The sequence below is a fragment of the Miscanthus floridulus genome, chromosome 5 (assembly GCF_019320115.1).
Source record: "Miscanthus floridulus cultivar M001 chromosome 5, ASM1932011v1, whole genome shotgun sequence".
Taxonomy (NCBI): domain Eukaryota; kingdom Viridiplantae; phylum Streptophyta; class Magnoliopsida; order Poales; family Poaceae; genus Miscanthus; species Miscanthus floridulus.
The window spans coordinates 106,110,174-106,181,643 of record NC_089584.1 but is presented as its reverse complement, the minus strand read 5'-3'; the positions used below and the strand labels follow the sequence as shown (position 1 = coordinate 106,181,643).

At 47.7% G+C, this 71,470-nt stretch overlaps 4 protein-coding genes across 4 annotated transcripts in view; 2 read left to right on the top strand and 2 right to left on the bottom strand.

Annotated features, from left to right (window-relative positions):
* The window catches only part of LOC136452905 (uncharacterized), a 4,855-nt gene extending 469 nt beyond the window's left edge, over positions 1-4,386 (bottom strand). Inside the window, exons 1-7 of the mRNA XM_066453486.1 lie at positions 3,546-4,386; positions 2,787-3,026; positions 1,927-2,016; positions 1,308-1,457; positions 892-1,016; positions 370-499; positions 1-291 (exon numbers count right to left, since the gene is read on the bottom strand). The exon at positions 1-291 is cut by the window's left edge and continues 469 nt beyond it. Of these exons, the coding sequence (XP_066309583.1) occupies positions 166-291; positions 370-499; positions 892-1,016; positions 1,308-1,457; positions 1,927-2,016; positions 2,787-3,026; positions 3,546-4,187 (1,503 nt within the window). The 5' untranslated portion in view covers positions 4,188-4,386 and the 3' untranslated portion in view covers positions 1-165. The remainder of the gene's footprint in view (positions 292-369; positions 500-891; positions 1,017-1,307; positions 1,458-1,926; positions 2,017-2,786; positions 3,027-3,545) is intronic.
* A 35,349-nt stretch (positions 4,387-39,735) lies between these two features.
* Positions 39,736-40,536, top strand: LOC136455085 (nucleoporin NSP1-like). Its single transcript, XM_066455250.1, has one exon. The coding sequence runs from the start codon at positions 39,736-39,738 to the stop codon at positions 40,534-40,536; it is 801 nt and encodes a 266-aa protein (XP_066311347.1).
* Positions 40,537-53,623: 13,087 nt separating this feature from the next.
* LOC136452904 (uncharacterized) lies at positions 53,624-55,691 on the top strand. Its single transcript, XM_066453485.1, has 3 exons — positions 53,624-53,966; positions 54,074-55,257; positions 55,332-55,691. Exons 1-3 carry the CDS (start codon positions 53,624-53,626, stop codon positions 55,689-55,691), a joined length of 1,887 nt encoding a protein of 628 aa, XP_066309582.1.
* Positions 55,692-59,208: 3,517 nt separating this feature from the next.
* Positions 59,209-64,249, bottom strand: LOC136450408 (serine/threonine protein kinase OSK1-like). The gene is made up of 11 exons (XM_066450830.1): positions 64,116-64,249; positions 63,436-63,617; positions 62,771-62,955; positions 62,401-62,583; positions 62,173-62,304; positions 61,889-62,074; positions 60,869-60,958; positions 60,698-60,781; positions 60,317-60,454; positions 60,029-60,241; positions 59,209-59,437 (listed from the first exon to the last, which is right to left on the bottom strand). Exons 2-11 carry the CDS (start codon positions 63,608-63,610, stop codon positions 59,324-59,326), a joined length of 1,500 nt encoding a protein of 499 aa, XP_066306927.1. The 5' UTR covers positions 63,611-63,617; positions 64,116-64,249; the 3' UTR covers positions 59,209-59,323.
* Between the last annotated feature and the right edge of the window lie 7,221 nt (positions 64,250-71,470).

The window sequence follows — 71,470 nt, the reverse complement described above, 5'->3', positions numbered from 1 at the left end:
TTGTTGAGGTGACTTGAGACCTATAGACTACGGTAACAAAAACGACCTGCAAGCCTGCAGCCCACTTCAACAAACTTTTCTAGGTTGATCGGCTGAGTAGCACGAACATTAGTGATGGCAATATATACACTGGTATGTACAGCTTCAGTGCAGGAGTCAGAAGGATCACAACTCAAAACCACCATTCAGTTGAACAGATAAGGACGGCCTTCCAATGTAATTAAGAGGTGTTTCCAAAGTGATTGCCACTCCAGAACTACCCACTTGACCATTCCACTTTGATCGTCCAATCTGCCATGTAGAGATTAAGTTACATCCAAACTATAACCCTATAGAAAGAACCAATCAGAAAAGTTAACTAGAGCTTACCGAGAGAGCAGTATAAGCCGATGGATGCCGTGAGCAAGAGAGGCCACACATCAGATTCAATTCCTCTTTCAATGAATGGACAACTTCTGCACGTACCCCAGGATCACTTCCTCCAAACGTAGGGCACACACTGCCAACAGAGCACCGAGAACAAGGGTGTTACAACAGAGAGACAAGGATTCAAACAAAACAACAACAAAGAACAAGACTATTCATGAACTACATCTGCCAACAGTTACCTAGCATACAGTATTTGACTATTTGTCAAGCATTGCCATTTTAAATTCTAATAATGTAACAAGCACAGCTTTTAGCACAACATGAGGATAGCAAGAAGAAATAATCATTTTCAAGCAAGTTACTAAAAAGAAATCTGTTTATAGGTCCCTATACTATAGATAACTATTTCACAATCCAGTAAGATACTTGTCATCTAATTTGATGTTTCTGTAATCAAAACCTACCTACATATCTGCAAAACATAAATGTTGCGGATTTGTCCATATGTTTTCAGAAAACTACCTGACTTGTATGCTGGGTCTCACCATAAGACCAGATCTTTTCCATGCCAAGGGTTGTGTAACTCCTAATGAAACAGACTTGTCGGGCCATTGAAACATAGGAGCGAACCTTGTGCCACGCTTATTCTTCAAAGAAAAGAGGGAACAAGTGTCAGATTGAACTCATATGCTATTGGAACACAGAAAACATCATAAAAATTGATGACAAGCCATAATATATAGCAATTACTGGTCACACATTTAATACATATCACCATTCTTTCATGACTCACTATGTACTAGCACAATTTGTTAAGAAATACCAGGGCCTGCAACCTGGCAGGCTAATATAATGTTGATATAGACTACTTAAAAGAGTACACAAACTAAATTTTACACAACTGATTAATATAGGGAACATAAACTGAAAATACTAACCTTGCAAGAAAAGCTCACTCTTGTTTCTCCAGGATATTTTCCAAGAGCTTGAAGCAACCCACCAAATAACGGAAGAAAACCACTGGCTGATATCCCCTCACCAGCAACATATGTCAGTTGCCCATTAGGGAATTGCAGATCCATAAACGACTGCAATAAAGGTAGTATATTATTAATACTCAGCTTCATATGCACAAGGAAAATGCAAGGACAAGCAAGCAAATTTAACTAGAATCACTGGGACTATGCTTGTTGATATTTTTGAAAGCATTGCTGTGGCATTATAAATGAACACAATTTTCAGAAAACAGGTCGGCTACTGTACTCATTGCCAAATACAGAAAAGAAGCTGATAAACTAATCAATTTTTAGTATTATTCCGATCGATGGTATGTTAGACTCAAAGCCAAATGAACGTGCTCATCTCTCAGACTACCAGGGAAAAGGTAACCTTGCAATTGAGGAACCATGACAAAATGTATCCTTTAATTACATAACTACAATACAAAGCAATACAACGAAAAGCTCTCCTGAAAGATCATTGAGTCAGTTATTTTAATCTTAATATCTCAATAGAATAGATCTCACATTATTAAAGAGGACGACGAATGAGACTTACACAAGCTATTGGATTGAGACACATCATTGACATCATCAACCATCTCCTATGTTTTGAACATATAGCTGGACAGAGGGAATGGACTCCATTCTGCAATGGAATATCAAGTTTAGCAATGTAAAAGGAGAAAATATCAGATCAGAAAGACATAGATGCATATTTATACATCATAGAAGGTAGTTCAGTGATTGTAGACTGCGGGTCGTAGGTTAAATTTAAGATAATGCCATAGCTATTCGATTAGCTTTGGGGTATGCGAATGATGATTATTTTGGAAAGATGGGAGGGGGTGACTTCCAAGCCTTTAAAAACAGACGCCTTGTTTTAACTATAAAGTAAGAAGACAATATATGAAGTATATTATGTCAGATATACGCAATAGAAAAAATGACCAACAATCCCACATAAGCTCATACATAGCAAACCTACTAGTAACATCTTTGTACATCATATGCATTGCAATAGACTAGACAGATTTGCACATCAAGGTAGACCTGGCCTATAGTTTAATCTTTAATAAACAATAAAGACCATAACATTGCCCATATAAAGGAGCGCTATATTTAATGATAATAAAATATAACAAAATAAAGTACCAAATACAGGTGTAATTCAAACTAGTTGATAAATCATTACAAGATGTTTGATAACCATTACAAAAGTGTTTGGTTGCCTGTTAGCTGAACCCTGCGTGTTCGGTTCAATCTGGCAGGTGATAACGCGGTGGAGTATCACACTATGGATCATTAAACTTTTGTAATTTCATTGCTTTTGGGTAATGAAATTCGGTTCGTCCGAGGTGCAAAAAAAACAAGGTTTGTCAAAATCCATTATTATAACGAAATAGAAAGGTTGAGTACCTTGCGATCATAACCATACCAAAGCAGGTGTTGCTTTGAAAGATGAACAGGCAAGAGAAGCGTAGAGTCTCGAACAAATAGTAGAGGCCCCAACTGAACAAGGTACAGGGGCGAAGTATCATTTCCAGAAGTTGATCCGCCACGCGATGCCTCTAGCCTCCAGAGGTCCCCACGTGCAACAACAGAACTCTCGATGTCCTGAGTCCTGGTATTGTATGTTGCCGACATATTTACAGTACCCTATATAATCAAGAGAGAAGATAAGTACTATATTGCAACATGCCATCATCTGGGTCAATGTACCATGACAAGAAATTAGAAATGTAAGACAAAATCCACAAGTCCAATAAAAAATATTTTGTTGATTCAAAATGTTGAAGGTTAGTTTTTTTTAGCTCAAGTACTTGACGAACAACTTTTGACATAACATCCATGTGTGTACCACCGTATAAGTGCAATGAGCCTATGATCTCTAGGATGTACGTGAGTTCAGTTAAGGGTTTTTCTTGACACAAAAAGGACAATTCAGAAGATCATCGTCATGGCTTAAATATGTGTGAATTAAAATGTCAGATCCTTCCGCTGGATATGTGATTAACTGAGAGGAAGAGGATTGCAATAAATCGGATGGTAGAGACATGTAACCAGTTGCTAGACCGGACACCATCAATTTAAGTGCTGTAACGACAGGAGCCCTAAACTACAATCGTGCGCGACATGCCAAAATCCATAAAACAGCAAGCACGAGTTAAATCATACGTTAGCCTTCTTAAAGTTCCCAAGAGTCCCAATATCGCAGCCGAAACCCTCGTCGTCCTCGTCCAAATCGTATCCGCCAACATGACCGCTGACGCTCGATGCGGCAGCGCTCCCGGTCGCCGCAGCGGCGGCGGCCGCCGCCGCCTCGAGGGGGCACCTATCCACAGCAGCCCTTTCGACGGAGAGCCCTACCGCCCCCTCGCCCACCGAAGCCGCGGGGGGCAGGGGCGCCTGAGGCGGCGGCGGCGATGGCGGCGGCAGTTTGCGCCGGCGGATCTGGCCGTTCCGGAACGGCACGGGCAGATGGCTCACGGCGTGCTGCACGGCCCCGCCTACGGACGCCCCGAGCTCGGCGCCGGCCTGGCCCAGCCTGCCGCCGATGTCGATGACCGAGGAGACGGCGGCGGCGGGGAAGGGGAAGAAGTCCTTCCCCGGGACGCCGCGGGCGTGGGGCCCGCCGCCGGCGCCGCCGAAGGGGACGACGGGGAGGTCGATGTCGAAGGGCATCCGCTTGTGCGGCGCGGGGGGCCACGGGAACTGCGGCGGCGCCTGGAGCAGGCCCGTGAAGCCCTGCGCGAGGCGGTCCGCGAGGTCCTGGCCGTGCCGCTGCACGCCCTCCCACGCCTCGAAGGAGATCTCCATGCGCGTGGCGTCACCACGATGTCGGCGTCGCTAGGGTTCGGCAAATCAGGAATTCGAAGCGAATTAGAGCTAGCGAGAAGAAGCGAGGAATCGGCGATGGAAAGGGGAAAGGAGGCAGCGGGTAGGTGTGATGTGTGATGCCCTAAAATACCGTCGAAAATTTGCTTACTTCTAGAATACCACCGAAACCATGAACCACGAACTAAAAATAGCATTCATTAAAATAAAACGACGAATGTGACGGAACAAAAAGTAACTCCCGTCACATCGTCACACTCTTAAGGATTGTTCTCATGCACGCTCGCTGCGGCACCACCGTGTAACACTCTCCATATTACAGCGTAAATCATTTACTTCAATATGTCATGAGCATCATGTTTATACGTTAATACATGTAATAAAGAGTGTTGATCAATTTCCGTAATTAACGAAAATGCGAAATAAAAATTAATTCAATAATCATGTTATATCACGTAGCGTTGTAAACCATTTTTTGTCGAACAAAAACAATATAAAACATATAAGCATCACTTAAATAAAGTTAAAAGTACAAACTTTGTAAACGACAATAAAATATTTGGTGTTGATAAATAATGTTGCTAGTTTATATTTGTAAGGGTTTGCAAATGCAACTAGAAATAGAAAGTCATTCAAAACTTAGAAAATTTCTTGAATTTTGGAAAAGATAGACATTGCTTTGTTCATCATTTTTTGTAGAAAAAATTAGTTAAGAAGTAGAGTAGTGTCATGGTCTATTTTAGTAGTCTAATGTACCCTCTAAAGTATGATAAAGATGGTTTGGATGTTTGGCCAATCGATTAGTTGATTTGGACGTTTAAAAAGCGTGCATGGCACGTCCTTGGTTGGTTTCCTCATATAGGCGCGGTTATTGTGCCCCTGAGCCGGCGTGCCGGCGTGCCGATCACGTGCGTGCGCCTAGCCGCGTTTGGCTAGCCGCTGTGGCCTAGGCCTGGCGCGCATTGACGGTGCTACTATTGACGGTGTGTGCTGCTGCTGGCACCATTGACGGTGCTACTAGGGCCGCACGCATTTGCTCTATTGCGCTGTCCTGCCACCAGCTCCCTGCATCGCACTGTTGCCTCCCGCGCCATAGCACGCTGCTATGGCAGAACCGTCTAATCTAATGCCTCACAAAAGTACTTGTCTTCCATTAGATACTAAGTACCAAGGGAGAACATCAAATTACACAGTTCCGTCGAGCACACCCTAAGGGGAACCCGAAAATCCAAATTTCTTCATCAGGATCACAAATGAGAGAATAAAGCTTACATCATTATTAACCATTTCTTACATCAATTTTCATGTAACCTCATAGTATAATATTTATTATTTATAATAGCAGAATTTGAACATGTTATCAGAGTTATGAATAATTTAAGTTAACAACGGAATAGAAACATGTGATCAGAATTACAGCGGAAATAAATAGCTAACATAATGAAATATTGATATATAAACTATGACAACAGATTATAAAACTTTTATTTATAAAAACATTTAGTGAGAGTTATAAATAAAGACTATGATCGCAGTGTAAAGGAATCCTCTCTGAGCCTACCAAGAGGAATCCACACAAGGGTCAGCTCTAGCATCCACCTGTCACCTGCAACAGGGGGAAATAAAACCCTGAGTACTCAATTATACTCAGCAAGACTTACCCGACATGAGGAAATAAAAGACTCCAAGGATATGCAAGACTATCTGGCTTATGGGTTTATTGCATCTGCAGGAAGCATTACTAAGCGTGCGTCCTTATATTCACTTTTATTAGTAGTTGGTATTAGTTCATTAACTATCCATTCTATGTAAGCACATGTGCTACTTTCAAGCAGGTGGTAAGCAATTAGATTTTCTTTTATCATCTTTCATCTTCCAGTTCTTACCACGGTGCTAGAGTTTAGACAAGTCGTACCAGAACGTCGACGATTCGTGAATCAATGCCCCCAGCTAGGTACCTCGAAAACACATGTCCCGCTTGTATCCCAAGCACAAGCAGGACCAACCCACTGCCCTCCTATCATGGGGTCCAGGTCCCCGTCCAAACTGAGACTCCAAGCCCCCGCACCTGAGTCCTAGACTCAGTGCCGTGCAAGGACCTCCACCTAAAACTAGCCTGACAGTCGGTTCGGAAAAGAGCTGAAACCCACGATAAGAGAGCAACAAGCCATCCCTGCGCCCATACACAAGTATGTGCTCGGGATAATAAATATGTGACTTGCCTAGCGTCCAATGCAACGGCCGGTCCTTAACCGACACAGACAGGGAAAATAGTATAACCGAGCTATGCCCCGTTGGCCGCAGGACACAACCTCTTACACCCACCAATACCCAAGCCATATCCCTACTCGGTCTCTATTTTTCCTTTCCACCATTTATATTTTCCAAGTGATAATAATACAGTAATATATTTCCTATCTCTCGCGAGTGACAGGTAATCACTCGACTTCTATCAAAGTCCTATAGCATAGCAATCTATCCAATCATGTCATACTAGTAAGACTCATAGGATAAAGATATACATATATATATATATATATATATATATATATATATATATATATATATATATATATATATATATATATATATATATATATGCAAGTGAGTTTTATTCAACTCCTTAAAACTTAATGCACAAATATAATTTAAAGTGCAGAAAAGTAGGGGTTATGCACCGGGGCTTACCTGAGTAAGATTTAACCAAAAGTTAGCTTTCCATCGTGATGACATGACCATCGAGACACCATCTTTTCCGATACCCCAGGTGACACCTCGATCCATCACCGTTCCTATTATGATATGCGTGGATGTAATGCAGAAACATAATTAATCAACTACAACCGTGACTCATAAAATACGATTTATGCCACTCAAGCTAACAAGCTAGTTCTAACGACGACCGTACTTAGGTTACATTTCCATGTTGTCGAATAAGACGTTATTTCCCAACAAATATTTTAGTTATACAAACCCAAGTTGTTTCTTTATTCCATTCTATCAATTTAATCTTTATTCAAAATAGGGCATCATTATCTATCTAGCAAACTAATTATTCTAGAGCTATCAAAATTACAGTGAGTAGCTAATAATATTAGGAATTTACTATAAAATTTTCAGAGTCAACATTATCACCATTTTCTTCCAAAAATTCCCACAAGTTCACATTTTAATAATATTAAACATTTTAAAATAATTAGAGCAACCCTAAAAACATATAGAACTTATGCGAACAAAATACACTATCAGGTAAATCATGATTTTATAAACTTAACAAAGTTGGTTTCATCATTTTTGGACACCAACATAATTTTATTTTAAATTTACAAATTTACCTTGTAAGCTAAATTAGAAAGTGCTCTACAAATCGAAAAGGGCCGGCATCAACGTCCTCGGCCCAACGCGAATCGCGCGACACGGTCCAATGGTGGCCGACGGCCCAGGTGGGGCAGGGCACGTGTGCTGACGTGAGCGGCCTAGGTGCGAGGGGCGCGGCCCAACGTGGGGATGGGCGTGAGCGGCCCAGCCAGAATAGTCGACGGCCCAGCGACCAGGAGCGGTCGGCCCACGCACGAACGAGCCTAGCGTGATGGCAAATTTGCACGAGGACCCCTGAACTTTTCATAAATTAACTAAGCCCTTACTTGTAAATGTATAAGTCTTGCATTTTTTTCAAAGTAAACCTGGTAAAGCGTTCTGTTAGCGCTTGAGCCCACCTGCTACCTTGAAATAAAGCACGCAGAGGGGAGCCATCACTGGCGTTCGAATCGGCCCAGGAAAGGCACGACGGTAGCGGAGAACCAGCCGCGGGGAGGTGTGCCGCCACGATCGGGCTCGGCCTGGCCACGGCGTGGACCGAGGCAGAGCTCGGCACGACGGCCACACACAGCCACGGTAGAGGAGGTGACGATGGGTGGCCACTACACACCGGGGGTGACTACGGCATGGCGGCCAATGCGGGTAGGCTCTACGGCACAGGGTGGACCCGGCGTGAGCAGGCGAAGGAAGTGGTCGTGTAGTGGAGCCACAAGGAGCGTGGAAGGGCGGCGCTGGCAGGGCCTCGGCGGAGGCACTGTGGCTGCTATGGGGATCGATGGCCGGCGAGGGTCGATGGAGAGGCGCTCGAGGTCCACACGAACTCACGGCGACGGCGCACGGCCATGGACTTTGCAACGACAGAGCGAGGTGAGGGAAGCCCTCGACGGGGGTGGGTCGTGGAGGCGAAGAGCGAAGGAGCATGCGTTGGAGGTGGAGCGCCATGGAGCAGCCGGTCCGACACGGGGTCCGGAGGCCCGCGCGCGCTTGCATATGCGGTGGCCGGCGATACGATCGTGGCCACAGCAGGCGCTACGGTGCGAGCACGCCGAGGAGCAGCAGGTCCAACACGGGACTAGGGGCACGCGCGTGCTCACGAGGGGGAAAAGGAATGGGCGACGGGCGAGCAGCGTGGCTCGGTGGCTCGGTGTAGGAGGAAAGCAGAGAGAGCGGGGAGGACGAGCAGGAGCTGGGGATGCGACTCCAGCGCGGGACCAAGGGAGCTTCGCGCGCTCACGAGGGGGAAGAGGGAGAGACGACGGGCGGGCGGTGGTGCTTTAGAGCTCAAGGAGAGCTCAACTAGAAGAGGGAAAAAGGGGCAGAGACAAGCAGAGGCAAACAGAGGAATTTATGGTGCAGCAGAGATGATGCGATGAAGCTGGCAGTGACCACGAGCACGTGGTTCGATTGGCGAACAGAAAAAGAGTTGGCGCGATGCATCGAATCATTGTAGCGGGTCTGAGCGGGGTCACCGATGTCGGCTAGCGACAAAGCAGTGTAGGGAGATGTCCCATCCTCGCTATGGATCAGTCCGCTCGCTAGTCAATAACTAACCCATGACAGACCGCTGAACACATGGACATCGCTTGGCTCTGCTGGCTGCGGTAGGATAGGTAAAATGAGCGGCTATGAACGCGCAACAGTATTTGTTTTCCAAAATCCAAGTTACGCTTTCATCTACTCGACTTGTACTTCAATTTTTATTAAAACCCCAAACAAACGTTCTATATTATTGTCGCTTTATAAAAATCACTTTTCAAATTGACTATTATTTATTGACACAAACTACGAACGGGTTTTCCCATTTTCATTCCTTTTCAAACTAATTCTGAAACTAACAAACATCATAGCAATACTCGAAACAAACATACTAACACACTCATGATGTTCTTACCTTGCTGATGGCATAATTTTTCTACCCACATTATATATCATTTTAGCTCTCAAATATTCATTTTCCAAGCCGACTATATATATTTTTAAACACGGCTAAAGCACTAAAGTTTGTTACTCAACATTTTAAATGCAACAAAAATCATGCTCCAAATTTTTACTTAAGTACTATATACCAGTCGTATCGTATTTTTGTTTATAAAAATTGTTTTTCATGCTTAATCAATTAAACCAGCCATTCGCCATTTATTTGCTATCAGACATTTTAAGCGTTTTCTTCATACTTTTCCAAAACAAGCCCTAAACAACTTTTGTCCACAAGATTATTTAAAAGTTGTTAAGCACCGCTAGCGACACTTATTTTTTCATTTTATTCACGAAAATGAGTCACACAAGATTCGTTTATAATTCCACGTGTGCTTCAAACTTTTAAACCCAAAAATTTGTTTTACTAATTACTCTTAGGCATTAACCTAGGTGCTAAGCAAGGTCGTAACACTAGAGGTGTTACAACCAACCCCCCTAAAAAGAATCTCATCCCGAGATTTGAAGCAAGAACCAGAAGAGGGGAAACACGATTACATTTCATAGATCAGGGATTACACGAAAGATTATATGACCTCGAACACTAAACCACATAGGGATTTAGAGGTACATGGTTAAGAGCAACCTAATACAACCAATGCTTAATCCAGAAGTCGAGATAGACGAGGGCAATGAAGAAACAACAAGATAATGATTATCCAAAACATGGCGTATGACCAACAGATCCAGAAACAGGAGACTGAGAAGTCAAACATCGTGAACCCTAAGACCGAACTAACCAACGGTAGACTCGAACTTCTCTAAAAACCAGATCCTTTCTTCTTCTCAGATTACACCATCACCTTAGACAGACAAACCTAGCTCCATAATGGCGACTAGATCTCATAGCTCTGCTTCAGATTAAAGTGGATGGAGATGAAGAAGAGAAAGGACCAAGAGCATCTTATAGTGGCGAACGGAGGTGGGGCGCAACACACCGGAGGTGGAGGCGGCGTGAATGGAATACACAAATGGTTCATGATGTGGGGATAAGGTTGGACATGGTGCACTTCCTACGCGAGTGGGCAGAGGATAAGGGAGAGGAGAGGAGAGGAGGTTCGCTCAACGAGGGAAGGCGTACAGGCGACCGTGTCCCCAAAAGAAGAAAAGAAGAGAGGGAATGGGGGGTCTGGTATGGGGGACAAGGGTGTGGGGTAGAGAGCCGACCAGATGCTGGGGAAAAGAGAACGCATAGTGCATGAAGAAGGCGAGTGCGGCACGATGCCGTGGCCACGTGAAAATGGGGTGCTAAAGGGCCCGACACAGATGGCGTTCGCAGGGCACGTAGTGAAATAACCAGGCATGCGTAGTGCGGTCAAGCTAGACACAGGACCTAGGGCACGATGTCCACTCAGGCTTTTACAAGCACTCCCTACTACCTGATGCTAACTCTTTCCCTGGTGTTCTTCTTTCCTTCCCTTCCTTGTCCACAATATGCACCAACCTTTTATGAACCGAGATCACAACATACATGCTTCCTCCAAAATCACCTCCTCTTGTTTACTTTGAGAGAACACTATTTCATCAACCCATTGTGGATTTTCTGTTGGAACACCCAAATATTTTCAAGGTGAATATTTTGTAGTAAAAGCGGTATGACGGTGTAACTTAGTAAAGGTACTTGGTCAACAACCTTGATACCAGCGCGTGCCGAGCAGCGTCACCATGTGGCAGCTGTTCCACAGAGAGCCCTTAGTTTTGTCGTGGCACCATAAGCTATTAACCAGGCAACTATTACTAACTTACATGCAATAAAGGTTGTGGGGTCATAGACCACAGAGTAAGGGGAGTATTGCAAGGGAAGATTCAAACATCAAGGATTCCTTTCGCAACAAGGAACAAGGAATTCAAATCCAACAACAGATTGGATTTAAAGAGATTTAAGTGTTCTACTGGGACATCCACAATTAGTCGATATAGTGTCCTATGTTCTCCGATTATGGCTGGTTTGCTAGCATATGAATGGTAACTTCTCTCGTAACCCACTTAACATCACCCTTGAAAACTGTAAGCATGTCAAACAAGACTTAAGGTAGATGGACGCAATAAACACTATGAAATAAACAAAATGCACATTCCAACGGTCTTATATGGGTACATCATACAGGCATTCACTCTCCCCTTCTCAACACATCATTCACCTACGGTTGGACGATCTCAACAACTACGGACGAAAAACAACGACAAGAGTATAGTACTGGTGAACAGCGACGAAAGGCACTACTACTACAGGTACACCTTCCCAAGGCAACTAATCTACTCTAGACCATGCATCTTCATTCCTGGGCTCGGCGAATTCTTCTACCGCCCTAGCTATGGATCTACCTCTTCTCTTGGCAATGGCTGAGTGAGAGTAATCAAGGGTTCTACTTCTGACACTTCTGAGAGTGGAGGTGCTAGCGGCACTGCAACACCGATTCTCCTTCTTTCTGGCGGGTGGATAGGGAACCCCTCCAAGATCGAGGAATCCTACCTTTCAGCAGCCAATGTCCTCCACTTGGCCTTGGTGACAAGATAGGCCCCACCCAGCTGATGGACATGCCAATCTTTAGCCTCCTTCAGAGCTTCTGATATGGCAGTCTCCCGATTCTCAGCGGCTGCCGCACTGGCTTGTGCTTCAACAAGCTACACCTAGAGAATCCTAGAGAAGATCTCGGCTTCCTCGGCTCGACGGAGGCACTTCCTCAGCTCTGAGGCTTGCCGGTCATACTGCTCATCTAGAGCAAGCAGGTACGTGGTCAAGTGCACCATGATAGAACTATCTTCTTGCGCATCCCGTCCTTTTTAAACCTCCATGCGAGCCCTCCATGCCCGTCGATTCTTTTCCAAAGGTGAAAAGAACCTCATAGGGGTATGGGCAATGGGATCTTTATAGATCTGGCAAAGATACCACATGGCTTTACGGGCCACAACTTGGTAGGTGTCGATGAAGCAAAATCTGGTTGCGGTCACACTCCAGGCTTCAGTGAGGTCGGGGAACTCTTCACTCTTTCCAATATAGATGGTAACCTCACACCGCTTGGTGACATGCTTCTCATACTCACGGCCCTCAAACTCAGGACGATCTTTGACTCTGAGTTTTTGCTGGGTGGCATGTAGGATTTTGGGAAAACCCTCAACGTTTAGGCAATAACTACTAACCTAGGCTCCTACCATTCCTAGCGATGGTTGTGAGGAATGATTGAGCGAAAAGCTTGCTCAAAAGAAAAGCTTGACGAGCTAAAGTGCGCCGAGTGGTGGTACCAATGGCTAAGTCAGGCTCTGCTTTTAAAGGCAGAGCGGACAGTGGTCCTAGCACAGTCCATCAGGGTTCCCGCGTGGGATCACTACTAATGAATCGACCAAAATTCCATGCGTTCGAGACGAGCGAGGTCCGAGGCCATTACTGACTAGTATGATTGTAGGGCAAGTGTCCGACAAGAGCGTAGACAAGAGTACAGGGAGACGTGGGTCATGACCACCGTGAACCACGGGCGAACGTGGAGCACGAAGCCACAGTGCAAAAATAACTCCAAAACAAGAATGAGTCAGTCGTGCACAATACGACACGCGTGATACCTATGGATGGCGTATCTATAAGTAATACGGGCACTACAATGCACAAACAGGATATGCATGAATGCACATCCTATATGTCCTTCCTCTATTGCCAACATATAGGGCAACCATTCTCAGATATTTGGCACATCGTTCTCTTCCTGTAACTAGTCGATACTATCGAACTATGCTTGGGTCAGTGTACCAGTAGAAAAATTGATTAAGCCTACCGTCAGCAGAGTGCCATCTACCCTAGATACATAACCATAGTAATAGGGCTACTTATATAACTTCGCATACAAACGTCCTATTCTTTTGAAAAGAATTTGTTGTCAAATTTTATTTTAGGAAAGATTTTCGAAGCTTTATTTCTTCATTCATTCTCTGATACCACCTATGATAGAACTGTCTAATCTAATTCCTCCCAAGAGTACTTATCTTCCATTAGATACTAAGTACCCAAGGGAGGACACCAAATTACACAGTTCCATCGAGCACATCCCAAGGGAGAACCACAATCCATACTAAGTGACCACCTGTGCTACTTTCAAGCAGGTGGTAAGCAATCAGATTTCCTTTTACCATCTTTAATCTTCCAGTTCTTACTACGGTGCTAGAGTTTAGACAAGTCATACCGGAATGCTGGCGATTCGTGAATCAATGCCCCCAGCTGGGTACCCTAAAAACACACGCCCCACTTGTACCTAGGCACAAGCAGGACCAACCCACTGCCCTCCTGTCATGGGGTCCATGTCTTCGTCCAAACTGGGACTCCAATCCCCCATCCCTGAGCCCAAACTCAGTGAGATGCAAGGACCTTCACCCAAAAACCACCCTGACAGTTGGTCCAGAAAGATCTAGAACCCACGACAAGAGAGCAACAAGCCTTCCCTACACCCATACCCAAGTATGTGCTCGGGATAATAAATCTGTGACTTACCTAGCGTCCAATGCAACGGTCGGTCCTTAACCGACACAGATAGGGAAAACAATGTAACCAAGCTATGCCCCGTTTGTCGTAGGACACAACCTCTTACACCCACCAATACCCAAACCATATCCCTGCCCGGTCTCCATTTTCCTTTCCACCATTTATGTTTTCCAAGTGATAATAATACAGTAATATATTTCCTATCTCTCGCGAGTAATAGTCAATCACTCGACTTCTATCAGAGTCCTATAGCATAGCAATCAACCCGATCATGTCATACTAGTAAGACTCATGGGATAAAGATATATAAGCAAGTGGGTTTCATTCAACTCCCTAAAACTTAATGCACAAATATAATTTAAAGTGCATAAAAGTAGAGGTTAAGCACCGTGGCTTGCCTGGGTAAGATTTAACCAAAAGTTAGCTTTCCATCATGATGACATGACCATCGAGACACCATCTTTTCTGATACTCCAGATCACTCCAAGATCCATCGTCGTTCCTATTATGATATGCGTGGGTGTAATGCAGAAACATAATTAATCAACTGCAACCGTGACTCGTAAAATACGATTTACGCGACTTAAGCTAACAAGCTAGTTCTAACGACATACGTACTTAGGCTACATATCCATGTTGTCGAATAAGGCATTATTTCCCAACAAATGTTTTAGTTATACAAACCCAAATTATTTCTTTATTCTATTCTATCGATTTAATCTTTATTCGAAATAAGGCATCATTATCTATCTAGCAAACTAATTATTCTAGAGCTACAAAAATTATAGTGAGCAGCTAATAATATTAGAAATTTACTATAAAATTTTTAGAGTCAACACTATCACCATTTTCTCACAAAAATTCCCATAAGTTCACATTTTAACAATATTAAATATTTTAAAATAATTAGAGCAACCCTAAAAACATATAGAACTTATGCAAACAAAATACACTATCGGGTAAATCATGATTTTAGAAACTTAACAAAATTTGTTTCATCATTTTTGGACACCTACACAATTTTATTTGAAATTTACAAATTTACCTTGTAAGCTAAATTAGAAAGTGCTCTACAAATCGAATCGGCCCGGGAAAGGCACGATGCTGGCGGAGAACTGGCCGTAGGGAGGTGTGTGGCCATGACCGGGCTCGACCTGGCCATGGCGCGGATCAAGGCGGAGCTCGGCACGACAGTCACACACGGTCGTGGCAGAGGAGGCTACGATGGGCGACCACTGCGCACCGAGGGTGACTGCGGCATGGCGGTTGGCGCGGGCAGGCTCTACGGCACCGGACGAACCCAATGCGGGTAGGCGAAGGAAGCGGTCGCATAGTGGAGCTGCAAGTAGCATGGAAGGGCGACGCTGGTAGGGTGTCGGTGGGGGCACTGCGGCTGCTGCGGGGCGCAACGGCCGATGAGGGTCGATGGAGAGGCACGCGAGGTCTGCGCAAACTCACAACAACGACGCACGGCCATGGACTTTGCAACGGCAGAGCACGCTGAGGGGAGCCTTCGGCCAGTGTGGGTCATGGAGGTGGAGAGCAAAGGAGCAGGCGCTGGAGGTGGAGCACCATGGAGCAGCCAGTCCGCGCGCAGGGTCAAGAGGCTCGCGCGCGCTTGCGTGTGCGGTGGCTATCGATGGGAGCATGACCACGGCGGGCGCTGTGGTGCAGGCACGCCGAGGAGCAGCAGGTCCAGCGTAGGACCAAGGGCACGTGCACGCTCTGGAGGGGGAAAAGGAAGGGGCGACGGGCGGGCAGTGCGGCCCGGTGGCCCGGCATAGGAGGAAAGCAGAGAGAGCGGGGTGGACGAGCTGGAGCTAGGGCTGTGACTCCAACATGGGACCAAGGGAGCTTCGTGCGCTCATGAGGGGGAAGGGGGAGAGACGATGGGCAGGCGGCGGAGCTTCAGAGCTCAAGGAGAGCTCGACTAGAAGAGGGAAAAAGGATGTGTCTGGTGGAAGATGAGCGTCTCCAAAGGTGTGTTATTCTAGGTGGTTCAGCCACAGGTGATATCAGAGCCAATAATGAATTACGAGTTTCATAACTCTTTTTTTAAAACCTATGTTAACACTGGATTTTGGTCGACTTTGGAAGATGACAGGTGGGCCCACATGTGGGAAGAAGGACGTTCAGCAAACAAAACGAGCGGTCGGCTAAATGCTTGTGCGGTCGGTTACTTCAGAAGGTGGTGACTCCATTCGGGAAAGCAGAAGATGGCAAGCAAAGCCGATCGAAAAGATGAAAGTTGTAATAATAAAGGACTCTGAGAGTCTAAGGTAAGGAATCGTAGTTTCCAAGTTTGTTTAAGAGTTCCTTTGTAAATCGTAGTCTTTTAGGACTCGTGTTTTGTCTAGGGTATAAATATTGACCCTCGACCATTGTAATAGGCGTTCACAACCAAATCAATACAACCGGCCCCGTGCCAACTTTCGAGTCCTTTTGTCGTGTCGTCGAGTTCTTCAAGAGGAGTCATCGATCTGTCGACCTCCGTAAGTTCCGACAACCTTGTTATCATGTTTAGTATCATACGGTGGATTTAGACGTGATGCAAGTAGTCTTGTTTGTTTTCAATGATCGTGCGGCGGATCTTTGCTTGACAATCAAGAAGTCTTTGCTTATGCTTCGTTTATGAGTAGATACCGTGCGGCAGGCGTTTGCTCAATATGCTTAGTGAAAGCAAGACAGTTATCGGCTCTATTAGATACGGCAAAATCTAAATAGATTCATTAAGTTATCCTGTGTTGCATGTTTTAAATATTTTATATATTTGTAACACACTTCTGCCCAATCTAGATTGATATTGTTCGGCCCTCTCCTATGGTTTTATTCGTGCTTCGATGATCATTACTTTCATATTACCTTTGCAAATAGATAACATGCTCATAATGGCTGAATTATTTTAATCTAGATTGTCACATGTTGTGGGTTCATGCATGTTAATTACGTTTAAGCTTTGACGAAACTAGGTGTCGTGCGGCAGATGCAGGTTTTAGATTAGCTTAATCGTGTTTATTTGCACATTCCTTCTTCATGGACCCCAACTCGGCTGGACTGCTGAGCTTGGATATGCATTAACGTATAATTAATTTCACTTGTTCAAACATGTCTTCCCATGCACATGCATTCGGCAATCGGATCTTTACGTGTGTTCATCTTACGATTAGCCGAATGGTTTATAAACTTGTTGGCAGACAGCTTCCTATAGCTGTATATCGTTGTAAGTGGCTTCAGGGCCGTATATATGGAACTGTCTGGTCTCACCTGACATGTTCCGGTTTGACATTTAACTGTTTTATCCCTTGTTAGTTTTTTTCAGGTCAAACTGACTGGCACGTTTCCGGATCACGAAGCACCCGGGCACCCGATTGAAGCCACGCTTTCCAGCTTGCTATGTGTGAGGCACAGTGCGTCACATTTTGTGTCAACACACTTTTTTGGCACGCTCGGTGGGACCATCTGTTAGTTCAAGATGGCGTCTGAGATCAACAATGATCATGTTCTGGACGTGAGCATGGTAGAATTGCCAGATAATTACAGGGATTTAGTGCTACAAGCATGTGAGCAATACCAACGAAAGTGTTTGATGTCTTTTTCCAAAAATAAGAGCAACAAAGTGTTTCAAAAGCAGTCAATGCCAAGGGTTCTTCTTCCACATCAAACTGATTACACTGAAGAGGAGGATGCTCAGAAGATGGCAGCCCTGGTTTATAAAGCTATGGGAGAAACCATGACAAACCATCACACAGCTTTTCTGAATACCTTTCGGGCAATCATGATCAGTACTTTTGGTCCAATGGTTGATAAATACTTTGAAGAAAATGTTGGCCCAATCAGTGGACCGACGCTTTTCAATGTTCCAAAGCATCAAGAGAAGCCTGTTGGAAAAGAAGGAGCATCGACTTCAAATATAGGTGGATTGACTCACACTGAAAAGCAATCACATCCCACCTATGGCCAGGTAACATTTGGTACCACAGGAGAAGTGCCACCCTCAGCTTATAGAGTTTCTCCAGCATCAAACAGATTACAGAAGAATATGTATGGAGATGGGTATCAAGAATTTACTGATTACAATGCTATCAATGCTGTGCCAAATCCAGGGTATAGGAGTGCTTCAGGATTGCCTTCTGGAGTGCAAGTACAGGGAAATCAGGATTCAGGCATTGATGTTTTGATGCACAGGATGGCTGATATGATGCAGAATCAGTTCGGCTTGAAGCCAAAAAATCAATCTTATTCATACAAGTCTCCTTATCCAGAGTGGTACAACAGAGTGGCGTTACCTCCAAGGGTGAAGCCTCCAACAGATTTGACCAAGTTTTCTAGTCAAGATGATACTAGTACCATAGAGCACGTCAGTCGGTACTTAATGCAGCTTGGAGAAGCTGCTTCAGATGAAGCTTGGAGGATTCGATATTTTCCTTTGTCTCTTATAGGACCAGCTTTCACGTGGTTCACGTCTTTACCAGCTCATTCCATTGGTACGTGGGCAGAGCTAGAGCAGAAGTTTCATTCATATTTCTACACGGGTACTAATGAGAAGAAGTTGGTCGATCTCATGAGTCTGAGGATGAGAACAAATGAGACACCATTGGAATATCTTTGCAGATTTAGGGAGACCAAGAATATGTGTTATTCTCTGAATTTACCAGATGATCAACTACCTGGAATAGCTATAGCAGGAATGTTGCCGAATATCAGGGAGAAGTTGTTCGGCATGGAGTTTGATGATCTTGGCCAACTTGCACAGCGTTTAGCAGCTATGAGTAATCAGGCCCAAGGATTCAGGAGAGATAATCGCTTTTAGAAGAACAATGCCACTAATGAGGTGTATCAAGGTTTTTTGGAGGAAGCGACTGAGTATATTGATGAAGATGAGATAGCTGCAGCTGAGTTGAATTGGGCAAAGGTGCCTACTCAAATTAGTCAACGCTGGTTGAAACAACAAAAGGGAACCTATGATTTTGATGTTACTAAGGCAGACAGGCTTTTTGCATTGTTAATGAAGGAAGGACGCATCAAGCTGCCAGAAGGACATCCCATGCTACGTCCTGAAGGAGTGAAAGACAAAAAGTATTGTGGCTTCCATAACACTAATTCTCACTCTATCAATGATTGCCGAGTGTTCAGAATACGAATCCAGAAAGCTATCCAAGAGGGACATTTGAAGTTTGATGGCAAGATGAAAATTGATGATTAGCCTTTTCCACAAAATATGATTTCTTTCTCTGTGAATATGGTCTCTGCCAATGATCTCAAAGGTAAAGGCAAGATGAAGGTGTTGACTTCTGATAGAGCAAAGAAAAGTGGTGCTATTGACCCGGATCGGCAAGTCACCAGTAGAGAGCTGCAGCAACGAGTTCAGTTTCAGAATAGCCGAACCGAGAAAGGTCAAACTTCCAAACCCAGAGTTACATCATGTATTTTGCTAAACAAGTGGCAGAGAGAGCAAGAGAAGGAATACTATAAGAAGCAATGGTTTATGGAAGAATGCCGGAGGTATGAGGAAGAGGTATACCGAAGGGAGCAAGAAGAATACATGACGGAACAGGAGCAGTCTCATTGGGGTTGTTCATTCTTTAGGCATTGTTGGAATGAAGGCTTGAGGTTGCCTGCTAGAAATAATTGTCCGGGGTGTAGTGCTCAGTACTCCGAGTATAGGTAATCTCGAGTCAACCGCCGTCCCGTCTATGAAAGACTTGGAACGAAGGTTCCTGAAGATGATCGGCGCTTAAAAATAGATGATCTTGGAAATCAGCAAAGGAAAAGATTTGCAGGTCAAGGTTGGATTCATGATAGGGTGCATGATGAAGAAGCTGATTCCTATAGATACGTATGGCAAAAAGGACAATGGTGTCCTCCAGGCCTGAGGAAAAATCAGAAAAGAAGAGTTCAACGGTTGAGGAATAGGGAGTTGAAACAGGAAGTTACCGAAACAAAGCAAATATGGCGTCCTAAGAAGAAGCCTGATGAATGTGGTCCTTCGGCTGATGCTTGCATGGCTTTCTTCCTCCCATCAGAGTTTATAGCTCCCGAAAGCCAAGATGTCCAAGAAGAGGTGTACTCTGATTTTGATGAAAGTGAATGTCAGGATTTGATGGCCTAGCTTGTATTAACACAGCAGGCTGTTTTTGACAAACCAATCAAGAATCGTCACTTGAGACCACTCTATTTAAAGGGATATGTCAATGGCAAGCCTTTAACTAAGATGTTTGTTGATGGAGGGGCTGCTATCAATATCATGCCTTATACTACCTTTAGAAAGCTTCGGATGACTAATGAAGAATTGTTGAAAACTGACATGGTGCTTAGGGACTTTGCTGGCAACCCTTCTGATACCTGAGGAGCTATCCATGTCGAGTTGACTATTGGGTCGAAAACTCTGATTACTACCTTTTTTGTCATTGATGGCAAGGGGGCATATAGTCTACTCTTGGGCAGAGATTGGATCCATGCTAATTGCTGCATTCCTTCAACCATGCATCAAATTCTCATTCAATGGATTGGAGATGACGTTGAAGTTGTATATGCTGATGATTCGGTAAGTGTTGCTGCCACAGAATCTACCTACTGGGAATATGAAGGCGTCGATTGTTTCTCTGGAAAAGTGTGGAAAGAAGGTCCTGTAAATGTTTTCAGCAAGGGCCAACAGCCGATCTAAGCAGTCGGCTCTCATAGTAATTTTTAATGGGAAATCCTATCGATGGCAACAAAGGAAAGTTGGGACGTGGTTTTATGTCGGCTGATAAGTTGGAAGAAATTGATGTTGGTGATGGTTCTAAGCCAAGGCCGATGTATATTAGTGCAAAGTTAGACCCAGAATATAAATCAAAGTTGATAGATCTGTTGAAAGAGTTTAAAGATTGTTTTGCTTGGGATTACACGGAAATGCCTGGATTGGATCGTTCCATTGTCGAGCATCGATTACCCATTAAACCTGGATTTCGTCCTTACAAACAACCTCCACGAAAGATATACAAAGAGGAGGTATTGGCCGATGTGAAGAAGGAGGTTGAAAGATTAATAGAAGCAAACTTCATTTGGCCATACAAGTATGCAGAGTGGATTTCAAATATAGTACCGGTATACAAGAAAAATGGAAAAATGAGGGTTTGCATAGATTTCAGAAATCTTAATAAAGCCACTCCCATGGATGGTTACCCAATGCCAGTTGCCGATTTACTAGTAGATGCAGCAGCAGGTTATGAAGTCATTAGTTTTATGGATGGTAATGCTGGCTATAATCAAATTTTTATGGCAATGGAAGATATTTCAAAAACAGCCTTCAGATGTCCTGGTCATATTGGTTTGTTTGAATGGATAGTCATGACATTTGGGTTAAAGAATGCCGGTGCAACTTATCAAAGAGCTATGAATTATATTTTTCACGAGCTGATCGGCAAGATTGTAGAGATCTACATCGATGATGTAGTGGTCAAGTCTAGAAATCGTGAAGGACATTTAGCCGATTTAAGAAAGACTCTGGAGTGCACAAGAAAGCATGGCTTGAAGATGAATCCAAACAAATGTGCCTTTGGAGTTTCGGCTGGTGAGTTTTTGGGATTTTTAGTTCATAAAGGAGGAATTGAAGTTGGGAAAAAGAGCATGGAAGCAATAGACAAAGTTGTGCCACCAACCAACCTCACAGAATTACAATCATTGTTAGGCAAAATCAACTTTGTAAGAAGATTCATATCCAATCTATCAGAGAGAGTTTTACCCTTTTCTCCTTTATTAAAGCTCAAGAAAGATCAAAAATTTGTATGGAGTGACATACAACAAAAGGCTTTTGATAAGATCAAGCAATATATGAAGGCACCACCTGTGCTGGTACCTCCACAACTTGACAAGCCTTTTAAGTTGTATGTGGCGGCCGATAGCCTAACGATAGGATCGGCACTTATGCAAGAATTTGAAGGAAAAGAAAGAGTCATAGCTTATCTTAGCCGAAAGCTGCTAGACCCGGAAACAAGGTATTCGGCTACAGAAAAACTTTGCTTGTGTGTGTATTACTCATGTACCAAATTTCGGCACTATTTGTTGAATGCCGAATGCGTGGTAGTTTCTAGTTTTGATGTAATCAAACATATGCTATCAATGCCAATTTTGAATGGAAGAATTGGCAAATGGATTTTAGCATTGTCAGAATTTAATTTAAGGCACGAATCGGCAAAGGCAGTAAAGGGTCAAATTATTGCCAATTTTATTACCCAACATCGGGATCTTTCTATTGAGGCGATAAGCGTTATGCCTTGGGCCTTGTTCTTTGATGGATCATCTTGTAACAAAGGTGGTGGTGCTGGTATTCTCTTGATTTCCCCACAAGGAAAAACTTTTGAGTATGCGGTTCCTATTGAGTTTCATGTTACTAATAATCAGGCAGAGTATGAAGCGCTGCTTAGAGGGCTTTGGCTTCTTATAGAAGTAAAGGCCGTTGCTGTTGAAATCTTTGGGGATTCTGAGTTGGTGATTAATCAACTGAGTGGTCAGTATGAATGCAAGAACAATGTGTTAAGAGAATATTATGAGGAGTGTAGAGAACTTTTGAAGAATTTTCTAGTAGTAACCTTGCATCATATCCCTAGAGAGTACAATGAAGAAGCAAATAAGTTAGCTCAAGCTGCTTCTGGATATCGAGAGAGTCGGGAAGTTTTTGCTATAGAAGAAGGTGTTTTAAATACTGATCAAGTAGATGGTGATTGGAGATACGAAATTACCAATTATCTGAAAGGTCCATCTCAAAAAGTTTCCCGAAAACTCAGGTACAAAGCTCTCAAATTTGTGTTCCTTGATGATCAGTTATATTACAAGTCCATCGATGGAGTATTGCTCAAATGTTTAAGTCAAGAAGAGGCCAAGAAGGTGATGTATGAGGTTCACGAAGGATTGTGTGGTGCACACCAGTCAGCTTATCAGATGAAGTGGATAATCAGGAGAACTGGTTATTTTTGGCCGACTATGTTGGAGGATTGTTTTGAATATTACAAAGGGTGTCACAATTGTCAAAAATTCGGCAATATTCAAAAAGTTCCAGCATCTGCTATGAATCCCATAATCAAGCCTTGGCCGTTCAGAGGATGGGGTATAGATTTAATTGGTCAGATCAATCCTCCTTCTAGTAAGGGACACAAATTTGTACTCTTGGCCATGGATTATTTCACCAAGTGGGTTGAAGCTATCCCTTTGAAGAAGGTAACGTCAGAGAATATGATTAGTTTTGTTAAGGAACATATAATTCACAGATTCGGGATTCCTCAAACTATAACAACTGATCAAGGAACTCAGTTTACTTCTTCAGAATTCTGTGATTTTGCCAAAGATATGGGGATTAAGTTGTATAATTCTTCTCCTTATTATGCACAAGCTAATGGCCAGGCAGAAGCATCAAATAAGATTATGATTAAAATCATCCAGAAGAAGATTGATGAAAAACCAAGGAGATGGCACTTGGTTCTTAATGAAGCATTATGGGCTTACCGAATGGCTTGTCATGGGTCCACTCAAACGTCTCCCTATGAACTGGTTTATGGGCATCATGCTGTATTACCATGGGAATTACGGTCAGGTTCAAGGCGAGTTGTGTTACAGAAAGAATTGGTAGAAGAAGATTATAAGAATCTGATGATGGATGAATTGGAAGATTTACATTTGATTCGTCTCAAGGCATTGGAAAATATTGAGAAAAATAAAATACGCGTTGCCAAGTATTATAACAAAAGGGTTAGGCTGAAGCAATTCGCAGAAGGAGACTTGGTTTGGAAAACTATATTGCCAGTTGGAACAAAGGATAGAGCGTTCGGCAAATGGTCTCCAAATTGGGAAGGTCCTTTCCGAATAGTAGAATGTGTACCTGGCAATGCATACATATTGAAGACTTTATTTGGGGAGGAGTTTACCAGAGCTATCAATGGAAGATTTCTTAAGAAATATTACCCCAGTGTTGAGGTTGGTTCATGAACGTAGATTAGAAAAGCCGAATAGTACTGGATTGCTTTGGCAGAGGGAGTAGACTCAAGATCCTGTGCATAACCAGATGTTAAAATAAGAAGTGAATTCAAGAGCAGGAAATGATGAGCCTAATGAAATTACCTCACTATCAGAAGCAAAATCGGGCTATAAGTTTTTGCATAAAGGATGAACTGATATATTGAAGATATGAGCATGCCATTCTTGCCACCAAGAGACAAAGAAGGGATGAGCAACATCTATTAGCCCAAATGGAGATGGTTCGTATGTTGGCAATTCCCATCCTAATTCAAAGATTTTCTTGGCTTCCATTCTTTCTGTTATTACTTCCCTTGACTTTATGATTGTTGAGAAGAGGAATCTTGGGGGCAGCTGGCCACATCCTAATTGTCTGGCCACCATATTTGGATAGTAGAATTCATAGGTGGACTGCACTAACCTCCCATGATGAAATTCGGCTAGCAGAGTGCAAGGTTTGATAAAGGAGTTAAAGATCTCCGTGGATTCTTGACCTGAACAACCAATTTCATAGCTAAACTTGCAGGGCAAAGTCAAATTTTCATTTTCTCTATAAGGGAACCAGAGTACATTGCCGAATCCTTTGAAAAACAGCTTGAAGAAATGACCAATGTCTATGTCAATGCTAATAGATGATGCTGCTTCCCCATAAGTCTGACAAGCCTTAACCTTTGCTGTACTGCCTTCAGCATAGTTAACTGAAGGAAAACTTAGATTGAAGAGGCTCACAGGGGTTATCTGGTGCATGTATAGCTGGAGCCACATTTGAATTAGCCACCAGGGACCATTCACACAAGAGATTTCTCCACCTTGGCGCATCTGAAGAGTAATCTGATGCATCATATGATAAACAGACCCTAAGAGATATTTGCCTAGTGGGATCTGAGTGCCTGTAGCTAAGTCTTCAGCCATCACCATGTGATTCAGAGTTGGTTCATTGGATTTTCCATAGAAGATGAATCTGCATAGCCACATATTCATGAAGGCTTTCAACTCTTTGTCAGAAATGGTGCCAGATGCATTCATGTAGTTCTAGATGTATTTGACCCATCCACATCCAGAGCTGACGGCTCTTTGATTACTTTTGCTCTTGTACTTATCAGGGTATACTGGTAGTGACACGTTCAAGCCAGTCATCATGAACACGTCGGCTAGAGTGATGGTCATCATACCATGGCCGAAGATGAAGGCATTAATGGTGTCAGACCAAAAATGGGAAGCTGCTATCAAAAGGGAATCGTTTCTGGGTGTTTCTGCTAAAGATAATTCCAGACAATGACTGATGTCTTGACTTTCCCAGTGGCTGCTGCTTTTCTCCAGCATTCTCCTGTACCAATTCCGCCATCCAGCGATTGGGGGGAATGGCCAATTCTTGAACGTGTTTGGCCATCGGTTTGGCAAGGTGATCCCAGATTTGAAAGGGATTCTTTGGGTTTCCTTCTCGATAATTTCAAAAGGGTCAGGATTTCCCATTGGGTCGAGGAAATAGGAATCGGGGTTGGCAGCATAAGGGATCAAAATCTGATTCTTGTATTCCTTTAAAGGGTGATTGAAATCAAAGAGGAATAAGCCAAAAGAAGAACGGGAAGATCAAGTGGAAATTGCCGAATATAAGTGAAGTTTACCTCTGGAATTTCATCCTAGGTCGCCATTGAAGATTCGAAGTGGGTCCGAGGTTGCGCTGAAAGCTTGAATTTTTGGACAGCGGCTGCGGTGTTGAACGGTGCTGACCTAGGAGGAAGAAGGAGCTTGTGGTCAATTTCAGAATAAAACAACTTTTATCCCGAAATTGAGGGGGCATGTGTTAACACTGGATTTTGGTCGACTTTGGAAGATGACAGGTGGGCCCGCATGTGGGAAGAAGGACGTTCGGCAAACAAAACGAGCGGTCGGCTAAATGTTTGTGCGGTCGGTTACTTCAGAAGGTGGTGACTCCATTCGGGAAAGCAGAAGATGGCAAGCAAAGCCGATCGAAAAGATGAAAGTTGTAATAATAAAGGACTCTGAGAGTCTAAGGCAAGGAATCGTAGTTTCCAAGTTTGTTTAAGAGTTCCTTTGTAAATCGTAGTCTTTTAGGACTCGTGTTTTGTCTAGGGTATAAATATTGACCCTCGACCATTGTAATAGGCGTTCACAACCAAATCAATACAACCGGCCCCGTGCCAACTTTTGAGTCCTTTTGTCGTGTCGTCGAGTTCTTCGAGAGGAGTCATCGATCCGTCGACCTCCGTAAGTTCCGACAACCTTGTTATCATGTTTAGTATCATGCGGTGGATTTAGACGTGATGCAAGTAGTCTTGTTTGTTTTCAATGATCGTGCGGCAGATCTTTGCTTGACAATCAAGAAGTCTTTGCTTATGCTTCGTTTATGAGTAGATACCGTGCGGCAGGCGTTTGCTCAATATGCTTAGTGAAAGCAAGACAGTTATCGGCTCTATTAGATACGGCAAAATCTAAATAGATTCATTAAGTTATCCTGTGTTGCATGTTTTAAATATTTTATATATTTGTAACACACTTCTGTCCAATCTAGATTGATATTGTTCGGCCCTCTCCTATGGTTTTATTCGTGCTTCGATGATCATTACTTTCATATTACCTTTGCAAATAGATAACATGCTCATAATGGCTGAATTATTTTAATCTAGATTGTCACATGTTGTGGGTTCATGCATGTTAATTACATTTAAGCTTTGACGAAACTAGGTGTCATGCGGCAGATGCAGGTTTTAGATTAGCTTAATTGTGTTTATTTGCACGTTCCTTCTTCATGGACCCCAACTCGGCTGGACTGCTGAGCTTGGATATGCATTAACGTATAATTAATTTCACTTGTTCAAACATGTCTTCCTATGCACATGCATTCGGCAATCGGATCTTTACGTGTGTTCATCTTACGATTAGCCGAATGGTTTATAAACTTGTTGGCAGACAGCTTCCTATAGCTGTATGTCGTTGTAAGTGGCTTCAGGGCCGTATATATGGAACTGTCTGGTCTCACCCGACATGTTCCGGTTTGGCATTTAACTGTTTTATCCCTTGTTAGTTTTTTTCAGGTCAAACTGACTGGCACGTTTCCGGATCACGAAGCACCCGGGCACCCGATTGAAGCCATGCTTTCCGGCTTGCTGTGTGTGAGGCACAGTGCGTCACATTTTGTGTCAACAACCTAAAAATTGACTAACAAAAGTTTTACGAAAAATAGAATACGGTAAAATTATATAAATAAGTATAAGCTCTAACAATATGGTCTATCTAGGATAGCAGCACTGGTTTTATCTAATCAAGTTTCTACAGGTACACTAACGTATGCTGCATAAGAATCGTTAGCGTACGTGGAGTTAGTGTGCGATGTGCCAAAAAAATTTGCGAATACCGCTATATTCCGGCTTGATTAAACGGGTAGGCTGATGCATGCATCATGAAAGGAGAATCTTGCTTAAACTAAACTCCCCTACATGTATAATTTGGATTAGTGAATTGATAGGATAACCTAAAACACTGCTTTAATAAAAGTCTTATTATTTCTCTAATCTCTTGTTCCTAATCTGGAGGGTTGTCCCTAATGGTCAGTTCCTATCTGTTTATAGGTGAACCTGAGGTCTAGTCGCGGGAGTACCAGCACTGGGCAGACCTAGGTGATAACGGTCGTGGTGAGGGCATTGGTAACACTAATGGGGAGAGCCATGAGGCCCTACTTTTGGCTCCTCCGCCACCGCCACCTTTGATGACCTATGCGGAGATAATGGCTGCTCGGCGCGAGTCAACCCATGCCTTGGAGATGCTGGCCTAGGCGATTGGTGGCTTCGCCCGTGGGGGCCACGGAGGCAATGGCGAGAATGGGGCTGGTGCCCGTGGTCCTGAGGGACCCTGTTCTTACCAGGATTTCTTGAAGACGTACCCACCCACATTCATGCCGACTGCTGAGCCTCTAGATATGGAGCATTGGCCTCGTATTCTAGAGCAGAAGTTTTTGCTACTCATTGTAAGTGAGGAGCAGAAGGTGCGCTTTGCAGCACAACAGCTGTTGGGTTCTGCTATGCATGGTGGGACACGTTCAATACCATGCAGCCGATGGATCACCGTGTGACTTGGCAGGAGTTTACTTCCGCTTTTAGAGAATACTACATTCCTCCTGCTGTTCTGAACTAGAAGTTAACGAAGTTCCTAGACCTGAGGCTGGGGACCATGTCTGTGCTGGACTATGTAAACAAGTTCAACCATCTATCACAGTATGCTGGGACTCACGTCGATACTGATGAGAAGAAGAGGGACTATTTCTATCGTGGACTCTCTTGCAGTCTGCAGAAGGAGCTGTACATAGGGAACTACCAGACTTTTGGTGCTATGATGAATGTTGCTATTGCCATGGAGGGACTTCAGGGTGACTCCTAGGCTGAGTGGAAGCGCAAGCGGTTGATTACTAGGTCTTCTAGTCAACCCAGGCTTAGAAGGTGCAGGTTGTTAGGTCGGTGCCCTATCAGTCTTCGGGTGGGCAGTCGTTTCATCAGCCATAGCAGACCTACCAAGCACCTCCCACTTAGTACCGTGCTCTGACTCAGTAGGCGCAACAACAATAGCCCTAGGGACAGTAGGTTCCACCATGTTAGGGGCTGAGGAACCAACCTGGTGCTTATTTCAAGTGTGGCAAGGAAGACCACTATGCTCGAGAGTGTCCGTAGAAGCAGCCTGCATAGTCTGCTAAGCCCTCAGCCAACTCATGTCTGATCAAGCGAACGATCATCAAGAAGGTGCCCATAAGCCACTCTGGGCATGTCAACTTCACTGAGGCTGAGGAAATCTTGTAGAATGAACCAGTGATGGCTGGTATGTTTATCATTGATTTCCACCCAGCATATGTGTTGTTTGATTCTAGTGCATCACATTCATTCCTGAGCATGGGGTTTGCACAAAGGCATAGTATATCTCTTATGTCTATTTCTATTGCCTATAGAATTGGTACTCTAGGTGTGCAGTTGTGCGTTAATACTCAGACAAACACAGTTGGATTAGTGCTAGCCACTCACACTTACCGCCTCTGGTTCATGGTGCTGCCTGGGCAAGGCATTGATGCAATTCTAGGCATGAACTGGTTGTGAGTATATGGGTTAGTCTTGGATCTTAAGTAGAGAGTTGTTGAGTTACGGCTTCCTTCTTCCGAGGATAGGATGTCTCTTCTTATGCCCTCAGATCCAGCCTTACCAGTTGCTGCTCATGTCAAAGCTTCTCCTAATCTTGCCTCTATTCCTATGGTCTGTGAGTTCCCGGATGTCTTCCCTGAGGATCTATCGGGGTTGCCACCGGATAGAAATGTAGAGTTTTCCATTGAGTTAGAACCTAGCACTGTTCCTATTTCATTGCGTCCCTACCGCATGACTCTTAAAGAACTAGTTGAAATGAAGAAGCAGTTAGAGGAATTATTGGAGAAGGGATTTATCCATCCTAGTTCTTCCCCATAGGGTTGTTCAGCCATTTTTGTGAAGAAGAAGGATGGCACTCTTTGGATGTGTGTGGACTACTGCCCTCTCAATGCGGTAACCATTATGAACAAGTATCCTTTACCTCGTATTGATACTTTGTTCGATCAGTTGGCTAGTGCCAAAGTGTTTTCAAAGATTGATCTTCATTCTGGGTATCATCAAATTAAGATTCGGCCATAAGATATATCAAAGATAGCTTTCTCTACTAGGTATGGGCTGTATGAATACCTAGTCATGTCTTTTGGTCTCACCAAAGCTCCTGCATTCTTCATGTATCTCATGAATTCAGTCTTTATGCCGGAGTTGGATAAATTTGTAGTGGTGTTCATTGATGATATTTTAATATACTTTAACAACAATGAAGAGCATGCACAACATCTTCAAATAGTACTGGCTCGATTAAGGGATCACAAGCTGTATGCCAAATTCAGCGAGTGTGAGTTTTGGTTAGATCGAGTGTAGTTTTTGGGACATGTTCTGACACCTGAAGGTATCTCTGTAGACCCAAGCAAGGTGTAGGATGTGTTAAATTGGAAATCTCCCAAGTCAGTGCATCAGATTCGTTAGTTCCTTGGTCTTGCTGGTTATTATCGGCGCTTCATTCCTGACTTCTCCAAAATAGCTCAGTCGATGACCAAGCTGCTCTAGAAAGATGTCAAGTTTGTATAGAGTACGACTTGTGAAGAGGCTTTCCAAGCCCTGAAGAAATTTCTTACCTCTGCTCCTGTTCTTGCCCAACCAGATATTGACAAGCATTTTGATGTGTATTGTGATGCCTCAAGGATTAGACTAGAATGTGTGCTTATGCAGAATGGACGTGTGATAGCTTATGCTTCGCGCCAGCTGAAAAAGTACGATGTGAATTATCCCACCCATGATTTAGAGTTGGCTGCTGTGGTGCATGCTCTAATAATTTGGAGGCATTATCTGTTGGGAAATAAAGTACACATTTTTTACGGATCATAAGAGCCTCAAATATATTTTCACTCAGTCCGAGCTGAACATGAGGCAACGAAGATGGTTAGAGCTAATCAAGGATTACAATTTAGAAGTTCATTATCATCCTGGAAAAGCTAATGTGGTAGCTGATGCTTTGAGCCGAAAGTCGTATCAAGTTGAAGAAGCACCCTTGTCTCTCAACCATGTTGAGGTGCTAGCCCATATTGCTCTAGTCTCGGATTTATTGGAGCAAATTATTATAGAGCAAAGGCAAGATGTTTTGGAAATCCCACATATCAAAAAGTTAATTGCTAAAGGGCGTGGTCCTCATTTTAGCATTGATGACCAAGGTGTGGTGAGGTTCAAAAACAGATTGGTGGTTCCGTCAAGTGAGGAGCTTAGAAGAAGGATTTTGGATGAAGCTCATCATTCCAAGTTGTCTATCATCCAGGAAGTAACAAAATATACAATGATTTGCGCCACTTGTATTGGTGGTCAAATATGAAGCAGGATATTACCAAGTACGTCGCGGAGTGCGACACTTGTAGTAGAGTTAAGGCAGACCATATGCATATACCAGGATTTTTGCAGCCCTTACCTATTCCTATTTGGAAATGGGAGGAGATTTCCTTGGATTTCATTGTGGGTTTACCCCGCACGTCCATGGGCTATAACTCTATTTAGGTCATTGTGGATCACCTTACCAAGTCCACTCATTTTCTCCCGGTAGATACCAGGAATTCTGCCAATAAGTATGCCAAGTTGTATTTTGACTAGATCATGATCCTGCATGGAGCTCCTCTTACCATCATCTCTAATAGAGGGTTAGTCTTTGTCTCTCGCTTTTGGAAGCAACTCTAGGAGTGTCTTGGCACTAGACTCCTCCGAAGTTCAGCTTATCATACGTAAACTGATGGTCAAATAGAAAGGGTAAATCAGGAACTTGAGGAAATGTTGAGAGATTGTGCCATTTCTTTTTTTGAGAAGTGGGACGAATGCTTGAACTTAGCTGAGTTTTCTTACAACAATAGCTATCAAGAAAGCATTCGTATGGCACCTTTTGAAGCTCTGTATGGTAAGAAATGTAGAACACCTCTTTAACTGGGTTGATGTCGATAGAATATAGTCGACAGTCCTTCGAGGGGTATCCCACGAAGGTAGATTGATCGGTAGAGAGGCGTGTAATCGAGAATAAGAAGGCAATAGAGACACAAGAGTTAGACAGGTTTGCGTCGTCAACGCGACGTAATACCCTACTCCTGTGGTCTGTTGGATTGTATTGGCTTTGTATGATATTGCCTATCTTTTGAGGGGGTCCCTGCCTGTCTTATATAGTCTGGGAGTAGGGTTACAAGTCGGTTAAATCTAGGAGATAACCGAAAAGTAATAACAGATTACATGAATCATGTGATCGAACATATCCTAACAGATCTCGTAGTATCTTTAGGATATTGCCCTTGATGTCTTACGGTGCACGCCGAGTAGTGCCATGCACCATAGGTCTTTGTCTTGTGGGCTGGACCACCCCTAGGAGCACAGCCCATGTAGTCTGCCATGGGTATCTGGGGTTATAGCCCCCACAGCTAGTCCCTGAGCGCCTTGTATCCTTTGAGCAGTGTCGTCTTGAACAAGTCCAATCAGTTTGACATGAAGCCAACTAGTGTAACTAGTGATCCGAGCAGTGGAAGTCAAAGCCGACTAGTTTAACTGGTGACCTAGGCGGTAAAAATTGAAGCCGACCAGTTTAACTGGTGATCTGAGCAGTGGAAATCGAAGCCGACCAGTTTAACTGGTTAGGAGACCTTGGACTTAGCCAAGTAAGACTTGAGAGAAGGATGTAAGGGGCTCAAGATAAAATTTGAAAATTCTTCTCCTTAGGAGAAGTGTAGCCACTCAGACTCTATCAATAAGGAGTGTAAATCAAGAAATAAGCGCTACATTCACCGCTAGGTGAAGTGTATCCACTTAGTCCCTGAGCCTGCTGGAAGATGAAGAATGAATCTTGTAGCAGGGTCAAAGAGAATAAATCTAAAAGCTTGCCAACATCATCTAACATGCACGTATCAAGACCCTAGACGTGCTGCCCAAGATCAGCACCCTGATCCAAATAGCATGGAGCAGCTTGATAGCACACCGATGAGGCGTAGCAAGACTCAGCCACCAAGGGAGTCCCCAGCCTTAGCTAGCAACTTTTGTACGAAGAATCCGAACACCGAGGAGTCCCTGGCTTAGCTGGCGATGCTCGCATGAAGAATCCAAGCACCAAGGAGTCCCCAACTTAGGTGGTGATGATTGCACAAAGAACCCGAGCACCGAGGAGTCTTCGGCTTAGCTGACGATGCTTGCACGAAGAATCCGAGCACCGAGGAGTCCCCGACTTAGCTGGCGATGAAGCCCATGCAATGAGCAGTCCAACCAACTGGTCGGCGGTAAAGTGAGCGCCGAGCGAGAGTGAGCGCCAAGTAAGAGTGAGCGCCGAGCAGTCCGACCAGTTGGTTGGCGGTGAAGTCCATCTGATAGGTGGTCTGACCACCTAGACAATGATCATCTTGTCCAGTCCCTGAGCGTAAGCTCATTGACTGAGCTGTGCCCCTACAAAACAAATGTGTAGAATGGTAGTGCATGATGTAAAAATAAAATATATGAACTCCAGAGAAGAATCAACAATGGTGATGAAATAGCGTATGCAGTTCGGTGATCAGTTGGTGTGAACACTTAGTGTTATTCTAAAGATGTGTTTATATTTAATATAAACCGTCCGACCAGTTAGTGTGTAGCTGAGTCTCCAGCCCTAGCTAGCTTGTTAACCATAACATGGAGCGTGGAGCCCGTGTGCGTGTAGGAAGAACAAAGCGTTGCTATAGAGCCGCTGCCGACCACCCATAACGCAGAGGGCAGACGCTCGTGCACGTGTAGGGAGGAGCCAGAGACAGGGCCATCTCTGGGAACAACCGAGCATCAACATGACTTTTTGGGGATTTGCCTTAGACTTAGTTGTATGTCATCTTTCAGATGGTATACATGAAAGAAAATTGTTTGGAGAGCAAGCTTGGATAAAACAGCTCGGAGAAACATCATGGCGATATACGAGGATTGGATAATATTTAGAAGAATATTAAAGTGTGACTTAGCTTTAGACAGAACATCTGGTTGGCATCGACGAAATCGCCCGGCTCTCGAGCTTTCCGGCTTGTCGTCATGGCAACGGTCGTGGCTGTCACGGCACCGTTCGGTGATCATCATTGTGACATGGTAGGTTGTCGGAGTAAGTAGTTCGGGCGATGTCATCCTTATGTTACTGGTCGGCGACGCGGGGCAACTCGCTTAGCGGCTTGCTTGATGGCTTGGACACGTATGTGGAGTCGTAGGCGATCAGATCATCATTACCAACCTGCTTCCTCAAGTAGCGGGGCAGCAGGCGGCAAGTTGTTGGTGGAGATGACCTTGGAGGTGGTTCTGAGATCGGATCTACAGTCGTAGGTGTTGGGGTGATCGGCGCAGAATCGATCTACACCGGCTTGATGAGCTCTCTATCTTCATCAGCACTGATGACCCAGAAGATCGACCTGATCGTGAATATCTGGTTGGGTTGTGGGAGGGACAAAGAGCCTACAAAATGTACCATCTTGTTCGACATGGAAACAGCACGCACACCCCTACCTAACGCGCCAACTATCGATAGAATATCATTGGCAGTCCTCCGAGGAGTATCCCATGAAGGTAGATTGATCGACAGAGATGCGTGTAATCAAGAACAAAAAGGCAACAAAGACACAAGAGTTATACAGGTTTGGGCCGTTAGAGCGACATAATACCCTACTCCTGTGGTCTGTTGGATTATATTGGCTTCGTATGATATTACCTGTCTTTTGAGGGGGTCCCTGCCTACCTTATATAGTCTGGGGGACAGGGTTACAAGTCAGTTAGATCTAGGAGACAACCAGAAAGTAATAAATGTTTACATGAATCATGGGATCGAACGTATCCTAATAGATCTCATAGTATCTTTAGGATATGGCCCTTGATGTCTTGTGGTGCTTGCCGAGCAGTGTCGTGCACCATAGGCCTTCATCTTGTGGGTCAGACCGCCCCTAGGAGTGCAACCCATGTAGTCTGTCGTGGGTATCCGGGGTTATACCCCCCCACTAGGCATCCGGAAGTATTTGCAGGTACCGGCGTCCATCCTTCCTGAAGAAGATAGCTCGACCCCCGTGCACATCTGACATCCTACAGCGACATCGACAGTATTGGGGGGGCTTCAACCATTATCTAGTTTTCATCACTGTAGGCAGCAAGGCTTAGAAATATCTGTACTCTCTCCCTCTCACCTATAAAAGCCATCCCCTTCATCTATAAAAGGGGATGCGCTCCCTCCAACCAAAGGAGATCGACTTCACAAAAGCTCAGACTCACTAGATCAACACCAACCCCTTACAACCACAGGACCACCAAGTTCCAACCGCAGCCCTTTCGGTCGAAGCCATCCAAACCTCTTGTATACCCCCTCCTTTCTCCTTCTCGTTTGTAACCCCACTACAGACTTCGAGCACCTGGGCTTAGGAATAAAGTCACCGACCGACCCCGACTGGATGTAGGGCACGTTGCCTGAACCAGTATAAATCCTATGTCATTGAGTGTTAGGCCACCTCCGATCACAATGTACAGCAAGACTACAAATTTTTACTAGTTGGTCACTTTCTGCATCGATAGTTGGCGCCGTTCATGGGGAAGACGCTGTACGTTCAACACTTTTTTGGTAATCGGATGGCCCATTTCTCTGCCACCCCCACCATGGCGGGCTCGGACGATACGATTCGTTTCGGCTCGCTGGAGTTCCCCACACTCTCGCCCGCCGGGATGCAGGTTTCACCCATCTTCGAGCCAGCCCATGTAACGTCCAGTCCCGACATACATGGCCCAGGCCCACTCTTCCTAGGAGTGGTCCCACCCGCGTAGCAACCCGCTTGAACTTTCGTCCTCGCTTCGTTCAAAACGGTTAACCGAAGGTTACTACGCGTCCCTGGCCCTGGTATTTAAGTCGATCCGGCGATTTCAGGATTTCCAGTATGGTACTAAACCTGGTTGCACAGTGTTTTTCGCGACGCTACAGTACCGCGTGAACAGTACTCCAAATTTGACCGGCCCATTTTTTTTCGGATGAACAGTGTTTCGGTGAACAGTAGCCTGGAGCCCAGCTGCTACAGTACCCGACACCCTCTGCTGCAGTAGCGCCGGCCCATACTGAAACTGGATTGGGCCCACTTTGGCCCATTAGGATGTTACAATCATCCCCCCTAAAGATTCGACGTCCCCGTCGAATGCCAGATCAGCTTACCCTTTCGGGACATTTACCCCAGGATCCGCCTCTCTTCAACACGTTTGTGTGGCCCCGTGCCGGCGCATGTGTATGCCATGCCGTGTCCACGACGGGCCCACGCACATGCACACAACATACCCGCGCAGTTGTCCCCACGTGCCCGTGAAACCTCGAGAGTCGGCTCTGATACCAAATGTAACGTCCAGTCCCGACATACATGGCCCAGGCCCACTCTTCCTAGGAGTGGTCCCACCCGCGTAGCAACCCGCTTGAACTTTCGTCCTCGCTTCGTTCAAAACGGTTAACCGAAGGTTACTACGCGTCCCTGGCCCTGGTATTTAAGTCGATCCGGCGATTTCAGGATTTCCAGTATGGTACTAAACCTGGTTGCACAGTGTTTTTCACGACGCTACAGTACCGCGTGAACAGTACTCCAAATTTGACCGGCCCATTTTCGGATGAACATTGTTTTGGTGAACAGTAGCCTGGAGCCCATCTGCTACAGTACCCGACACCCTCTGCTACAGTAGCGCCGGCCCATACTGAAACTGGATTGGGCCCACTTTGGCCCATTAGGATGTTACAGCCCAGGCCTTCCGCTTTGGGAGCCTGGACTTCATCGCCGACCGGCTTAGTGTACTTCACCTCTGCGAGGAGGCTCGTGACCCGGCACTCGTTGGAGGGACGTCCTCCATCGACTCCGGGACGCGCGACTTCGACAGCGTGGCATTAGCGCTTCATTCCGAGCAAACTCTATACTCAAACCCCGCTCTACCATATGGCCGGTTCCCCTATGGCCTCGTGTCTTCCACGGACACATACGCCCGAGGACTGCAAAAGGTGCTGGCGCTGCACCCTCTCACGTCTGAATTTGTGGGGATGGCGAGCTATGCTCCCACCTATTTCCTCGACATCATGGATGACGACGTCGGGAGCGATAGCTCCAGCATCAGCGACGTGGCACCTAGCCCCTGTCGGTCCCGGGAATACGCTGCGGCAGACGCCCCAGAGCGGCCGCTAGGGGTAACGGAGTCCTTCCGGACCCACGCCCCATCGGGCCCTCACGCGGAGACCCCCGAGCTCACACATGACCATGGGGAGGATCTACGACGACAGTGGTCGCATCAGCCACCAACTGCATCAACGCACTCGACGCACCACACTGTGCCCTGTGCGCATAGACCTGCGAGCGGTGCTCGGGGTCACGCCCGTCAGCCCCAGCGCAATGCTCCGGTTCGGGGGACCAACCCCCCATAGTTCGCTCGAGCCAGTCAGAATGTTGCCGCCGCGGCAATGCTCCTGCGTGACTTGCCCGAGCCAAACGACCCTCGCGGACGGGCTATCCACCAGAACCTTCAGGCACTATTGGAGACCGCTGCTGTTCAACAGGCGGAGTATTCTGTATCACGACGTCGACTCGCAACCTCACTCCCCGTCCGGGGAACAGGGACACAGCAGATGGGGCACTACACCCCATTATCGTCTCGACCACCGATTGCGGCACAAGAAACCACAACCACTCCTTGTCTTGACTTGATGACCGCCCCGTGCCGACCACCTATCTACGCACGGCTCAGGCCGAACCAAGACGCGCGCAGCGTCGACTGGAGTCCCAGCCCTGACAGTCTGAAACCACGGACCTTTGTCCAACACCCCCAGCAAGCACCTTTTCTACCACGCTTCAACGGGGGCCACGACAAAGGTAAGGCCAGGCGCCAGGATCAGAATGAGGGCCCCTCCACGCGAGGGGAAAAAAGAACAGAAACGATCGCCGCCAACCGGCTAACTTTGCGTCGGTCACCGCGGCCGATCACACAGGCACACAGCCCCAACAAGACCCTCTGGGCCACTTCCACGATCTCATGGAGAGCCCGTGCACCAACCACAACTATCCCGTCAACCATCTCTATAAGGACTGTCGGCTCCTTAGGCACCTGTTGAGGTAGGCTGGCAGGCCAATGGAAGAAAAAGGCGAGGAGGCAATGACCAAAGAAGAGGGCGCAGCGGACAAGGATCCAGACGACTAGAGCACGAAGGGATCCGAATGGAAGCCTACCGACTGAAGGACAACGATGACGATGTTCTCTCCGACGACCTTGGAACAGCTATGTCTCTTCTTCTCTTCCTAAGTTTCAGTCTTACCTTTACTTAGCGAATGCTCCTATAAGAGCACCCCGACCCGAACACTTTTCGGCTCGAGGCGCTCGGGGGCTCCACTAGGGGGCTCTACTACCCCTTTGTTTTTGTTTTTACCTTAAGCACTCTTTTGCTTTTGTATGAAGAAACTCCTTCCTACCTAAACAGAAGGGTAGTTCATTCCTTTGTTTTACCTTACGTAACTTTGCTTTAGAACATTCCGACTGATCGCACCCCGCCTTTTCCTACGGTTACGACCGGCCGAGCCTCGCGGGCCATGCCCCGGGCTCACAAAATTGCGACCTACGGAACAAATGGGTAGGTACGAGATAGAAAGAAATTTAAAACAAAATTATGCTAAGGGAGAACTAAGGAACGAAAGGGAACAAGCTTCCCTGAATGGAGCAACTCCATCACAAAAACAAAAACCGATTGCAGTCATTAAAACACACAAAAACATTTTACACAGGGGTTCCCCCCCCCACGAACTTAAACTTCTTACATTTACTAACTACTTGTATTTAAAAAAAGGTGTTAAACCGACCCCGCGGCATCTGCTGGCGGCTCAACCGATGAAGGCGTAGGCTGCTCACCCCCTAGCGGTAAGACGTTCGGCTCGACCGAGGCCGAGGTGACATTTCCCCCTGAACCAGGCTCCGGGCTATCCGCAGGCTCGGAAGCATTCTCTCCACGCATGCTTCGGGCCATGTCTTGACGGCGAACATCCACCACCCACTCGACGGTAGTAAGCTCACCTCGATGGATTGGATGTCCTCCATGCTCAGACCTTCATCATACCCGCTGCAGATAGCATCAAAGTCCAGGTTCGGGTGGTGCATTGCCACCGAGGTCAGCACCCCCGACGCTCCATAAAATAGCCCGCTCCTGATGAGGTCCTTGACCGCGTCTGGGACCTCCGCCAGCTGGACCGTGGTAGCGCTGGTACTTGGTACCGACCCAAAGATTTCCGAGACGACAAGCCGGGCAACGTTGCGGATCTGGTCAAGATCCCCTTTGAGAGCCCGTCGCTCTTCACGGGACTTGGCCAGCTCCTCGGCGTTCCAGCTGAAGCTCGCCTTGGACGTCTCCAGGTCTCGCTCCAGCGCCTTCACCTTTTCACCCAGCTCTGCAGAAAGGGCGATAAACTCAGAAATAGGCTAAGGGAAAAATCAACACCACTAGAAAACAAAAGGGTATGCACCAACGCGAGAGGCCTCAAGGGTGGAGAGATCCTCTGCCTGCCGAGCCACCCGCTCATGCAGCCGGGCACTCGCGTCCTCCATCCCCACCACCTAGTCTTGGAGCGTGAGCACCTCCCGATCCACCTCCGACCGGGCCCTCTGCTCTACCTCTAGGGCCTTCTGTGCCGACTCCAGGGTGGCTCGCTACGGCTCAAGGGCTGCCAAGGCCTCTTGGAGCGCCGCCTCGGTGCTCGCTAGGGACGTGCGCAGCCCTACCTCAGCCTCCGCCTGGCGAACCTTCGCCGCCTCGAGCCCTTGCTCGGCCGCAGTCGCCCGCTCTACCACACGCTGCTCCTCCACCCATGCCATAGCCGCCTCGGCCGCTCGGACCTAGGACTTGTGGCAAGCGAACTCCACCCGGCGCTCAAGCTCGGCCATCCGGGCGTGTTCCGCCCTGAGGAAGTGAGACTTGCGGGACGACACCTTTCTTATTTCCTGTGAAAAATAGGCGTTATAAAAACAACCGATGAAAGATTCGAAGGGCAAGGAGAAGTACCAAAAACTCACCTCCGCGGCAAGCTACAGGTCGACCTCAACTAGCTACCGGGCAAACTGAGCCTGCTTCCGGGCGCTCTCCAGCTTCATGGACAGCTCGGTGAGCTCGGACACCACGGCATGCCCTTGTCCGCCAAAAAATTCCTAGAGCTGGCACTCTCGGGAATCCTGGAGGATGAACCTCGCCTTTGACGGGTCCTCGGGGAAGGGCCACTCCAGGTCACCCTCCGATGAACCACCGGAGGGCCCACCCTCCGACCGGACCACCAACAGCTCCCACGGTGACACCACTGGTTCCACCACGGTATACGCCTCGTTGTCAGACGAGATTTCCACCACCACGTTCGCATGGGATGCCGTCGGGCATCCCAGCTCCATCCCGACCACGCTTCCCACCGACGCCTTCGGCTCCGACGGCAAGGATAGGTCGTGCAGCTCTCCACCCGGTGAGATAGGGAGTTCGCTCTCCCTCATCTCCTCCACTGCGACCGCTGAAGAAGGGGCCACGAGCGTCACCTCCGCCGTTGGCACTGGGATCGCTGCCAACACCAACGCCGCCACTACTGCCTTATCAGCAACCCCCTCGAGGGGCAACACCGCCGGGAGGGAAGGCCTTGCTGCCGCCACCCCGCTGCCACCTTCGCTCACCGCCACACGCTGCAGTGTGGGCCTCCAAACCTCCTACACGGAGGCCGGGGCGATGCTCAACCCCGGCATCCCCCGGTCGCTAACAAAAATCACGGGTAAGCCACACTCCACAAAGACTCAACCAGCAAGAATCAAAGCAGCAAGGAAACATACCGGGTGGCGAGTGGCACGACCCAGAAGGCAGGCTCCGACGACCATGGACCTATGGGCCGAGAACCGCTCCCAGGCTGCGACCCGTGCCCCCTCGCTTCGAATGGGGTCGGAGTCATCCCGACCGGCTCCTGCCTGGCCTGCAGGTCGCTGCGACCCCCGGCTCGGGACTCCCTGACTAGAGCAGCGGGCGGGGCATCCTCCGACTGCAAGTCGCGTATCGATCGGGTGCCAGTCTACCCCTTAGACCACCCAGACTGCTCGACTACAGCTATGACAGGCAAGGCCTCCTTCGGCTGCAAGTCCATCATTGGCACCGGTTCCGTCGCCGCACAAGCGCCCGCCACAGACGACGACGGGATCGGCGACGCCCCCAAGGGGCGCGGTGACCGTGGCCACTTCACCACCTGCTCACCAACGACGTTTGCACTTGCTACGCGCTTCCTCGATGCAGGAACCACCACACGCCATGCGGCCTCCTGCTCACCACCAGTAGACATCGCCGTAGGGCTGCGACGCTCCGCCAAGGTCACGGCGACCTCTCAACTCTCCTCCTCGGAGAAGACCATGTCATCCAAATTTGTAGGAGGGTCATTCGACACGAGTTCCAACTCGACGTCGCTCCTACGTTCCCCGGCCCTCATGCGCCGGGCGACCTCCTTCTTCTTCTCTTCCTTCCACCAAACCTCCTCAGTTCTTTTCTTCTTCCGGGCGTCTGCCGCTTCCTTCTGAGTGGCTTGCTGGGCCTGGCCCTCCGGCCCCTTGGGAAGGTGCGGCCAGGACTTGTACTTTTCGAGCCCCTACGGAACGTACGACCCCCAATCAAGAAATAGGAAAAGCAGAGAAAAATGCACAGATTAGAGAAGGGAACAAACCAGGCGGGACACGATCGAAGAGTTGAAAGCTATGGGCCTCCCTTCGACCCTCTCCATGGGCCTCAGCTGCAGCACCCGGCCAATGCGACTCCATACCTCGTCGTCCAGCAGATCCTCCGACGATGTATGGTCCGGGTCCATGAGGCCGTCGTACATCCACATCGGCCGCACCCTCTCCGCCAACGGCACGACCCGGCGGCGGTACAGGGTGTGAAACACCCGCACCCCATTGAGACCGCTCTTCACGAGCTTTCGGAGCTCCGCCTCGATGACTCCGACCTTGTGCTTCTCCTTTTTGGCGTAGCCCCACGACCAACTTTCTTTTTTCTCCGGCCTCCTACCGGTGAACACCGAGAATGGCGCCGTCACTGGATTCCTAATGTAGAACCACTCCCCATGACACCCTCGATTGGAGTCACAGGGGAGGTACCTAGGATATGAGTCTCCCACGCCCGGCTTCCTCTGCAGGGTGAATCCTCCCATCGGCGCAATCTTAGCCGAGTCCCCCGCCGTCAAGGCTCTCGGGGAGAAGAGCCACCGGAAGAAATCTGCGTGCGGCTCCATCCCAAGAAAAGCCTCGCAGACAGTAACGTATCCGGCGAGGTGCAGCACCCCCATCGGATTGAGATGCTGTAGCTCCAGGCCCCACTCGTTGAGAAGCCCGCGCAGGAACCAGTGCGTGGGGTATCCCAAACCTCACTAGTGGAAGGTAAGCAATGAAACCACCTCATCGAAATGAGGTTGCGGGAACTCCTCCTTTCTGAGAACCCTCTAGTGCGCCACCTCCTGCGGCGGCAGAAACCCCTTCTGGACGAAGGCCTCCAGCACCGACTTCCTCACGGTGGACGACTTCCAGTCCGGCATCCTCACCCTGGATTGCAAAAAGAATCAGTAAGTTCTTCTCTTCTGCTCTCACCCTCTCCCTTCTCTTTCCTAGAGACCGTCGCGGCTCTCAGGAACACTCATAGCAAGAAAAGAAGGAGGGCGATGGAAGAAGAAGAACAGACAAAAGAATGGAACAAAAACCTCTCCCTGCTCCTACTTAAAAGAAAAGGGACGGCAGCTAGGGAAGGACGCGCCAATCGGGGAAGGCGGAACGGCGGAGCGAGAATTTCTCTCTTTCCCATTAATGCAGATGGAACGCCCCCTGACCGACGGGTCGTGTCCAGCACGACGAAATGGCTCCTGGTCAGGCGGGACATGACCAGGCCATGGCCCACCACTACCACACGATCAACCACTACCATGTGCCGAGCACGAAAGCCAAAGCGCCACCACACGCGGGCGACTCCCCGTCTCCCTAGGCCAGACCTAGAGAGACCCAACAGCGAAATCTCCGCCGGGAGAGATCAACTGGCCTCCTGAGTCGATCGATTCACTCAGGATAAACACCTGAGATACAGGTCCCGGTCGGACATCTCCGACTGGAGCTCTTCGAAGCCCGTCTCTCAGGTCACCAAGGTCCCGGTCGGACGTCTCCGACTGGAGCTCTTCGAACCTCGTCTCTCAGGTCACCAAGGTGAGCATGTGTTCATTAATACAAACAGTTCACACAAGGGCTAACCCACGATTGACAAGTGTAGGTACCGGTCAGACGTTTCTGACTAGAGCTCTTCGAACTCCATCACTCCAGTCGTGCAGGCACCACCACACGAAATCTCCGCCGAGAGACAACCAGACCTCCCTGAGTCGATTGAGTCACCTAGGATAGATCAACCGGCCTCCTGAGTCGATCGATTCACTCAGGATAAGCACCTGAGATACAGGTAGGAAGCGAAGGGGCGCCCCATGCGGGCCATGCCGACTCCGTCTCGAATGACGAGCACGGGTCCCAGTCAGACATTTCCAACTAAAGCCCTGTGAACCCCGTCTCTCAGGTCATCAAGGTAAGCATATGTTCATTAAATACAAAACTGTTCACACGAGGGCTAACCCATGATTGACAACCATAGGTCCCGGACGGACGTTTTCGACTGGAGCCCGATGAACCCCGTCTCTCCAGTCTTCAAGGTAAAACACTATCAAAGCCCCTATATTTCAATTTAAAAACATTCATACATCCATACGCACATTTCATTCCATACGCCTGAATCCCCCGGATGGTTAGGGCATGAACCGCCCGAGGGCTCGAGAACTAAGCATCGCACATGCAGCGAAATGCACTAGAATGCTCCGTGTTGCGCCACGAAGTGGTGGCTTGCCTCATTTGACATGAGCAACCAAACAGAGCTAGGGGAGAAAACCATATATGAGCATCGTGCGGCCTTCGCCCGATCTGGCAAACTGGGTCACCTCAACCTTCTCGTTCGATCCTGAACCTCTCGCCAGACCCACAGAATCCCCATCGAGGGGAGGCCGTTAGGCCACCCAGGTCGCTCTACGAAATGACCTAGGCATCTGCTGGGTTGCAGGTAAAGGAGTAGTGGAATGCCACAAGAGGGCTATGCTGACCCCATCGCGAACGACGAACCCAGATTCTACTCGATCACACCCGTTAGCGAGCTCACCGAGCTAGTCTTCGAGCCCGAGCGATCGGGACAGGCGACGAAACTCAGCCCCTCCAGTTGTGAGGAACCAGATGGGGTAGCGCAAAACCACTCACAACCCCCCACGAAGGCCCGACAAGGCTCGGGGGCTTAAATGTCATGGGACTGCGACTCTGAACTTGCGTCGACGGGATAGGCGACATCTGGCTATGGCTCTTGGGACCATGACTCCTAAACTCGCATCGATGGGATACGTGACATCTGGCTACGGCTCTTGGGACCGCGACTCCTAAACTCACGTCAACAGGATCGGTGACATCTGGCTATGGCTCCTAGGACCGTGACTCCAAAACTCGCGTAACGACTTCAGACGGCTTCACTAACTAAAAACTAACTCTCTCGATCCACGGCGAGCACCGACGCCTGGGTCTACTCACGACTCCACCTTACCCGATCCCACGGCGTACACCGACGCCAAAGATCAAACTCTGTTACATCCAAAACTAAACTTCCTCGTCCGATCCCCGGCGCGCATCGACCCCGGGATCAATAAGTTCTGTCTCAATCCAATCCCCGCGCTTAAAAACACCTCGGCTGCACAACGACGCCATGGTTAAACAAAATCACGTCTTAAAACTCAAAACACGCGCACCCACAGACACAACACAAAACCCCCCAGTCGGTTCCGCCCGAACCACCTGGGGACTCGGGGGCTACACCCGCGGGTGCGCTCGCGCGCACCCGCCAGCAAGACAAAAATCCCCCGGACAATTTGACTCAAATCGCCCGAGGGCTTGGGGGCTCCTGTCGGGTTCATAAACCTGAGGTCCCTCGAGGACCGTCTTCCACGCCCGGGCTTAGCCTAGGAAAACAACATATATTTCATGGGCTGGCCCAAAAAACTAAAACACAGCGGGCCAGAAGAGAAGTCCAATCGTCAACCGGAAGGTCTACCCTTAAGAACAAGCGCTCGCTCGTCAACTTCTTCAGCCCACCTCTCCGACCGGAGCACTCGCTTCAGGCACCAGCCGTCTCCAAGCAGTCTCTCCAATCGGAAGGCTTGGCCAAAAACACTGCTTCCTACTCCAACCCCGCGACTCTGACCCCGCGACCGGGGCTCATAGGAAGCCTGCTCACCGCTCTTCGCTGACCGATGCACTAAGAGCCGACTGGAGTCATCCGACCGGGGGCTCCCCGTTCGGAGGGAACCAGAAGACATGCGGAGAAAGGTAAGGCATGGCTCACAAGTCAAAACCACTGTACCAGGGACCATACCCTGCACGAAACTATGCTCTGCAGCCACCCTGACACAAAGTATTGTAGGGGCCGCTAGAAACTCCCATATGGTAAGCCCCCCGCATGTCTCTGAACATCGATCATGGTATGGGCTCCAGGATTTGCCATACCGGGTGAACATAGCGTGGCTCGTCACATGCCACTAGGCATCCGGAAGTATTTGCAGGTACCAGCATCCATCCTTCCTGAAGAAGATAGCTCGACCCCCGTGCACATCTGACATCCTACAGCGACATCAATAGTATTGGGGGGCTTCAACCATTATCCAGTTTTCATCACCGTAGGCAGCAAGGCTTAGAAATATCTGTACTCTCTCCCTCTCACCTATAAAAGCCATCCCCTTCATCTATAAAAGGGGATGCGCTCCCTCCAACCAAAGGAGATCGACTTCACAAAAGCTCAGACTCATGAGATCGACACCACCCCCTTACAACCGCAGGACCACTAAGTTCCGACTGCAGCCCTTCCGGTCGGAGCCATCCGAACCTCTTGTATACCCCCTCCTTTCTCCTTCTCGTTTGTAACCCCACTATAGACTTCGAGCACCTGGGCTCAGGAATAAAGTCACCGACCGACCCCGACTGGACGTATGGCACGTTGCCTGAACTAGTATAAATCATGTGTCATTAAGTGTTAGGCCACCTCTGATCACAACGTACAGCAAAACTACAAATTTTTACTAGTTGGTCACTTTCTGCACTGACAGACCCTAACGCTCATCCGCTGTCCATAGTTCCTCTCTGGTGGTAGAGCTCACAAGAACAGGGTTGCCGCCGTCACAGGTTGGCCGTCGCCGCAGAGGGAGCTCCTGGGCATGCCCCCGCTTGTCTCTTCACCGCCCATCGATTCACGTCTGCACCTAGGTGAGCATCGGTCCTTTAGATAGGGCGAGGAAGGTCCTGGTTGGCCGGTGAGGGTCACTAGTGTCATCGTCCACCACGCCGACGTGTGCGGCTAGGACGTGGACCTCTCTGTTGTGAAGGAAAGATGGGGCGAGGGTTTTGTTGCAAAATTGTAGTCTGTTCAAATAGTGCACATAGTGTTAGTAGTATTATTGGAGAACGCGAGGGCGTTTTTGCAAGTTGGTCAGCGCGCCCGCGGGCTCCCCCGCTGCGGGCCGCCTTCGCGCGTGTGTGGGCCGCGTTGTTCGTTAGTGGGCCATGCGGGTTGAATTCGTTTTTCCCTTTTCTAGAAAATAGAAATAGGTTTTTATTTTTAGATTCTGAGCTAGACTTTGAAAAATCATATCAATTCAAATAGATGTCAAAAAATGATGAAATAAATTATGTTTAGTTCCTAAAAATATTGTCTACCTGATGGTATGATTAGTGGATACATGTCTGACTTGATGCTTAGGTATATTAATTCATTTGAAAGAGCTTAGTACTATTAGGTTAATATTTGTAGGATTTTTCTGGCAAATGTGTAATAGTTTTGTCCATGAATTTTTATAGTAGGTTCATTGTATTATTATGTGCTCACTGTAATTTTTGTAGCCTTAAAATATGATGGGAATGATGATTAGCTTGGTATCTTAGTCATTAGAGCTTGCTTAGTGGCTTAGTAGATGTATTCTTATTTTAAGAACTGTTGTTGCCTTAAATTGAGCGTTGCATCATCATTGCATGCATGTAGAAAATGAGTTGACCGAGGGCGAGCAGGAGTACGAGGATGTAATTGAAGAGTACGAGGAGAAGATCCTTATGTAGGAGGAGGTCCTAGAGCCGCCATGAACTGACTGAGCTGACACCCCGCCTGCCCAAGGCAAGCTCTGGTGCATAACCCTTATTTTGAATAATCACTAAAAATATATATATGATGTGCAATTACGTTACAACATTTATATTGAAACTACATGCATAGATATACCTACCTATGAGTCCTACTAGCTTAGGCCGAGTACCTGCTATGCTTAGGTTTTTTAGTAGCGTGAGTAACCTGCCGTTACTCACAATAGGTGATTATTATTATCACTCTCATGATAAAATGGTGAAAAGAAATGGAGACCGGGCAGGGATATGGTACGGGTATTGGTGGGTGTAGGAGGATGTGTTCCGTGGTCAACGGGGCATAGCTTGGTTACACTATTTTCCCTGTCCGTGTCGGTTAAGGACTGGTCGTTGCATTAGATTCTAGTCAAGTCACAGACTTATTATCCTGAGCACATACTTATTTATGGGAGCAGGGAAGGCTCGTTGCTCTCTTATCGTGGGTTTTGGCTCTTTCCGAACTGATTGATTAGAGACGGGGATGGTGGAGGTCTAAGCACCACACTGAGTCCAAGACTTAGGTGTGGAGGCTTGGAGTCCAAGTTTGGACGGGGACCTGGACCCCTTGATAGGAGAGTGATGGGTTGGTCCTGCTTGTGCCTGGGGTACAAGCGGAGCGTGTGTTTCGAGGTACCCAGCTAGGCACATTGATTCACGAATCATCGGGTAATCCGGTACGACTTGTCTACAATCTAGCACCGTAGTAAGAACTGGAAGATGAAAGGTGGTGAAATGGATATGTTTGCTCAACTCTTGCTTGAAAGTAGAATATGTGCTTACCTAGAATGGTTAGATAATGAACCAATCATGATTGCTGATAAGAGACATACATAAGGATTCACTACTAGTATTGCTTTCCGCAAAAAGAAAACCCAGCAACATAAAAAGGTTATCATATCCTTTGGAGTTGGAAAATTATTCCTACTAGTCGGGTAAGTCTTGCGAGTACATTGTGTACTCAGGGTTTATTTACCCTGTTGTAGGTGCAGCTTGAAGAGTAGCTGTTATGTGGAGGATTCTTCTGGTGGGCACAGACGGATCCTGGTATTCTACCGTTAGATGTTTATTATAATTCCGCTGTTTAAATTCCGCACTCTGAACTTGGTACTGTAATAATGTATTTCTAAGAACTCTGGTTGTATAAAATAGACTAAGTATTATAAACTTGTTCTCATTATTAGATCCTAGAGGAAAACGTGGATTATTCGAGTTCTTCCTTGAGGTGTGCTCAACAGAATCTATCCGATGTACCTTGCTTTCGGGGTACTTATTGTCTAGTGGAAGACGAGCGTCTCCGAATGTGTGTTATTCCGGGCGGTTCTGCCACACCGGCACCACGTTTCGCAGCGCCCGTGTATGCGCATGTCCTTATCGTCCTGGCTCTCGCCCCGCTCGGTCCTGCCCCGCGCTGACGCCTCTCCCCGAACCCGATCTGTGTGCTTGTAACATGCGTGGGATGGAGGAGGAGGAGGACGGCCCCTGCAGCAGGACATCCTCAACCGCATCGGCGACATCAAGGCGCTTGGCAGCTCCGCCCTCGTCTCACGCCAGTTCCACACGGTCGTGCTGCTCGTCGACTCCGTCTTCGTCCATGTCGACTGCGTCATCCCAACGACCTGCCTTACTCATCCTCCTCTGCTCTACCGGGCTCCCTGCCATACCAGGCGTGAGCTACGGGCGCGACGCATTTGTGCACATCGCACGCGTCTTGGTCGGCGGCATCGCCACGCACTCGGTCAGATCCTGTCCCCCGCTTTGGTGGGCGTCTCCTGGCGCTCCAAGCCACTGCCCACGCCTGTCGCGGACGTCTCCCACCAGTCCACCACTCGCGCTCCGAGGTGCTCCGCTCAGCTGTGGCGCCTCCACATCGAGCTGGCACTACCGATGGTGTGCTCCTAAAGTGGAAGGCCGACTTCGGCTCCACTCTCAGCAGCTGCGTCATCCTCGGCGCCTCGTCAGTCTCGTCTAAGCCGTCGACAGGGCCATGGTCTGGCGGTGGCAAAGGCGATGCGCTGCTTCTGGCCGTCGAAACCTGCTGCTGGTTGTGTGCTTCTTTAAATCGGCAAGGACGTGTGCTTCTGGGCGCTGGAACCTGCTAGCGCTGGTGCAACGGTTCTACGAGCCCACGTCCTCGTGCGTGCTCCTATAATCCTATCCGGCAAGGACGTGCGCAAGCACAACTTGCGGACGTTGCACGTGGTGGTGGGTGCCGCAGGAGTCGTTCCTGTTCGTGACGGGCATCCGTGACAACATCGCGTATGGGCACGACGAAGGCTTTCGTCACTCCCGTGACTTCATTTTAACAGAATGTTACTCTCAATTCACGGTTCGATCTTTGAGTGGTATTTTACGAAACACTAAACTTTTAGTGGTATTTTACGGAGATCACGATCTTTAGATGCTACGCCACCAATTTTTCCATAATAAAAGTAGTGGCCGGGTATGGTCACGCCGGGTGAGGTCGGGGAGGGATCAGGGACGACGGGGAGGAGGATAAAAGAAGGCCTTGACCGTGTCGACGTGGATGAAGAAGATCGCCCGCACAGCTTCCGCCGCGTGGCCTGACCCGGCTGGGCCCGCGCCGCTTCGGCTCCCCGCGCCGGAGTGGATAAGAACGGACTCCGCCTGCGCGACAAGCACGGCCCTCCCTGCTCACCTCGCGTCTGTGGTGTGCCGGGTGAGAGCTGAGAACGGTGGCCGCGCGCCCGTGCCTATCCGTCCGATTGCTCTCGCGCGTACCCCTTGTCTGGCCGCTTTTTCCTGCTGGTTTGTCTGTTTCCTCTCGGGCGCACGCGCGCACGCGGCACGCGTGTTTTCTCCAAATGTTTATGCCTCCGTTGCCTTGCCGATGAGACGAGAGACGACTCAAGTGGATGGCAGTGCCGCCGTGGCGTGCGCAGTTTGGCAACCCCAGCAGGCCAATCTCCGGTGCTTCGTCAAACAAGTTGCACAGTGCACACACCAAGTTGCATGATGGTCCCTCTCAAGATTAAGGAGAGTGTGTGGTGTATGCTCTCGCAGCTCCCGTATTCTTTCGTTATCACTTCCTTTTTCCCACTTGCTGTGTTGTCCTGTTGTGTGACCAACGGCAAGCCTCGCAAATCGCATGATGTGTGTGACCAAAACAACGCGACCATAGACTGATCGAAAAAAGCACGTTTGATCATGCACCATGCACGGTTATGGAAGTTGATCGGCAGTGGGAAACCGGTCGACGCGGCACGGGCCAAATCTGAACCTTCTTCTTTTTTTCTTTTTCTTTTTTTGCGCGCGTGGGTGCGTTGTGTCAGCAGCTTATTTTTGCGAAGGTGTGGAAGTTCAGCTCAGGGCAGCGGCAGCCGTGCGATCGAAGCTAAACCATCTGGATGATGATGCTTTGTTAGAAAACGATATGGCTCGTTTCCAACGAAAACAAGTTTTAATCTGCACTAGTGCAGCTGCTGCCCCTGGAAAGAAAGGTCGACAGGGGCTTGACCTAAACTTTGATAGACGACGCCGACAGGTTTTTGGTGGCTACTCGCTTGTTGGAGAGCCAAATGACGAACTTGCTGATCGAACCCCGGCTCCTAACGCATAAACAATGTCCGATCACACAATGGCCCTAATGCCACGTTCGTTTGAACTTATCAGTCGGCTTATCAATTAGAATCTACGGTATTTTTTTCTCACAATAAAACAGATTCAGCCGACTTATCAGCCGACTTTAATACCAGCCGAACGTGCCCTAAAAATATTCCGTCAGTGGTCAGTGGACGACGGAGATTGAAGATTGACGGGATGGGAACGCAACCAAGCAGGAGTACTTTATATTAATATAATATTATTATAAAAAATAAAAATCCCCTAATCTTCCTCTAATCCTCTCGCTGCAACACAGGACACACTATGCAACAGCGTGTTCAATTCTTCGGGCCTACTGCATTAGGAGAAGAAAGTGACATGTCGAGAAAAGTATGCGTGTCGACGGCAACTGACGATAATTGAAGAGCACAATATTCAGCAGATATACGCGGGTCTAACGACGCGTCCACGTACATACATAGAAATACGTATGTAAAATATCGCCCGAAGTCCTGAAAAGAATACGGATAGATATTTGAAGCGGCCACTAGCTGTTTCGTTAGGTGTTACTCGTTAGGAGACGCTGTTCCAATAACATGCTTCCGTTTCGTGCCCTGCAAATTCTGAAAAAAAAAACCTCAGGCTACGGAGTAGATATCCTCAAGCTATTTTAACTTAAGGTAAATGACTTTAAGGTAGAAGGCTTTTCACCTCGAACACTACGTTTTTTTTTCCACCGACCATTTTAGCTTAAGGTAGAGGACTTTAAGGTAGATGATTTCTCACCCCCGAACCCCACGTTTCTTTCCACACCGCCGACAATTTTAGATTAAGGTAGAGGACTTCTCACGCAGCCCGACAAAACCCCATGTTTTTTCCACACCGCCGACTATTTTAGCTTAAGGTAGATGATTTCTTACGCCACCGAACAAAACCCCCGAACTCCATGTTTTTTTCACACCGTCGACCAGAAATTCCTGACCAAGGAGAACTCTGGTCACAGGAGACGTCGCTGGAAGGCTTGACCAACTGGTCTAGTAACTATAGGTACAAATTCTGAAAAAAAAATAATGAAAAGAAAATACGTATCGCTATTTTTTTTTATCGCGTGGCACCAGCAGCATCACGCCACCAAGTGGCTTGGCCTTGTGCGGCAGCTTGAGAGTCATGTACTTCAAGAAAAAGCAGTAAAAATACGAGAAGAAAACGACATTTGGCCATGGAGGGTGTTGTAACTTGTAAAGCAGTCTGCAAGCACCGCAAAATCTAGCAAAAATAACCATTCTATCCGTCCGGCGGGCCTTTCTCCATGATCGGCCATACATATGGGGTCGAGAAATACCAGGATCCAGGAGAGCTAAGAAATACTCATCGACGATAGTTAACGCGATGACAGGACTGACTGCAGCCGGCAAGGATATTCATGTGCATCTATTGACAGCAACAAGTTTTCCAACTGATCAGCAGATATATATGCCTATGATAAGCTGCTAAGTGATAACAGTCGAAAGATGTGACTACTCTTTTAACGCGTCGGGAATCCCTGCCTCCTCCGCACTACCGGAACACTGTTAAATACTGTTTATTTTCCTTTTTATTTTTTTAGATTTTTTTCTTTGATCGGCTCAAGTGTGGACAAAATGTCCTCCGTGAATCCTTTTCACATGGCGTGTTTGGTACAGGGCTTATAAGCTGCTTATGGTTAAAATAAGCTGAAAAAGTCAAATACTACGTTTTTCAGCAGCTTATTCTGACCACGTTTATTCTCACAGCTCTCATCTGTACTAAAAAGCAGAAGCTAAATCAGACTAGCTTATTTTGATCGTCGCTTTTACTCTATTTGCGCAGCTTATCTGGGAAACGCTTTTCAGATAAGTTGTACCAAACAGGACATGACTGTAGCCACACGGTATTCAGATTTTTCTAGTGGACCCACGTGTACGTCCACGAGAATCTAGAGTATTTTTCTTTCGCAGCGAAACAGAGCCGGCTTTAATACGAGCCCAGGCCTTCCACCGGCGCGTGTATTGATAGCGGTTGATTTTAGATATATTCAGATTCAGATGGTCTGTTACTTGGTTACACAAACTCCTGCATTTCATATTCTCAATGGATCGGGATTTTCAGGTACAATGACGAGCCAAACCCCTCAGCTTATTGTGCTACGAGACGAATCTGTACACTGATATCTCAGCGCATTATTCCGGCTTTTGCAAGTTGCAGCTGTGTTGCAGCATGTAGAATTGCAGATCTTTTTGTCAATATGTGACACGAGGAACATGGCCAAGAACATGTTAGAAGAATAGAGAATACCAGGTGGAGTGGAGCTGTGTACTCTGGAGAAAGAAAGTGATATGTGAAAATGAACCATGACCGAAATTATCCTGTAGAATGAAACGGATCACGTCGTATCTTTCAATTTGTGTTTGCACTTCGCTGACAACCATACACTAGTACCAAAAGATCTGAAAACGTCAATTGACGTGATAGACCAGTGGCTATGTGATAACTGTTTGTTTGGATAGGTCCCTGCGTATAAGACGGGCCAAATTGTTTTCTTCGGACGGACCAAGCTCATGCTTCCTGATGGGCCTTTAACTCCATGTTTTCGTTGGGCAGGCCGAGCTCATGCTGCCTGCTACCGCGCTGCGCCGACCAGAGAAGACTTCCAATGGGCCGGTTCCAACTGCAAACACAAAACCACTGCCCACCCCACACCTGCCAGAATGACATGTTCTTCTTGCTCTGATTGGTGGGGGGAGTGACGCGGCCGGCCTCCAGCCCGCCGCGTTGCTGATCTCGAATCAGACCCAGGGGCCATCCAGGTCCAGGCCACGAGCCCACCGAACCGATACGCCCCCACCGTTTCGCGCGCTCGCCTACGGGCTTTCGGGCACCATTTGCCTAATTTCGTTCGCCGGCAACCGAGACCCAGGTGGCCATGCCGATCACAATTCACAAGTGTAGGTGTGTAGCACTTCTGCACTTGCATTTGGCGGTCTGCGGTATTGCCGGTCCGGCCGGCCCCTTGGTATGTGATCAGTCCTTGGTTTGCTCGTCCCGTCTCCCACGGCACGGCAGGCACCCACACAGATCACGGAACACAGGAAAATGTTCGGGTTGGTTCTACTTCTACGTGAAGGCCGCAAGAGCAGCTAGCCTCAGCTCCCTATATATGCCTGCTCAAACGATCCTTGGTTCAGCGACATCTCTTGTCTTCCCACTCGATCGGATCAGATTACCATCAGCTTAAACCACCATTTATTCACCAATTGGATATGCCGCTTCTCGTTCTGCGCGCGCCACTCGTTTCAACCGATAATGTATCTACCGGCGCTGCATCTCCTGTAGCAGTGCCAGCAGCAGAGCATTCCGATGGCCTCCTGTTCGATGGTCTTGTTCTGGGCCACGGTGACGACGTCAACAATAAGGCCGAGGCAGACAACGACGACGCATCAACCGAGAAACTGGAGTGGCTGAGGTCGCAGATCATCGGCGCGGAAGCAGAGTTCGCGTCGCCGTTCGGGATTCGCCGCATCACGTACGCGGACCACACGGCGTCCGGCCGCTGCCTGCGGTTCGTTGAGGAGTTCGTGACTAGGAACGTTCTGCCTTTCTACGGTGAGTAGCACACGTACCGTGAATAGCAACTATTTTCTTCAACAAATCAACAAACAAATAGGACTCGGTGCTTATACATATGTGGACGGCGATTGGCACTTTGGCAGGAAACACTCACACGACGGACAGCTACGTGGGCCTGCACACGAGCAAGCTGGCCGGGGACGCGGCGCGGTACGTGAAGCGCAGCCTGGGCGTGGGGCCGCAGGACATGCTGCTGTTCTGCGGCACGGGCTGCACCGCGGCAATCAAGCGCCTGCAGGAGGTGACGGGCATGGCCGTCCCGCCCACGCTGCGCGCCGCGGTGCTGGCCGCGCTGCCGCCGCCCGACCGGTGGGTGGTCTTCGTGGGGCCCTACGAGCACCACTCGAACCTGCTCAGCTGGCGGGAGAGCCTCGCGGAGGTGGTGGAGATCGGGCTGCGGGTCGACGGCCTCCTGGACCTGGCCGCGCTGGAGGCGGAGCTGGCGGCGCGCGCGCCGTCGGGCCGGCCCATGCTGGGCGCCTTCTCCGCGTGCAGCAACGTCACCGGGCTGCGCACTGACACCCGCGCCGTGGCGGCGGTCCTGCACCGCCACGGCGCCTACGCCTGCTTCGACTTCGCGTGCAGCGCGCCCTACGTGCGCGTCGACATGCGGCCGTCGGGCGACGGCGACGCGGACGACGGCTACGACGCCGTGTTCCTGAGCCCGCACAAGTTCCTCGGCGGGCCGGGGAGCCCGGGGGTGCTGGCCATGGCGTCGCGGCTCTACCGCCTCCGCGGCACCGCGCCGTCCACCTGCGGCGGGGGCACCGTGCACTACGTCAGCGCCTACGGCGACACGGTGTACTGCGAGGACGCCGAGGAGCGCGAGGACGCGGGGACGCCGGCGATCATACAGAAGGTCCAGGCGGCGCTGGCGTTCCGGGTGAAGGAGTGGGTCGGGGAGGCGTGCATCGAGGCGCAGGAGGCCCGCATGCTCGCGCTGGCTCTCCGCCGTGTCCGCGCGGGGGCCAACCCCAACCTGCGCCTGCTGCAAGGCGCTGACGACGACGACGCGAGCGCGCCTCGGCTCCCGGTGCTCTCCTTCGTGGTGTACGCCCCGCGAGACCGAGACGCGACCGAGCCTCCCGAGGCCGAGGGCGGATGGGGTAGCAGGCTGCAGCTGCACTGCCGGTTCGTGGCGAAGCTTCTGAACGACCTGTTCGGTGTGCAGGCGCGCGCGGGGTGCGCGTGCGCGGGGCCCTACGCCCACCGGCTCCTCGGCATCAGTCCGGCGCGCGCCAAAGCCATCAGATCAGCCGTGGAGCAGGTAAACCCAATGATTACACGTCGATCCAGCGATTGATCACTTGTTTTACTCGGATGGTACACGTATATGTGCAGGGCTACCACGGGGTGCGACCCGGGTGGACGCGCGTCAGCCTCGCCTACTACACGTCGATGCAGGGGGCCGAGTTCGTGTTGGACGCGGTTGCCTTCGTCGCCAGCTTCGGCCACCGGTTCCTGCCGCTGTACACCTTCGACTGGAAAACCGGAGACTGGCACTACGACCACAGCTGCGCCCGTGGACTCGTGCCAAACGACGTCGGCAATCCCGGTGGACGAGTCAAAGCCGACAACGGCTACCAGAGCTACATGGCATTTGCGCACTGCCTGGCGGAGTCCTTAGCTACCACTAGTAGCACTCGTGCTAGACGTATTCCTAAGAGCGTCGACCCACAGTTGGTCTATTTCCTCGTATGAGTCGTCAATTGTGCATATCTTTCTTCAGGCTCCGTTTCAGGGGCTATACTAGCTACTCTGTCCTATTGAACATTCGAGTACGGTAATACTAGAACTACTGGAGGGTCCTATCGAGCCTGAACATCTTAGTACGGTTAGAACCACTGGAGGATAATTTCATGGCACATGATGTGATTGGAAGAACATACATGTAGAGATCAGAGTGAGACTTCAACTCAGCTCTTTTTTCGCGATCGGGTCTTTTACCCGTTTTTTATCAAGAGGAAAGCCTTCCAACTCAACTTATCCTGACCTGAAGAGTTGGATGGCGCACCGTGCATGCATCTCCCCCAACTGAACTAGAAAACGTGCCATGAGTCGGAAAGGCCCTCTGGCCGAGCTTCAATGCACACCTTAAAAAGTTCGACTAAAAAACTCTGGGAAATGGAAATTTACTTCAGTGCAGTAGCAAGTGCTGTTGGGCGGGGCTGATGTAAAACTGAAACGGACGAAGGAACCGCATTGCTCTTATGGGCCGGCCCACATAACTACCTTTCGTCAATCCCACCGCTGGAACAGAAAAGCAGCACCGGATTATACCCACTGTGTCATGCGCAGCCGCCGTATTCGGGACTCCCTTCGGACCCCTGACTCTGCATCCGAAGATGGCCAGAAGAACCAGATCCGCGGCCGCAGCCGTGCTGGTCCTCCTCGTCTGCGCGACAGCGGCCGCTGCTGCCGCCGGGGCGGGCAAGGGCAAGGGCAAGGTCGGATCGGCCCGCACGGGGCCGCCGCCGTGCCAGGATCTGGCGACGCCGGGCGATTGCGCGGCGAGAGTTGGGTGCCGGTGCTGCCGCAGCGAGGCGCTCGATGACATGTGCTTCGGGGCCACTGAGGCGTGGCGCCTCCCACGTCAGGTCTTCTCCTGCGATCCGCCCTCCGGCGCCGCGCACGCCCGCTTGAAGTGATGTTCGGGATTGTTGTTCGGGATTGCTCCATCTGACCTCTGCTTTCGCCAGGCCTCCGTTGTTTCTCCTTTTGTCTTTGCTGGATCTGAGATTTATTAGGATAGCGTAGTCCTTTTTGCTATGTGATTCTTTCGTGGGTTTATGTACTGTAATGTAAAATCGGGTCAAAACCCAATCAGAGCGTGACAAATATTGTCGTTTTTTAAATCTAAATCATTCTCGTTCTTTGAAGTGCAATGGCCTGTCATTTGGAATTTTGGATCAGTTCTTCATAACGACAATTTTGTTTGTGGTCCTTAATAAAGCAGCTTAGCACTTAGAAGTAGGTACGGCCAGCACGGAATCAAAAGCGAGCGGTCCAGATTGGCCGCCAAGCACTGTAGCATACCGTCGCGTGCATTACCGTAGCAATCACTATGATGCATTCAGTAGGGCATTTTCAGGTCTCGTGTGATGCATGCGTATTCACTTCAATCCACGTGTATTGAGTGAAATATAATGAAATTTAGTTTAGTTTCACTCTAACACACGTAGATTGAGATGAATACATACGCATCCAAACAAGGCCTCAGTGTTTCGTTACACTACTTTTGAAAGTGAGGTGTGGATGTCTGGATGATAATGAAACAAAATTTACAGTGAAAGTTTCGTTAGGCCATTTCCAATGCTAGATTTCATTATACTATTTTTAAGAGTGAGGCGTGAATGATAAAATGAAACATTTTTGCATATATGTCACGTCATCATTTTTGCATATATGTCATCTAATTAAACAAGAATGAAACTTCATAGAAGGTAACGATAACATGGATCTACATTTCAGAGAAACATGTCAGACGACTTACGAAATAATTCTTCCCGTTTTTAATTTGAAGTGTACATTATATCTTTACAGTTGTGCTGAGAAGGACAATAAGAAGAAGGAAAAAGTCCAAATTAGTCCCTTTAAATTTTACCTATATCCAAATAGCCCCCTAAGCTAACTATTGATTCGATTTACTCTCCCTATTTCAATTGCCAAATTTAGCTCTTAACAAGTGTTGTCTTTTTGCTAGTGGTTGTTTTTGTTGTTTATTATAATTAGTCAATATTGACAATTCAGACTATGTAGAAGGCCAAGTGGCTTCGACGACGACAAGCACAACCAGCACAACACACTGAGGCCTTGTCCAGGTAATCTCCTACCCGAGAGGATTCAAAGGGATTAAAGGAGATTGTATGGAGTTTATTAAATCCCCATCAAACCATAAACCCTGAGGGAGGATGACATCAAAGCTATGGCAGGCTATGGACAACCATCCATTAGAGCAACTCCAAGGGTCTCTCTCTATTTTTTTATAATATGAATATATATTTTGGTTAAAAAATGCTTTCAGATAGCTTCTTTAATTAGATATCCAACATTATCATCCTATATTCCTGATTTCTTCTCGTTAGCCAAAATGAATAGAGGGGCTGGTCTCTAAAACATGTAAAAGATATAGAGAAGTTATTGGAGGATAAAAATATATGAAAAACGATTTCTACTCGATTCAAGTAAGGATTTAAAGAATGAGTTTAACAAAGACTCTTAAACATACTCTTACACGTTCTCCTTTTCCCCTATTTTGTCCAACTCAAGATCTACTGATCGAGTACCTTCTTCTTGGCTTATAGTCCCGATTTATCCACCAGTCTTGATTAAACATTTATAATCTGTTATCATCTTGGAACAAGGAGCCTATTCAGCAAGCAAGTAGCAATGACTCTCAAAACAGGGTCTCTATTTTTTATTTGAGGGTTTTCCCTACTTTTAAGGGTCATGTTTGTTTAGATGCACTCCAGCAGTGGCCCTCAAAATATGGCCCTCAAATTTATTCTAATAGGGAATGACATGTAGGCCCTAGTTGTCAGACTTATTCGGCCAAAAGAATGAGATCGGATCTCGCTGGAGGCGCTAGAGCCACGTTGAGTCGAGTAGTGCCGAGAGGGAGGCGACTCTGGGTGACGGACCTCACATCGAGAGGGATGTGCCGCGGGCGTTGGGGAGGAGCGGTCTAGGAGCTTCTTCTCCGGCCACAGGCGAGGCGTGGGGAACCGTGCCACAGGTGGACGAGCAGCCGCGCGGGCGGCCGCTGCTAGCGAGCGCGGCCATGGAGGAGGTACGCCGGCGGTGGCTTCTTCTCTAGCGGCACTGGCAGTCACGGAAGCTTCTTTCCGGTGAGGAGATCCGGCCGCGCTCCCACATGAGTGTAAACTAAAGTTGCTTCGTGTACCTAACTCCAGTCAAAAGTAGTGCCAAACTGATTACTAGGTAGAGACTAAAAATCCACAAAAGGTTGTAAACAATGCCTTAAAATGCATCTCACTTGACCTGTACGCTGCTCAGCTTTGAATTAACCATTATGAGAGCTGAAATTATTCATGTAGATAGACACTAAAGCCAGCAAAAGCACTGATCTAGTTCACTGTATATCCTAGTGCCTTCACCAGCAGCCGGCCAGCCGTAAAGAACCAGGAGCCATCTAGCTCCACAAAGTCTGGTTCAGAAGATAGCCAGGCACAACAGCTTCGCATGTCTACAATCTACATACTCCAGAAATCAAACTACTGGAGATATGATTACTATTTACAGCTTTGTGAGCAATTCGACATTTCTCTAGTGTAATGCAAGGAATGCAATTGATCGAAAGCAGACACAGGGAATCAAAGAACTCTCAGCTGAGCTAGAAAGGCCGCGCACAAGTCCAGAAAGAGGAGCTGTGGTCCACTGACTCTTTGCAAGTCGAGGAGGTATTTCTCGTCTCTTGTTTTGTAAAGCTGCAACAAGAGACGACACATCACAAAGATGAAAAATAAACAGCGCACAATATGAATAAAGAAAATGTGGTCCCAGTCGTATAGGATTCTTGATCATGCGAGACTGCATCAAATGCAGGTATGTCAGCGCCACAATTTAGTGCGCAACATAAGTGGTAAATATATATGGAAACAAAACGTATAGTGTGTTGTACATAACGATAAGTTCAATTCAAATAAGTCTTGACTAAATCTGCATCGGATGGAATTATCATTATTGGAGCAAGCATATGGATGGCAGAGTGCATGGGATATGAAAGCAAGTGCAATTTGTACTGCACGAGATTTGTGAAGCTGTCCCATCCTTAAAATAATGGGCTATCTCCACATGTTAACAACTGAACATTTCATATATATATAAAAGGATATTGAAGCGCAAGAGATCTCAGGGGGAGAGCCAGATTTGCAGTACTATATAACATCTATAGAGGTCCCAGCGATTAACCAGAGGGTATAAAGTAGGAGATTGTAAATCACACCAGAAGGTCTTCTATTGACACATTAATAAATATTAAATATACCAGAAATAGAAAAAAAAAACATGAACCATACCTGAATTTCAAACTTAACTAAATTTATCTTCTCACTTTGGCCATCAGTTTCAATGGACTCTGCACTGAAGTTATGATTGTTATGAATTTGACCGGGAAAGCCAGGACTCCATCTGCACTTCATGTTATAGTGACCAATCTTTTTCCAGTAAACATTCAATTCTTGCAGAGCTTTCAGCACTTCAGTCATTATTTCTCTTGGATGTGCTCGCGACTAACACAAAACAAAGAAATGTTGAATGGAAGAAGCAAATAGTTAAACAATAGAGACAACTTGAAATTGGATTACCTGAAGCCCAAGAGCCCATTTCCTCTCAGCTGGAAAATGCGGTCTCAAGCCAACCGGAGACTCCATAAATATTTGCTGTCGATTACCACGTGCTGAACTTGGTGTTTCATATGATGCTATGTTTGAAAATGAGGAGTCCTATGTGCCATGAAAACAAAACAGAAAAATTGTCTGGATTTAAGTCACCACAGCAAACAATATATGATGTGGAAAATTGTCTGGATTTAAATTACCACAGCAAACGATATATGATGAGGAAAATTGCCTGGATTTAAATTACCACAGAAACAATATATAATGTGGAACTGTGGAAGAGGCATTACTCAATAGAGAAAGCCAAACTATCAAGAGATAAAAATATAATATGACTCATTTGCTCACCATAGCTTCTTGACATTCAGCTCCAAGATAGCCACTGGTTGTACGAAGCCTATTGTCCAACAGTAAGTAATAAGCAACAGTCGCCTGTACATTTTAAGTCCAATGATCCAGTCATGATCATTACAGTACAAAAAGATGTATGAAGACAATAAAGTGCAAAAGAAATAATACCTCATTTTGCAGCCTGTTTTGGATTGATTCCACCAACAGGTTCTTGTCATACCCCATACCTAAAACCTCACGGAGAGTTTCCTCATCAATCTACAAAAGGGGGAGCAAATTTAAACATTAACTTATGTAAACTACTTGGCCAGAAGGGGAAAAAAAGCATGCTACCACAATGCAGACCCAATACTGCTAGAGTAGATCACATTCACACAAGACAGAAAAAAGGTTACAAAAGTGGAATGGAAAATATTGTGGATACTATATACAGTTTAAAGAAAAAAGGTTACAGAAAACATAATTAGGAAGATAAAATACTTTGATAAGATAGAAGATACTAACAATGCAGCAGAAACATATAACACAAAAAGGGACAGTGTTAATGATGTCTATATCATAACAAGATAAACACCACACAAAGGAGCCCTGGATGTTATCAGACGAAGAAGGGGTTCTTTTTTGGACAGACATGTAGAGTCTAAACGTAGAGTGGAGTCATTTCTGGTTCAACATGCTTGCTATCTGAAAATGTAAACCATGATCTCATATAGAGAGGTGCTACAACCTAGAAAATAGATAGTAATCACTAAGTTCCAGACTATAGTTCCATTTAGCTTTGTTGTTCTAAGTCAAACTTCTCTAACTTTGAACGTGTCTTTAGGAAAAATATATTAACATCTACAAGTTCAAATAGATTGACTATCAAGACATATTTCATGGAGAATTTAATGAAACTAACTTTATATTATAGGTGTTGACGAATTATTCTATAAACTTGGTCAAAGTTAGAAAGTTTGACTTAGGACTAAGCTAAAATGAACTATATAATTTGGAACGGAGGGGTACTTAATTATCCCAATTCAATGACGCTGACATATGTGCCCATTTGGTGCTGCGGTGGCCCATTAGGGTGTTCAAATATCACAGGGAGAAATATTTAGGACAAGTACCACCCAAAGCACAGTGGGTAGCTTATATTAGCTGAGTGTGCTACATCAATGCAAAGTAATGCAGAACAAACTGTACCTTTTTAACTTGTTGTGCACTATCTGGAGGAGGCACAGTCAAATAGCGTGGGAGATGAATTTTGAACCAATCATGTTCACGAATTTCACGAATGGTGATCCGCTTCATTGGGTCAACAACCAGCATTCTTGGAATCAAATCCCTTGCTGCACCAGACAAATGGCTAGGAAGTGTATATATTCCACCCTAAAATGCAAGATGGGGAGATATAGATAAGCTCTAAATCAGCACGACCAAGTAATAATGTACATTTCTAATATAGAACACTGCAGATGCCTTCTAACCTTTATTTTCTTAAAAAGGTTTGGAATGTTCTCGTCATCAAATGGCAAAGTACCACATAGAAGAGCATAAAGAATAACCCCACAGCTCCATACATCAACCTCAGGCCCAGCATATAATTTACCAGATATCACCTACAGAAAATAAAAGGATATTGTAAGGGTGGAAATACAGCACCACATTGATCTATTGGTTTCTCCTTTATCTTCAACTCAATAGAGAAAGCTTACCTCAGGAGCAGCATAATTTGGGCTACCACAACTTGTCTTGAGGAAATGGCCATCCCGCATAACATTACTTAAGCCAAAATCTGCAATCTTAACGTTGCATTTTGAATCCAAAAGGAGATTTTCTGGCTTTAGATCACGATGCACCACCATGTTTCTATGGCAATATTCAACACCGGATATAATCTGTAGCAAGAGGGTCACGGAAAGAGTATACTATCACACACGAGCACTTCAGAGGAATAACACAGACGTTTTGATCTGAAGTCTTCTAGTCACCGTATATTTATCATGCAATTGTAGCACATGTAAACAAAGCAAAGAAATAAAATAGAAATTTGCCAATAAAGGGATCGGGGCCATAAAACAACACCTGTTGAAAGAAACGGCGAGCCTCTCCCTCCTGCAGCCTACCTTTTTCAACAATGTAATCAAACAATTCCCCAGACTTAACATACTCCATAACAACATAAATATCAGCTGCCGTGTCTATAACTTCATAGAGGCGGATGATATGTGGGTGCATAAATAACCTCAATATCTTAATCTCTCTTTTAACTGCAAAAAGGTAAAACATCAAACAGTTCAGGCAGAATGTTTACACAACAATCTAGCAACCAGATAGGTAAAAGCAAATCTAGAAGATGAATGATATTCATTGGAATCCTGACTAGCTAAAGGTTGCAGGTAATCATTAGTCCCAGCCACCGTTACAAAGAAATATGCACAGTTGTCCTTCCAAATGAATAGCAAGAAAAATAGTGGTGCGCTTGCAAGTTGCTTATATCACTTGTAATTATGTACGTTATAATGCAAGGACAGTGTTATGACATATGAGAAGTTCAATCAGAATAACAGTGGTGGAGAACCTTAACACATACCACTAAACCAGATAATCGCATAGTCCTCAGAAACTAACTACGGTTTATTAGACTAAAATCGAATTCCCATGGAGGATGTTTGCACATAGGTAATACTAGACTCTGTATTCAATTAGTAAGGTTAACAGGGCAAGGCAAGCAAGCATGAGACACCAACCTTTCTCTTCCATCTCCATGCCTCTGATTTTACGACGGTTGAGGATCTTGATTGCCACCTTGTGTCCAGTGCTTATATGCTCCGCAATTTTCACCTTACCGAAAGAGCCAATCCCCAGAGTCTTACCAATCCGGTAATTCCTCAAAGGATTGCCATCCTTGCCCGTTCCCTCCATCTTCTGCCTAAATCGCAGACAAACGCAAATATGATTAAGGAAAAGCGAATGCAATCGCTGCAAAATTCACATGCATATCACACTCGGCTATGAAAGCTTATCGAGCAGGTCAGATCCAGCTGATTCGTCAGTTGAAATTGTCCCCGCACTTCCAATTAGTTCGAGCGAAAGCACGGAAACACTTAATTCGAAGGGGAAAATGAGCATCTCCCTCAAAATTGACTCCACCTTTTCCCCCACCTGATTCAGGTCTAAAAAGCCCGGTAGCCCCCGAACAACCAGCACGCGATCCCACGCTCGAGAGTTCACAGATCTGCATGGCAGCTAACCACCGAATCTCGCTTACTTCCCGACCAATAAAACGAGCAGCAATGACCCGAAACACAAGCGCGTCACTGATTCGCTGCTCAGGGAAAAGGCGCATCGCCGAATCCCGGACCACGGAGGATGAGGGCGAGGAGGAGGCAGAGAAAGGGGAGGGAGGCACTGAGGCGCAGACCCCTACCTGACCGCTGGAGGGGAAGCGGCGGCGGCGGCGGCGGCTCGTCAGGAGGGGCGCCGGCGAGACACGAGAGAGGGGAAGGGTGCGAAGCGATGCGTCGTCACGGGTCGGGAGGACGGAGGGGAAGGCCGGAAGGGGGAGGAGGGGAGATTCGATTCCGGAAGCGGGGTCCAGGGCCGAAAGGGCCCCCCGCAACGCGACGCGATTCGCGAGGCCGCAGGCGGCGTCCGTGGCGCGCGGAGATGCGTGCGCCCGTGCGGCTCGCTGGTGGCGGTGACGCCAGGCCGCAAGGGGCAACGGTAGACGCGGGCCGGCGGGGGGATCGATCGGTCTGTCGTTTTGCGGGGTTAGATCTGACGGGGCGGTGCCCTTTTTCATCGCAACGGTTACGGTGGCAACACGTTCCCGTTGTGATTTGGCCAGTTCCGTCGTTCCTTTCCTTTGCACCGTTGGTTTTCCGGTAACAAAAACGAGCAGGATGCAAAGCAGCGAACAATTTCGGCCACGTACACTCGTCGTAACAAGGACACAGTACGGCAAAACACCATAAACAAAGCAATCACTGTAGTGTGGTTCGCACTTCACGGTCTCCTAGTGCGAAAAGACAAAGCCCGTTACAGAGGGCACAGTTTCTTTGCAGGCGTGTTGGATGCGAGAATAAAAGATGGACTAATGTAAGGCTATGTCTGGGATGTAGATATTTAGAGACCTAGAATTGAATTAACTTTAATATTTAAATCAGTTTTGGTATTGAAATCAGTCCTATGTTATTTGGATAACTATGTAGCATTGAATTAAGTTCAATATTAAATCAGTTTTGGCATTGGAATCAGTCATGATTCAAACTGTGTAATTTGGATAACTATTAAATTGGCTTCAATCGCCGCCGCCACTGCAATCGCTTCCTCCGGAGCATGAGCGCAACCTGTCTCCGCCCATGCATGTCGCCGACCACACCTACGTCAATCGTCAGCAGTTTCACAGACACCTGGGCTAGTGTCTCTTTCTTTTGTGTCTCGTACTAGTGTTTTGTTAGTCCTTATCCCCGTTTTGTACTTCAAATCTCCAATGATTTAATCTATAGTAAAGGCTAACATGAGTAGTCTAGCTCTGGAAATCCACACTTATTTTGGGCTAGTAATTGGGTGCTTTTGATGCCATGAAAATGACAAGAACATTTGCAAGGTGAACATCGACTTGGAAGTCCTAATGTCACAAGCCATTATTACGAAGGGAAGCTAAGCAACATTCTCGCTTGTAATTGTCGCCAAATTGCATGATGTCAGGAAAATAAATTTTGAGGGCATCATGGAGAAAAGAAGCATTCAAATATCTATAATCACAATCTTAGAATTCAAGATCCAAACGGAAGGGATTTTTGTTATCTATAATCTTGATTCTAAAATCGCTATTGAGAATCATGATTCATAGAATCCTGTATAGATTCGAACACATCTACTAGGTATCCAGATATCTGTTCCGTTTGAGCCTCTCATAGAATCATGATTCATAGAATCCTGTATAGATTCGAACACATCTACTAGGTATCCAGATATCTGTTCCGTTTGAGCCTCTCATTTTGCATGCTCAACTCGCTCTATCTCATTTGAACTGTTTTACTTGTTGTGATGGCACTCGGAGCTTTTATTTAACTCCACTCGGAGCTAGTATAAGGGTCTATTTGAATCATCTCTTCTAAGATTTAAAGGTCTAAAAACTTGAGAACACTTTAACTTATTTTTTAAGATCTAAAGCTTTAATATCAGGTGGGCAAGTTTAGTTCTAACCTACCACCTGTTTGAAGACTACTCTAAAATTTAGGCGAGAGGCTCGGACCAAGCTCGGCTCCACAAGGCCACAACCGCGATGCTGCAACGGCAAAGTTTCTAGCTGGGCAGGGTGCGCTCCCTGGCAACCGTCGGGGGAAGCGAGACACGTGCGTACGACGCACAGTACTCAGGCCCTGTTTGGTTTCCATAAGTCAGGTGACTTATTAAGTCAGGTGACTGAAAACCAGTGACTTATAAGTTATGCCTGTTTGGTTATAGATGACTTATAAGCTCACTAAAGGTGTGGGCCCCACGCGAAAAAGGGTGACTTATAAGTTTTAAGCAGGGGTGAACTAACTTAAAACTTATAAGCAGGAGTGACTTATAAGTTGGTGGTGTTTGGCAAAATAAGTCACTTTTTCACTTTTTAACTTATAAGTAGGTGACTTATTTGGAACCAAACAGGACCTCAGGAGTACTCCTACCTGACATCCGGCTTGCCCGCCGGCCGCCCACATCAGATAGTCGGCATCCCAAGCCGGTATCCCCACCGCAAGCACTTCAACCGCCACTCCTTGTCAGTCGTCCCGGCGCCTGTGACGACACTGCCCCGGAGACCCGAGTCCCCCCACGTTGGCATGCCCGTGCGCCGTGCGCGGTGCTGTCTACGTACTCCGTACGTAGGAGTACGCTGTAACGCTGTCAGCAACACAGTTCGCCAGCTCGGCACGGCATGGTCGCTGTCGCTGGGCGACCAGGCGCAGGGTGCAGGGCACAGGGCCCTGGCCGCTGAGCAGACATACAGCGTGGCAGGCGGCGATGGGTGCCGGTGTGACACCGTGATGGTACGGTGGGCATCGACGGGCCAGCGGAGTGCAACTGCTAGCTGATGGCTATTTTCCTTGTTCGTGTTCTGCCCGGATCCGGCAGCGGGATATCGTCTGTTAATCGGAAGACCGAAAATGCGTTGTGCGATTTCGTCGATCACGATGGACTTTCGGTTGGCTGCTACTGTAGCTTGCAACTCGAGTACCGCTGTGCTAGGCCTGTTAATTGCAAAAAATTTAAACGATGATAGCTAGCACGTTGTCTTATTGGTAAATATTGTCAAACCAACTAAGCTTTATCGGATTTCAATAACGGGCATAGTTTTTTTTTGATTACTTATGCTGCAAGCGGCTAAAAATGATGTGATGAAAAAATGAAATCTTATTGGCGTGATGGCAAGTGTAAATATTGCTTCTGGGTGCGGCAGCAGTGGCTTTTGATGCAAAATGATTGCCTCGCTGATGCAGATTGTGAGACGGGACAAACCAGCATGTACGAGGATTCGAGATATGTATATACTAGCAAATAAGGGTATGTACGATTGGATTGCACATGACTGCTAGTTCAAATTTAAAAATAACCGCATAAAATTTAGTTGGATAATGTTAAATTCTCAGCTAAAATCTGCATAAACACCTATTAATTCCATTGAAAAATACTACCCCTCGTTTCGAAATATAAGGTTGGAGTTACATCGAGTGTGGTTGGGCGCTGCGGTGGAGGGCGTCGATGGCGGCGACGGTTGAGGGGGACGGCAACGGCCTCCACTGCCGCCACCAACAGTGCTGCCCAGGATGGTCACAACAAGCCGACCAGCGAGACGCGCCATATATAGGGCCTCTCCGAGCTCGATCCGGTGTTGCTCTCACTATACCTGGACATCACGCATGTGGCAGAACCGTCTGAAATAACACACATTCGGAGGTGTTCGTTGTCGGTGTTTCGAGTAAACACTAACTAGTAAATTTGTATTTGTTGCGCGTTGGGCCCGGATGGTGTGCTAAAAGACGCAAGGTTTATACTGGTTCGGACAGAATGTCCATACGTCCAGTTTGCTGCTGCTGCTCGTGTTATTAGCACTGAAAGGTTCGTAGTAGGGGTACAAACGGTCGAGAGAGGGACATGTCCCAAGTCTCTGATGAAAAGGTTGAAAGGGCGCTGAGAGTTTGGTTGCTGCTCAGCTGTGTGTTATGTGATGCGTGGTGTCGAATTGATCCGTCCCTTTAGCGGGGTGCTCTGCCCTCCCTTTTATAGATCAAGGGGGAGCAAGGATTACATATGGGAGAAAGAAGAAAAATCAAAGGCAAAGAAGGTCATTCGAAGGTGCTGGGTCTTCCTTTTTTTCTTTGAACCTGCCCTGCAGACACGACAGACGGTGCCAGAGATAGCACGTTCGGTGATCCTATAGGGCCGTGCTCTGGCTTCGTTCAGCAAATGGTCACGTCCCATCTCGCCCCAGCGGGCGGCGCGGCGCACCAGGGTGCCAAGCCGCGACCCTATGGGAGCAAATGGCGTAGAGGCCCCACGTTTGTTACTGTAGATGACATGAGTTTCCTCCTGGACCGTAGTGGATCGTATGTTTCTGTCAGAATTCATGTCCGAGGGCAAATGCCGGCGCCCATAACACTGTAGGACAAATGTCGGCGTCCATAACACTGTTTGGGCTCTGACATGCCTGAAAGGGCTTAAAGTGTCCGTCTGGTCATATCCTGATGGTACTTTTCCTGCAGATGTGCAGGATATGGTCCTCGGTATTGCGGTTAACTTGAGTGCCCCGTCTTATCTGCTCGCGTAGTTATGAAGAAGCAGCGCACAGATGTTGGGCGAGGTGGAGCCTTCCCTCGGACGTCGGGCGAGACGGAGCTTGCCCCCGGACGTCGGGCGAAGCGGAGCCTGCCCCCGGACGTCGGGTGAGGCAGAGCCTGCCCTCCGGGGTCGGACGTGGCAGAGCCAGCCCTCAGGGGTCGAATGAGGAGAAGTTAACCTTCGGTCGTTGGGCAAGAGGTGTAGTCGCGTTCTTGTCTGTTCGGCACCATCAACGTTTGATGATTATTAGCTCCTCTTCTTTGGGTATCCCAGTATTCGGTCCCCAACAGTAGCCCTCGAGCCCCGGGTGATTTGGATAGAATCACCCGGAGGGTGATTTGACTCGCCAGAGGGTGCGCATGAGCGTACCCGACGGGTGTATCCCCCGAGCCCCTGGGTGATTCAGATAGAATTGCCCTGGGGGCGATTCGATTTGCCAGATGATGCGCGCGAGCGCACCCGACAGGTGTAGCCCCCGAGCCCCCGGGTGATTTAGATAGAATCGTCCGGAGGGTATTTCGATTCGCCAGATGGTGCGCTAGCGCACCCGTCGGGTGTAGCCCTGAGCCCTGGGGTGATTCGGATCGAATCGCCCAAGGGGTAATTCAGACCCTTCGTGGATATGGCTGTGAGATTTGGTGTTTTGATAACTGGATAGTTCGATTGGAGTCCTGGTATCCCGTTCGCGGGGATCTGGCAAGAGTCAGCCTTGCTGAGACTCAATCGTGGGTCGAGATAACTATTGCACTCATGTGCGTGGGTTTTGGTTGCTCGCAGGCCCATCCTTCATCGTAAGGCTGCCTTGGGACGATCGTCGAAACCATTGATGGGCTAGTCCTTCATCGTAAGCCCTCGAACTCCTAGGCCTAGGCAGGCTAGAGCAACGCTTTTTGACCCGTATCTCTTCTGCTGGTAAAGAGTCCTGGTCTGCCCGGGAAGGCAAAAACATTCGACGCGTCTTTGGAGGGAAAGGATAGGGATTACGAGCTCATATCCCGCGTGGTGACGTGGTTGCGAATTGTGGTAGGCATGGAGATCTAGGCGGACGGTTGCCTTCCTCGCATCCGTCGCCCCTATAAAACTAAAGGGTTCGCCCCTAGGGTTTCGTACATCGCCTCCTTGCCTTTGCATCTACAACCTTCGCCGCCAATCGCCTAAGCGTCCCGCATCCGCATCTTAGCCGCCGTCAAGTTCGCATCCATCCACCCCAATCGTTTAATGGAGCCATGGTGTAGATCCGATGTCACCCTCCAACGCCTGGAGGGCCTCGTTCACCATGGCCTTCTTTGCGCGTGGACCGTCGCGTAGGAGTGGTGGCTGCTCGGCAACAAGGAGGCGCCGTCACCGCCCAAAGGCTACGTTGTGTTCTTCGCTCACTTCCAAGAGCGGGGATTCGCCACCCCCGCCCATAAGTTCCTTCAGGGGTTGCTGCATTACTATAAGGTGGAGCTGCAGCACCTTACTCCCAATGGGATCCAGCACATTGCGGCGTTCATCGCTCTATGTGAGTGGTTCTTGGGGATTAGTCCCTACTTCAACCTGTGGCGGTATTTCTTCGCCGTCACCCTCCTAAAGAAGCGGGAGAAGAGGCAAGAGCTGAGCGTGCTGATGGGATGCGCCGGTATTTAGCTCCTCAACAATCGGGTAAACAAATACCCACTGATGCGTCTGTCGACCTCCAACAAGGGGTGGCATTCACATTGGTTCTATGTCAAGGATGACGCAACCGCCCCCTTGCTAGCGTTCACCGGGCGCCTCATCGAAGAGGTCCCAGAATCGTAGAGGAAGTGGGGGGGTCCCGGATAAAGACAAGAAGAAAATCTAGGACCATCTCGCTGCCATCTGAATTCTGAAGGAGAGGGGCATGAAGGGGTCAAGGATCATCGGCGCCTACCACATGCGGAGAGTGGTGTCGCTGATGAGGCGTGCGCTTCCCCTGCACATGATGGCGCCCGAGGTGGTGCTTGATGGGACGACGCTCGCCGAGGGAGAGCTCTCCCCCTCTAAAGTGGTGCAGCGCATCAAGGAGGTGATGGAGCCTTCGCGGGACGACATCGGCGATGTTCTTCATTTTGTGTATCTAGTGTCGGGGCATCCCCTAATATGGCCAGAATTGGGGTACATTGACTTCATAAGTTCTTTTTCCCCGTGCCTCCCTTTTAATTGAACTCGCGACCACTTGATGTTGATATTGAGATAAGGGAACCAGCCGAAGAGACTCGTCTTTATGGATCGCCTAACCCCACTACCAATGGACCCGCTCATGGCGGCGGAGAATCGCACCGTGGCCGGGTGGCAGAAGAAGGCCAAGGAGGATGAGAGGAGGAAGAAGCAACAGAAGTTGCGGGCATGGGAGCGAGGAGAGGAGACAGACAGTGATGACGATGACGACGGTGAGGATGACAAGGTAGTTGCTAACATTGAGTGGGACAACTTGATGAGTGAGGATACGTTGATAGGTATCCACTCGTCCATGCAGGGGCCTTTCCTGTTCCACGTGGGGGAAAGCGCGTCCGCGGGGCCGGCGGAGACGGGCCGTACCATTGGCCTATCCTAGGAGATAGCTAGAGCGGGTGAGTCTACCACTGCACCTGAGGTGCCGACGTAGGGAGGTGGCCCCATCGATGCACCTCAAGAGCTATCAGGGGCGAGCAGATCTGTCGCCGCGCCTGAGGTGTTAGTGGAGGAGGGTGGCTCCGCTGCCGCGGCCCCAGACGCAAGGGAGGCGGACCTCTCTGCCTAGGAGCAGGGGGTGGGCTCAAAACAGTCCCGACCTAACGAGGCAGAGCATGGGCCTGGGGGTTCATCCCCTAAACATCTCCACCGCCCAACAGTGCCATCGTTAGTCACCAACTTCTCTGTTTTCTCTATTTTTCTCTACTTTTGCTTGTTTCCATCGTGACTAACGCCTTTTGTTTCTTCTGTATCATCGAGAGATGGATCAGATGGGGCACT

Excerpts from the sequence above, each read along its gene's own strand:
- LOC136455085 (XM_066455250.1), top strand. The coding sequence starts at position 39,736 with ATGAACCTCGCCTTTGACGGGTCCTCGGGGAAGGGCCACTCCAGGTCA.
- LOC136452904 (XM_066453485.1), top strand. The coding sequence starts at position 53,624 with ATGCCGCTTCTCGTTCTGCGCGCGCCACTCGTTTCAACCGATAATGTA. Across the intron at positions 53,967-54,073 it reads GAACGTTCTGCCTTTCTACG|GAAACACTCACACGACGGAC; the intron begins GTGAGTAGCACA and ends GCACTTTGGCAG. Across the intron at positions 55,258-55,331 it reads TCAGATCAGCCGTGGAGCAG|GGCTACCACGGGGTGCGACC; the intron begins GTAAACCCAATG and ends GTATATGTGCAG.
- LOC136450408 (XM_066450830.1), bottom strand. The coding sequence starts at position 63,610 with ATGGAGGGAACGGGCAAGGATGGCAATCCTTTGAGGAATTACCGGATT. Across the intron at positions 60,959-61,888 it reads GTGCACAACAAGTTAAAAAG|ATTGATGAGGAAACTCTCCG; the intron begins GTACAGTTTGTT and ends CCCCTTTTGTAG. Across the intron at positions 60,242-60,316 it reads AATGGGCTCTTGGGCTTCAG|TCGCGAGCACATCCAAGAGA; the intron begins GTAATCCAATTT and ends GTTTTGTGTTAG.